The 55,341-nt window shown below is 37.0% G+C and overlaps 2 protein-coding genes across 2 annotated transcripts; one reads left to right on the forward strand and one right to left on the reverse strand.

Annotated features, from left to right (window-relative positions):
• The first annotated feature begins 8,178 nt into the window (after nt 1–8,178).
• On the forward strand, nt 8,179–37,297 carry LOC121415450 (beta-D-xylosidase 1-like). The gene is made up of 11 exons (XM_041608653.1): nt 8,179–8,516; nt 10,279–10,438; nt 11,664–11,834; nt 16,470–16,561; nt 16,940–17,171; nt 17,645–17,890; nt 18,298–18,520; nt 19,233–19,322; nt 20,629–20,837; nt 21,510–21,713; nt 34,531–37,297. The coding sequence occupies exons 1-11, from the start codon at nt 8,179–8,181 to the stop codon at nt 34,828–34,830; spliced, it is 2,265 nt and encodes a 754-aa protein (XP_041464587.1). The 3' UTR covers nt 34,831–37,297.
• On the reverse strand, nt 14,885–15,953 carry LOC121416087. Its single transcript, XM_041609544.1, has 2 exons — nt 15,380–15,953; nt 14,885–14,972 (listed from the first exon to the last, which is right to left on the reverse strand). The coding sequence occupies exons 1-2, from the start codon at nt 15,870–15,872 to the stop codon at nt 14,965–14,967; spliced, it is 501 nt and encodes a 166-aa protein (XP_041465478.1). The 5' UTR covers nt 15,873–15,953; the 3' UTR covers nt 14,885–14,964.
• Nucleotides 37,298–55,341: the final 18,044 nt, after the last annotated feature.

The following is a 55,341-nucleotide window of genomic DNA, read 5'->3' on the forward strand; positions in this document are numbered from 1 at the left end:
AGGATTGGTAAACTGAATTATTTGATACACTTTCCTGAAAAGGGCAAATTTTAAGGACTATTTGTAGGAAATCATGAAAAGGATGCGTATCTCATCTGCGTAATGCGAGCGCAAAGTGCGAGATGTTTTTTTATATCCTCATCTGAAAAGGGTGATTTTGATGATTGTAAAATTAATGAAGATGATTATTTCCCTTTTATTAAATCAGCGCGTGGTGAAGAGCTTTGACAATTAGACCAGAAAAAATGTGTATTTGAGAAAGGAATCTTTTATAAGTAGTTTTGTTGGAATTCTTGAAGAGAATAAGAAAATATCACCAACCAATTGTTTGCACGAGTATTACCTATATTATTTGACCCTTGAAATCATGGGAAAGATACGAAAATGTCTCTTGATAGACAGCATAATGCACTTTGCATCATTTTTTTTAAAAGAAACAGCAACAATTTTTGAAGTCATGATTTTTTGACAATCTGCACCACTGAGAAACCTTGAAACTTTTCAATTGTATATTTTTCCCTTTGGAACCATTATTTTTTCTTTTCTTTTTTTGAAGAACCCAAAAATATGTTTACAAGGAAGAAATTTTTATCAATTTGCACCATTTCAAAGTTACAATGTCATATAAAGACGCCATTTTGGAAAGTCATCTTGGATTCTCTGACACACTCACTGACTATCTTGTAAACATGTCCTGATGTTTCCCTTGAAAGCTTTTTAATATAAACTAGCTTGTTGACGATGCAGGACCAATAGATTATTAACCACTTTAATTTTTGGAGTTGATAGTACAACAACTGCCGTCTTGGACGCCATCTTGGATTTCCAGGTTCCATAGAAGACCATTTTTTAAACTATAAACTGTCTAAAAAAATTGTTTAACCCTAAGTTTCATGAAATAGATAATTATACCCTAGAAATTAGGACATTTCAAAAACTTAACCTCGGTTAAGATTTGATGTTGACTTCGCCGCTACCAAAGTCATTGCCGCCGTCCGGAAGGCGACGTCCATGTCTTGCTTCTGCTATGCAGGCGAGGAAAAAACGGCGAACATTGAGTTAAATTTCCGATGTGATTTTGCCAGCATCAACCCAAAATTATAGCTCGGCCATATTATTTGTTTAATCAGCAGCTGTGAATCACGGCAGCCATCTTGGAATTAAAGATGGCTGACGAATCAATCGGATGCTTTATGTTTGCAACCCTGGGTATCAAAAATATAGCATAGACCCTATCATTTCTAAAATATAATCCCCTATTAAAATCGTTTAATAGGGGAAATCGCATTTAAAATGCCGCCATTTTGGTTTTTGCCGATTGACGATTAAAACGTCTTAATCAAGTTTGGCAAACAACATTTCTGGATTCAGCACCCCTGAATTACCCTAAAACGATTGATAAATCAGCTTTAACAGATAATGCCTAAAGAACTTTTTCTGAGCTCATTTTAAGAAATCTGGACCTGACTAAATACCTTTTCAAGAATTTTTGACAGACGTGACAATAGTGAGATCGGTCTATAATTGCCGATGTCACTTGACTCACTATACTTTTCGGTACTGGGATAATCTTTGCTATTTGAACATGTTGAAATCACTTTGGAAACATCCTAAAATGCCCGAGGCAGATTCCGCCCCCTATACATTTTTCACGATAAATCCGCCGCGCGAAATTTTTCTACCGCGCCGCTCGATGACCTTTTACTTTCAAATCTCGCACAACTTTGGAGACCAAATTTTCGATGCCGGGGTACGCGGTTACGAAATTACGAAGCATTATGTAAGTGCATGTCAGACCCAAAACTGCTCAAAAACGTGAATTTGTGTTCAAATCTAATGCAAATTTTGTATTTAACCAAAATTCATAAATGTATCATAATTTGTATTAAACTTAATTGATTTTGTCTTTTTATGATTAGAATTAACTCGGCAACAATTTCCATAGAAAAAACAATAAAAAACAAAAAGTCTCTCCCTCCCTCTCTTCTTCGCTCTTTTTGTCTTTCTTTCTACCCATCTCCTTAATCCTTCTCCATATTATTTAATTTATCACCTTCTTTATTCTATTTTCATCTTTTATTATCTTTTCTTCTATTATTTTCACTCTGTTTTTAAAACAAATGATTAAAGTCAATTACAAAATTTACGAAGGGTTATTAAATGAATGCATGTCAAATTAAAACAAGATGGTTACACAAAAAGGAAAGAGTAACAGAAAAAAATATACAATAATTTTCTTTTCTTGTCTTCGGATTATCCCGCTGTGTTCACTTGATTCTCTTGTCCATTCCAAGGGTAATTATCATTGCTGTGGTCGTCTAACGGTTAGTTCAACGTATATTGGTTTAGTAACTATGTTCTATAATAATGTCATTACTATGAATACATAGTTTTTCCCGGTCTAATTTGGCAAAATATCGATTTAATAATTAGACATTAATTTTGAATTCAAGTAATGTTATCCACAACCGTCATTCCAAGGTTTCAATTTCACACTTAAAAACAAAATCATTGAAGAATTTATCAGAATGAACGCGCCCTCGCAAAATAACATCTAATGCAGAAATACACTAATGATCTCTTAAAGTGCGAGTATAGGAAGTGCATGATCTTCTGCAATATAGTAGAACAATATAGTTCTGCCTTGCAACTTTTTTTTCATATTGATCTCCCTATACTTCACCCACCACGAGTATAATAATACTAATGCCATAAACTTGTAATTTCAATAAACCTGTCCGTTTTTTGCCGAAAGCCCTCCAACTTTTTGTCATTCTTTATGATATTTTTTTTTTAGAAAATGGCAATGTTGCTATAGTTTAGAGTCACGAGTGTCGATCCATGTTTCGGAGGGGGTAAGAGAATGTCCAAAATTTTCGGGGCGCTCTGTGCGCCCAATTATATTGCAGAAATTTGCACGTGATACAATGTAATATCTTTAATGGTATTTTAATGTCAAGTTTGATGGATTTATATGGCTTTCAGGTGTTTTTCAAGCATTATTTATCATTATTTTTTTCAATGGATTCATAAAGTTTTCATTTTGTTAAAATTATTGGCCAGGGCACCCCTTCATTTTTGTATTGTTTTGTTTTCTTTTTGCGGTGTTTTATCTAAATATGTTTACTGTTAATATTTATATTTTTAACCATTATGTTCGTCACTTATGTCCGTCAGGTTGACTGTCCGTCTCGTGAAGACGGACAGTCAACCTGCCCGAAACGTCGAGTCTCTCTACTGCTACTCATCTCTACTCGCCGACTCATGCCAGCATCTCCTCATCCACCCTACTATTCAAGTTGTTTCCAACTCATCAATCTCATCTGGTTTACTGTACTTTCCAGGAATACATTCAAGAAAAGAATACTCTACTCTCAAATCTCCACTTTCTCGCCTATCCATTGCATTTTTCTTCTTCTATCCGCTGTTTCTATAACACTCCACATGATGTACCGTAAACCACATCAGCGATTGTATTCAAGATAATCAAATAAATTACATTTCAATTGCTCTTCTTTAATTTCCTCATTAAAGATACTATATATATGGAGGGTAAAAAGGCATTTATCATTTCTGTTCAAACTTCGCGCTAATTCGAGCCAATGAGATTCAATTTAGAGACCTTGTATAGATGCCGTTTCTCCTGACCCAAATGTGGTACAATGATTCATATACATGTAACATCACATACATGTAACAAGAACGCACTTTTGTCGTCACAAGGAAACAAGCGCACTGTCCTAAATCATTATTGACATCTTACCCCCACACCAAATTGGAAATAGTAAACAGCTTGAATTGTTATGTGGCTCTTCTACCACCTTCAAGCAGCAGCTACAACAAGAGCATCAAGACCAACAACAAGAACAACAATATAACAACAACTAGGTTTCATTTCTGGCATATGTAGTGTGAACGAACTTTTAATCATATTAATCTTGTATTGATTGTAACAATGTACGTTCACTCGTCTAGTCGAGTAGTGTCTTGTACATGATGCAATTAATTAATATTATTTGTAAATTAGCAGCTGATTTTTTTGGGGAAAGAATGTTTGCCTGGTAAGTTCAACCGGGAGCTCAACAAACTTTTCCGCTCATGCATCTCTGCATGCAGTGCAGTTACTGTAGAACTTCGTTATCTTTTGTTGACATCCAATTAAGGAATTCTCCTTCAGTGTGACAAAAGTTGGCACTGATAGCAAAAGATTTCGTTTTTCTTATTTCGTAAAGGCACTAAATTGTTTTGGGTCAACAAACTTTTGTGCCATAATTTATGATATTCAGTCATAGTATATATGCGACTCCTCTCCCTTAGCAATCTTAAGGAAACTATTGAATAAATTTAAGTCATCAATCCTAAACTGTTATGTCATCATTTTTTTTTAATTTTATAACAAATTCTACATAGCTTCATGGCTACCTATTTGAGATGTCGCATTGAATCTTTAGCCGTCTTAGTATGTCCATGTAATCTGAATTTTTACTTGCTACTAAATATGTGGTTGAAGTTATTTTGAGACTTCTGCTATATTGTAGCAATTGATTCATATTGTGTTTTGTTACAATTAGTTATTTCTTCAGAGATCTGATGGGGTCTTTGTGCTGAAAAGTGAAATTACAAACGAAATAACCTCGAAATGACTTATCTATTCATTCCAACGGTATATCCACCAGTTTTTTGGTTCTTACCCTCTCTCTCTTCCGCCCCCTCTCTTGTCTAAATGTTACTCCCTCTTTCTTCCTTCCTCTTTCTTTGCTATGACTTTCTTCTCTTTATTTAAAATGCATCCCAAAACAAGGATTCGAGGGCAGGCCGCTAGGACAAACGGTAATCAGATGGTAATTTGTACGTTTTTGTACACGATTTTTTTCTTTAAAGTGGGTGTGGAGAGAAGTCCCCAATGTCCCCCTCCCGGTTCCGCGGCCCCTTGAATTTTGTGCAGATGGGGCAAATGTCCATCTTAATTTTCATACTCGCTGTTGTAAAAAACTCCAGAAATGGAGAATATTCTCCTTACTCATGCATGTTAAATATCGTCCGATCTAAAATTCCTTGTCTGCATTATTGCTGTTCTATACGAGAACATGATGGATACAGAGTTTGCCGACCCCTGAGAAGAGATCAGTCATACCAAGTCCGATTCTAGGAGAGCCCTCCCATCGCCATGGTGATGTGCAAACATAGATATAGAGATACTTGCGTCACCCGTAATAGGTGGGCTAGGTTGTCTCATTGCTTCAGTAAATCATTAACCAAAGTATCATGAGGAGTCGTCGCAACGGAGATTACTTGTTGGTGTACTTCCAGCAGGACATTTTTCCCTCGTGATGTAATATCAGGCCCACCCCTATACCAGTACTTCAGATATCATTAATTGAAAAATTAAATAAATTCAGAGACGAGATGAAACCCATTTGGATATCCCCTTTCCCGCACGGCAAAAACGCTGGTGTATTTAACACCAGCCTGGTAGGCCTATCTAATTAGCGTACCAGGGGGGGGGGGGACTCCCCCCTGACGAGTCACAACACATGCAAGGGACGTATTCCTGCCCCCCTGACGAGTCAACCAACGAGTCAAAAGTGATCCCTGACGAGCCCCCTCCTTTGAACTTTTTTTTTTGCTTGTCATTTTTTTTCTGGTGCGAAATGTCCTTTAATATTATTGTGGTATGAAGACTTTTTTTTTGTTTTTTTTTGTTTTTGTTTGTCAAACTTTTTTGGCGGACAAATTTGCCCCCTCCCCCTTTTGAAAATCCTAGGTACGTCACTGCCTATCTATATATATCGGTCCACCAGAGAGGCGTTGAAATAACACCGGTTTGGCGTTAGGCTAACACCAATTTTAAGCAACACCAACATCAGTTTGATTCTTAACCGGTGTTGTTTCAATGCTTTTCTCACTGGTGTTGACCGATATGGATACCAGGCTAGTGTTAAATCAACACCGGTGATTTTGCAGTGTATGTTTCCCGCATTTCCGTTTGATTGTTGTATAATCACCATTTTACATACAAGTAGTTGATCATTTTGTGAAAATGCAATTAAAGTGACGGAGGGAGAAAGAGAAAAAAAACGATACTCCCTTCTTAAAAGGACGATCGAACCCAACGCTTCTTTACTATCTAACAGAGCAGAAAATCTTTGCGTGTAAGAAAGAGTATGACGAAAAAAAGAGGAATACATACCATATAGGCTTACAATGTTTCCGATTTCTAGAAATGCCAAGGCGAAATTGTGTGAAGATTTGACTTTAGCAGTGTCCTGCTTAAACTACCCAATGCTTAAACTTCTAAAATCTTTTTCTATTTTTTAGGTAATATTCTTACATTTTTTCCTAACAATACAGGCCTACATTTCAAGTGCTTTTCTAGCATAAATCATCATTTTTTTTTAAAGTTTAACATGTATAAATGTGCAGCGGAAAAACATAATTAACTCAACCAGTATGATATGCAAAGTCTTAATAGTATATTGAGATTCTTTAGAATATTTAAAGGTCAAGTCCACACCAGAAAAATGATGATTTTAATCAATAGAGAAAAATCAAACAAGCCATAACTTTGTTATTTTGCATCCAATTTAGATAATTATTTCAGTGTTATGCTTGTTGGACTTTTGTATTTTTATTCAAATCAACTTTTTGTTTGGGTGTACTTGTCCTATTAAAAAATCATCTTCTGTTTATTCTTTAAAATGCTTCAATTTAACGACAACAACAACAGCAACAAGAAGAAAATTCTCTCAAACCTGGTCCCCGATTTGATCCTTGTTACGTGGTACGCCTTTTACATCAATTTTTTTAATCCAATCAATGAAAGCATTTAATTTTGATAAGCCTTTATACATTGACTTCGTTTTAGCTTTGGCTGAAAATCATCTCTGCAAACTGTTGTCAAAAAATAGTTCTGTCAAACATGGTCCAAGATTTGATCCTTCTTACGTGGTACGCCTTTTACATAATTTTTTTTCATCCAATTAAAGAAAGTATTTAATTTTGATAAGCCTTTATATATTGACTTCGTGTTAGCTTTGGCTGAAAATCATCTCTGCAAACTGTTTTAAAAATACTGGTGTTATATATAAGTTGAGGTCAGTTTTCCCTAAAGAAATTTTATTTATATTATATTCCTCATTAATTGTTCCTTACTTAAACTACGGTGTGCTTGCCTGGGGCAACTCACTTAAAACACAATTGCAAAAATTATTAATTTTTCAGAAGAGAGCTATTAGAAGTATATGTAATGTCAGTTATCGTGCCCATACAAATGTTTTATTTCATGACAATCACTTATTGAAAGTGGAAGACATTTACTTTATGCAGCTAGGATCTCTTATGTATGATTTTGATTCAGGAAGTCTCCCTAATTCAGCTCTGGCACTGATATTTAAGAAAAATAATCAAGTAACCAATTACAATACTAGATAATCTTCCACTCTCCATATATCTCGTGCAAGAACAAAGTTCACTTTGGATACTCTAGTTTGCACTGGACCCAGGTTTTGGAATGCACTTGACCCTGACATTACACATGCTGTCAGTTCTACAGTGTTTAAACGAAAATTGAAATCTTATTTACTGAGTAACTATGGAAGTGATTCGTACAGCCAATTTTTCGTGTGTTATTTATTAGTTAATGCTAAATTATCAATGTTTCACCCCCCTTTCCCGGGCCTGGCTGGTCTCTGTCCTCATGTCCCCTTTTTTGTCCCTTCTGTACATTAATGTGTCCCTCTTCTCTCCCAGCCTCTCTCTTTAGTTATCATATTATATTATATTGCCATTTCTGTGTTGTTTATCCAATGTTCTTTGAATTCGTAATGAGGAAACTTAATTTACAAGCATTGCTTCACTTAGGTCTCCTCGTCTTCCTTTATTTCTTTTTTTTTTCTGTATAATGTATTTAAAAACAATGTTTTTCTGCATACTCTGTTTTATGTATACTTGTATGGTATGTTTTATTATGTACTCTGCTTATTTTTTCATACACACTTGTACGTTTTGTCATGTATTCAAACTCAAATTTGGAAGACAAATAAAATGAACTTATGAACTTAAAATGGAAAGTTAGAGCAAGGTTGATTGTAAAAGTGGGCGTGTCTCGCTTCCCAAACGTCACGTGATAGATTTTATGGTCACCTGATCGCGCAAACAATCTAGTCAGAAATGTTTAAAATGACGAGGAAAATTATTAGTTTCGCTGGACTATTCATTTTTGCTCTCATAAGAATTAGTGTTGGGAATGGCGAGTTTGCATCAAAGAGTGAACTTCCTTTTTGGAACCATTCCTTGCCATGGGACCAGCGTTTAGACGATTTATTAAATCGTTTAAAAGTGGATGATATGACATACCAGCTTGCGAGGGGAGGAGCGGATCCAAACGGGCCAGCTCCGGGGATCAGTCGTCTGCAGATTGGCAAGTATGTTTGGAACACTGAGTGCCTGCGCGGGGATGCTCAGGCTAAGAATGCCACTGCCTTTCCACAAGCTCTCGGCCTAGCTGCAGCTTTCAGGTTGGTACTAATCGATGAGAATGAAACACCAGAAATAATCTCCATGTTTGATTTTTCCTCCAAGTCCAAACATGATGTTGTTTTAATGACATCTAACAAGTAAGGCCCTATTCTGGCCAAATCGTGGTTTTGGGAACCACTCGTAGATTTGTGTATGCACACTTGTGTACAAAGTGAATGGAGGTGGAAATAGGGAACCGTGCGTGTGACTGAATAAAGCACTGCTGTATGAAGTGAACGGTGGTTTCCTATATCACGATAATGCTATTCTTAATATTATAGTTTTGTGAGTCAATCAAAAGCAAGGAAAGGCAAAGCCAAAGCAGATAATGAATATGTGTCACATATATTTTCTGAAAAACATTAACCCCAAGCACTCATTCAATGAACAAGGTTATAATATAACCTTGTTCTCAGTTATATCTCCATGTGTGGCAAAATAAGGGTGGCAATGTTTGGCTTATTTTCTCTTTTTCTTTGAGGCAAATGCTTGATTTTTTTACACTGACAGTTTCCATTACACCTATTCAATACAACTTGGCTCTTATTTAAATTTGATTCTTTAAATCATTTTTTTCTGAATTAAAAATAGAGATCAAAAAATGAAAATTTTCTTGCCATATTACTTTCCACCAATAGAGGGCGTACACAAAAATATGCCCAAAATTCAAGTTTTTGAGCGCTCTGATGAATACAAAAATTATTCCCAAGTTACTAATGAAAAATAAATTGCAAATGTATGAAAATTAGTAATTTTGGTCACAAAAGTGATATTTTAATGATTTTTTTAAAGTGTGTGCCCTGTACAACATTGGCATACCATAGTCCTACCTGTAGATTCCCCACAGGCAGGGTGGTAGCAGTGAACAAGTGACCCCAAGTAAGAATATGATCCATTAAATCCTTTTCAATTTCATGACAATATATTTTGTTACCTTGAAGTAGAAGTTCACCCTGGCCTGATTTTAAGTTTGTTTTATTTAAAGCAGAGAAAAAGTACACATTAATGAAGGTTTAAAAGAAGAATGAAATAGAATAACTTATGATCAGGCCCTGTTCATTGAATGAGTGGTCAGGCTTAACATTAGACCAAAAGCTTCAGTCTCTGTATTTTGGTTGTTCTGCTGAACTACTAATCTTATGTTAAATAGTTCTATATTTTTGATTTGTAGTTTATATATCCTTAGAGTGTAACCTCGATGTGTAATATAGCCCCAAACTTTGGACTCTGGTCTGACAAAAGTGCTGGTGTCATAACAAATGGGAGCCCACACAGACACTTTACCGTCGGTGAATGGGGATTACAGTAAAATGTCAGAAATTGTTGAATAAATCCCCAGAAACGACGGTTATTCCTGTCTAGCTTAACATTGGCTATAAATTTTTAAAGTTTGATTTTGTGATGTCTTGTGCAAACAGCTCCCTCATATGTCATAAAATACCATTTTCATTTAATAGATGCATCTCTTATTCTTCAATGAATTTTCAACAAATCTTCATCAATGAATTTATGTACTTTTACTGCTTGTATTAAAATCAACTTATCATCAAAACCCTTTCATAATTAATGCCTAAAGCGTACACAGGAATGCATTTATTTAAACCCTTTTCATGATCATTTACATAACATGATCATGATATATCACAATTATTTAATGTATGAGTAGTTTGAAGGAAAGGCCTACATATGCATTGGGTAGAAGCTTCAAACAAATTTCTTGGTAAAACTTTATGTACTTTAAATTGCTTTCTTTTTTTTCAGCCGGGACCTCTTATTTCAAGTTGCCAATGCAACCGGCTATGAGGTCAGAGCTAAGAACAACTACTACAAAGCACATGGAGACTTTAACAATCATCAAGGACTGAGTTGCTTCAGTCCTGTCATCAACATCATGAGACATCCATACTGGGGAAGAAACCAAGTAAGAATAACCTTCAGGGTCCAGGGCTGTGTTTCAGTAAAGTAGGGGAGACCGGGGTTAAGTGGAACATGGGGTAAGTTGAAACATTGTAATTTTCTTTAACGCCTGTAAAATAAATTTATGCAATACTGCCCTCAATTTATTGCAATAATAATTCCACACTGTTGTAATATTAAAAGCAATGAATTGAGGGCAGTATTGCATAAATTTATTTTTATGCAATACTGCCCTCAATTTATATTGCAATAATAATTCTGCACTGTTGTATTATTAATAGCAATAAATTGAGGGCAGTGTTGCATAAATTTATTTTACAGGCGTTAAAGAAAGTTACAATGTTTCAACTTACCCCATGTTTCAACTAACCCTGGTCTCCCCTATGTTATCATTGGCAGATTATGATTTAGTGATGTAAGGTACTTTGAATTTCAGAATTTGATGAGCCTAGAGCAACTTTGTTAAATATTTTAAGAATAATTTCTAGCTTCTTCCTCTTCCTCTCTGAGTATAGACCACCTTCTGGTGTATTATTGTACTATCGAGGTTTGCCGGGGACTGGTGGGCGCAATACATCTGGTGAACACTCTACTCTTTGACGAATAGTGTAGGCCCCTTTTGGTTTCATTTCTCATTGATGACATGTTTTGTTGAAACAGGGCCCATTTTAACAATATGGAAAGAAATTCCAGCTCATGGATTCAATGATAATGTAATTATCACAAGCATTAACTATGTACTATTTCTACCGCTAGTGCCTGTGTTATAGAGAGTAAATACCCTGCCTCTGCTGCTGTTTTTTCTGGTAATGTTGGTACACTTTCTGTCTTCTCTTCCACTCCAGCGGTCCTTTCCAGTCTTCCACTATCACTTGATTAATCACAGTTACTACCACTGCTAGATATACCATTACCACAAACACTACATGTACTTCCCACCCCCTAAACAGCTGCTTCTATGGCTGCTGACATCACCACTATGGAAATCGGCAGTCAATTAGTTAACAAGAGAAAAGCTTTGGTGAATTATACTCTATAGTTGATCTGTAGCTTCTCCTTTGTTAACTACTTGACTGCTGAATTCCAAAATTCTAATGAACTTTTATGCAGGGACTGCCTGGTTTCAGTAGGCAGTGGGTTACCTGATATTTGCTACAATGTGTTAAAATTAGATTCAGTAATCAGAAGGTTAAATCTAATTTCGACCTATTGTTTTTATTATTCAACAGGAGACATATGGTGAGGACCCATACCTGACGGGAGAGCTTGCTAAGAGCTTTGTACGGGGACTCCAGGGCAACCATCCTAGGTACATTTTGGCTAACGCTGGATGTAAACATTTTGCAGCTTATTCTGGACCTGAAAACTACCCCTCATCAAGGTTCTCATTCAATGCCAAGGTATATTGTATAACAACAACAGCAGCAGCAGAGGCAATAAAAAACAACAATGCTAACAAAACATCAGCTTCAATCATGAAAAATAGAGAAATATAAAAGAGAGAGAGTTTGACCCTTTCTAGGCGTACTTTGCAACAATGCACACTTGGTGCCATGCTCAAACAAGCTATGCGTTTTTCGCTCCCTGAAAATAATCCAGCATAGAGGGGTTCATGGCCCAGCGCACACAGAGTTAAAGATGTATATCAGTGAAATTAAAATACACTGTACAGTCCTGCATCCTTTCATTATACAGAGTGTTCCAGGAAAAAACAAGAATTATAGATACTTTGATCACACATATCATATAGTTTGATCCCACTTATCATTGATAAATGTTACATTCAAGATTCAAGATTCAAGATTCAAATATTTATTGTCTGTAAAAACACAGAAATTCGGCCTCCGCTGGCATTAAAATTTACATGACAACACTTATTCAACATTACATACAAAATACATAAATAATCAGTACAAAAATAACATTATACAATTCCACCAATTTTCAGCATTCTCTAGCACGCCCACACCACCGCAGATGCGCATAACAGCAGATTTACATGTAACGAATCCGCGCCACAGCACCAGTGCGGCGAGACAGAGAATACTGAAAAATCCAGATAAATAATGTAGTAAACAACAAAAGAAATTCACATGTCTATTAAAAATATGTATGGCATTAGGGACAAAGGATTGTCTGAACCTGCATCGTATTGTTTTAGGCACTGATAGACGTACACCAGATCGATTGAACTTGAACAGATCATGGGGTGCATGAGATGAGTTGGGAACACCACTGCTCCATCATGTTCATAATCTTAGAATTGGAATAGCTTACATGTAAACTGTAATAACTTCCTAAGTTGTGTATATATAATATTGCACTTAATTAGTTTATTTTAGTTTATGTTGCAAATCATAGCATTTATTAAGTATTATTATTTCCAATATCATTGTATTCATAAAAAGAGATCCAGAGTATGGAGCCAGAAAAAAAAAGAAAAAAAAGAAAAAAAAAAAAAAAAAAAAAAAAAAAAAAAGGATAGAAGAGAAGAGAGATGGAAAGAAGATAACCTATCGTTTCACATGTCTATTAAAAATATGTATGGCATTAGGGACAAAGGATTGTCTGAACCTACATCGTGTTGTTTTAGGCACTGATAGACGTACACCAGATCGATTGAACTTGAACAGATCATGGAGTGCATGAGATGAGTCTTGCATTATTTTGTGAATCTTCAGAAGAATTTGTTTTTCATAAAGATCACCAAAAGTAGGGAGCTCTACGTGAGTAATTCGCTGAGCAGTTTTCCTAGCTCTTTCAAGCTTCTTCACATTTTCATTTGACAAATTCCCGAACATACAAACTAAGTTGAAGGTGATGATACTCTGTATCAATGATTTGTAGAATAATAACAGTATTGTGTTGTCTACTCGAAATTCCTTTAGTTTTCTGAGGAAGTACATCCTTTGATTAGCTTTTCCAGCAAGTACTTGTGTATTTGAATTCCAGTTCAATTTATTGTCGATAATCGTTCCTAAATATTTATATTCAGGAACCTGGTCTATGGGATGTCCATGCATGGTAAGAGGCTCATGAAAATGTGAAGAGCGACGGAAATCAAAAATAATTTCCTTTGTCTTTTGAACATTGAGGAATAGATTTGATTGATTACACCATTCTACAAAACTCTGTACTTCTTGGAAGTAGCTCTCTGGTCCATGCTTTAAAAAGCCGCAAATAACCGTGTCATCAGCATATTTAATTACAGAACAGTTGGAAAACAGAGAGCTGCTTCCACTGGAGTAAATGGAGTAGAGAAAGGGAGAGATTACACAACCTTGAGGAGCTCCGATGCTGATGGATGTAATATTTGAGGAAACTCCATTGTGTCTTACCCATTGAGGCCTATTTACCAGAAAATTTAAGATGATTCTGACATATTTTGGAGAGACATCAAAGTTTGATAAATACTCAGCCAATTTATGAGGCATTATGGTGTTAAAGGCACTACAAAAATCAACAAAGACACATCTAACAAAAGCTTTTGGGAGCTCAAGGTGTTGGTAGATCCTGTGTAAGAAGACTGTCACAGCATCTTCAACACTTCTATTGGCTTGGTATGCATATTGGTTAGGATCAAAGAGACCTGTCTGACGTCTGATAGATTTAACCAGAACTCTCTCAAAGCACTTCATTACATTTGATGTAATTGCCACAGGGCGGTAGTCATTAAACTCTACTGGTTTTTTAACTTTTGGAACAGGGGTAATAATAGAAGATTTCCATATCTGCGGAATTATACCTGTATCCAAGCATGCTTGGAAAATGTCAGTAAAAATACAAGCAAGTTGTTGGCTGCAAACTTTTAATAGTTTGTTTGAGATCCCATCCGGACCAGTTGCCTTCCCAACTTTGGCCCTAGCAAACATATTCCTAACATCACTAACTTTAATTGTTACATCATCAACATCATTGGTTTCATTAATTTTACAGTTGAGCATTTCCAACATAGAATTATTTTCAGCAGAAAGGTCGTTCGTGTCGAACCTACTGTAGAAATCACAAAGATCATTTATATATTGCACAGTAAGCTCTTGATTTTGGTTAGATTTCTTATAACCAGTGATAGATTGCATTTTCTTCCAAGCTGCTTTGGGGTCCGAACTTCTAAAATTCTGTTCTAACTTTTTCCTATATTTATCCTTACTGCATGATATCTGTTCTCGTATCTTCTTCTGTAGTTCTTTCATCCGATCCTTGTCACCATCATGAAAAGCGTCCCGTTTCTGTTTCAGTAAGATTTTTAATTCTCTTGTGATCCATGGCTTGTTGTTAGGGTATACTCTATATTTCCTTACAGGTATGGAAGATTGTACGCAGAAGTCAATGTAGTTGTTGACAATTGATAGCGTTTCATCTGCAGATTCTGCTGACTCAAGAAGGGTATTCCAATCAGTGCATTCCAGACTAGCTCGCAGTGTCTCCACTTCATCCTTGCCCCAGATCTGCTTCTCTCCGGTGACCGGCTTTCGTGATTTGAGCTGCTGTCTGTATTTTGGACGTAGAAGAATATTGCAGTGATCAGAGTTACCAAGCTGAGGACAGAGAGAAGAAACAAATGCGTTTGGAACGTTGCTGTAGCAAAGATCCAGCTTGGCATTATCACGAGTGTTCTGAGTAACAAACTGTTTATATGAAGGTAGTGTGTATTGCAGGCTACATTTATTGAAGTCCCCCAAAATGACTTTAACTGAATCTGGAGAAATGTTCTCATACTCATTCACTTTAGTTGCTATGCTCTCACTTGCTAATTTAATGTTGGCTTGTGGTGGAACATAAGCCACAAACATAAAGATCTGACCGAATTCCCTTGGAAGGTAGAATGGGCGTAGTCCAACGATAAGCAATTCATAATCAGCAGTACATATCTTTTCTTTAATTGACCAGTTATTGCACCATGACTTATTCATAAACATGCATACACCACCACCACGATTCTTACCGGATTTTGCAGTTCTGTCACTTCTGACAACTTCGAAATTTGTTATCTCTATTGCACTATCTGGTATGGCAGTATGGAGCCAGGTCTCCGTGAAACAAAACAAGCTTGCTTCCCTGTATTCGTTGAGGTACCGGACATTTGCGCGTAATTCGTCCATTTTATTCTGTAGTGAGCGTACATTTCCAAAAACAATTGAAGGTAATGGTGTTTTAAGTCTGCGCCTCCTTACTCTGCGTCGAAGACCACCAGGCTTACCCCTCTTGCGTGGCTTTATTTCCCGCGGAAAGTTCTCGTATCCATTGGGCTTGCACTCCACCTCCTCCGTGTGGCGGTATGACAATAGCTCCGCTCGTGTATACGTGTACGAAACACTAGCTCCCTGGGTGTAATCGAAGTCAGAGGGCAGACATGTTGTCAGCATGAAAAACCTCGTAAATAACAGCAAAACAGTCAGAAGCAGGGTCCATCTAAAACTTGACATATAAGAATCCATTTTGACACAAGTTCACATATATCAAAATTTCAAAAATTACGAAAAAAATGAGAAAAATCAACAAAAAGTCAGGAACAGAAAAAGCCAGCGGTGGTCGCCACTGTGCAGCGCCCTCAATTATAATAGCTTTGAGTCTTTACTTTGATCTTGAGGAGATAAAGAGTGATTTAAAAATAGATTAAACAAATAAAATCATTTGGGGGATGATATCTGAACTTTTAAAAAAAATTACATCCCCGAACAGCATATCCGCGCTTTAATATGATACCTCAATCAAAGAAATTAATCAATGTCATCCTATTAATGCAACTTGTCGAAAGTCTGCGCTGCATCTTTTATCAGGAATCCCACTTTATTAAGGGATGTTATATGTCTTTTTATTGCAGCTTTCCTGCCGTCTCAATTGTTTCATCTATGGTGACTGTAATGATATGTTACGAGTAGGTGCTTGCAGGATTCCTGCAAGAAAGACATGGATCTGAAATTTGACAAGTTGTCTATTAAAGCTGTCATGTTTCTCTTGCACTTTTTGCAATTTTCAACTTGGCATATTTTATCAAAGATAAAGTTAACTTGTTTTGTTTTTATTCTTTCTAGGTGTCAGATAAAGATTTGCAGGTGACATTTTTCCCAGCCTTTAAAGAGTGCATCAAGGCAGGAACGTACAGTTTCATGTGCAGCTATAACAGGTGAGGTGGGTTCACTGACATCACCATATCAGCGTATTGATTTTTCTTGTCATATTTATCTTCTACATCTATCTGTCACTCCAGGGAAGGTACAGATGTGAAGTTTAGGTGAAAGAACTTTTCTCTGGATGGGATTTGGAACATGGCATTTATGGAAAAAAAAAATAAAAAACTAAAAAACAAACTTATTTTCCTAGAAGAAAAAAAAGTCAATAATAGTTAGAAATGAAAAGAAAAATTGTGATTCAAACAACTTCTTTACATTCCAAACATTCTATGATGGTATGTCTAGTTGTTAATGTTGGAGTAACTCATTTTTCGTGTGTATCCACATTTTGTAGAAAATTGCCATCTTTCCTTCATTTCTTTCTTTATTAGTGTAAATGGCATCCCTGCTTGTGCTAACACCTATCTCTTGACAGATGTTCTGAGAAAAGAGTGGGGGTTCAAAGGTTATGTAGTCAGTGATCAGAGAGCACTAGAGCTGGAGGAAATCTCGCACAACTACACCACATCATATCTGGAAACTGCTGTTAAGAGCCTCAAAGCAGGGTGCAACCTGGATTTGGGACATAATTTGCCTGCTGTATATGATTACCTTACAGAAGCGGTGAGAAAAGATGATGCTTTTGATGCTTTTACCAAAAGTTAGAGCTGCATCTTTCATGCACAAATACCACAAGTAACTTTAAATTGCTACTGTCAAAGACAGTCGATGGGAAATCCTGGAAAGAGGTTGGATTGAGTTGCATCTTTTACATCGGTTTTCAAGCATTCCCGGCAAATTGATTTTTCTGTGATGAAAGTGAGGATTAGCGATAAGAAGGCACTGGCAGAAATGACGTAGCTATATCTTTGGTTACTGTGTCTAATACTGTTGGGTTGAGCATTTTTGATATTATATTGATATGAGTAGACTGATACTGTAAATACTTAAAGTCCTAACCCTTTTCTTATCCCTGCCTTGCCCCTGCCCTGGCCCCGGTTCAGTCACAAGGGGTAATTTTTCTCACAAAATGTTGCTGAGCTCTTTTTCTGAGCTTTTTGTAATATCCCGAACAGTAATACTCTCATTTTGTTCAGGTTCAACTTGGCATGCTAACCATCAAAGACCTTCGAGACAGTTTGTCTCCTCTTTTCTACACCCGCCTACGTCTTGGTGAGTTTGACCCTGTGGATCTCAACCCCTATGCCCAGCTCAATGCGGATCAAGTTGTACTGTCACCTGAACACCAACAACTTGCAGTGAAGGCTGCCCTCAAGAGCTTTGTGCTTATCAAGAATGAGAGGAACACTCTGCCAATAGAGGGCATCATTCAAACTTTAGCAGTAGGTGATATTGATACATACATGTAATGTACATGTTAGTATGCATCCTGATGTGTAGACCAATGCTTTTCATAGACTTCAGTACTCACAGAAAAAAATTGAGGATTCATTAATCAGTTTGAAAGAATTCTATTTTCCTCAAAATATAATTGCAACAGATTTAAAATGATTGGAAACTAAGTATTTCAACTTATATGTTCTTGATTAGATAATTAGATTGGCATATTTTCTCTGGTATCTTCCTTTTGTATTAATTCCTCTTACAATATTATACTTCAAATTTCACTGTCTTTTGTTTTTGCTTACCTTTGCTGACCCCTTTAACAATCACACTTAACGCTGTCCAATGATTCTTCTTTATTCTTGCACACTGTTTCAGTTACCTTCTTCTTTTACCCTTTCATCAGGTAGTAGGACCTTTTGCCAATAACTCCAACCTCCTCTTTGGTGATTACGCACCTGAGCCTGACTCTCGGTTTGTTACCACGGTCCTGGAAGGTCTGTCACCCATAGCAACCAAGACCAGGAATGCCTCTGGATGTCCGTATCCTAAGTGTGAAGCCTACGATCAGCAAGGTGTCATGAATGCTGTGGCGGGAGCAGACATGGTGGTTGTTTGTCTTGGAACAGGTGAATTGAAGGGTTGATGATGATGATGATTCAATTCAATTCAATGTTCCGTGATGATGATGATGATTGTGGTGAAGGTGAAGAAGGATTCTAAGAAATGACGATTATAATGATGACAATGGTAGCAGCAGGAGTTATTACTCTTGGTACGTGTGATGATTTTGGTGACGTTAATGACTGGTTGCAATGATGATGATGATGATGCTGAAGGTGATTCAAATTGTGATTTTGAGGTGGTAATTATTCTTATCAAATAATGCTTGGTAAACTGCAGATAGTATTGACAATTCACAATGATGATGTTAATGATTCTGAAAGTGTCAAGGACCGATATTTTTGGTGATGCTGCTGTTTCTGGTGGTGGTGGTGATTATAACGATGATGATGATGATATAGATGACGATGATGATGATGATGGTGGTGGTGATGATATAGATGATAATGATGATGATGAAGATCTTGATTATGACACTTCTGATCAGTATGATAATTGTGACAAATACACTTATGATTATTATAGGAGTTACAATGATTAATATTGTAATGATGATTTTGGTTATGATGATGGAACATAGTATAAAATGTCTGCTTGTTAAGTTGCCTGTCAATGAAAAGTTAAACCAATCCCTGCACTTTTCTGAACAGCATAGAGATAGAAGTATTCCACTGGCAAAACTGCCCTTCACTCACAACCCCTCTCTTTCTCTCTTAGGGATTGGTATTGAAATGGAAAGTAATGACAGACATGACATGCTGCTTCCAGGCAAACAAGAACAACTCCTCCAAGATGCTGTACGCTATGGTATGTTGAAAGCGATGATTTTAAGATAAAAGAAACTGAGTACTTTGTGTTCTTGTTGCAGACAGACTGATATTATAAAATGCAATTCCCCTACACCCCAGTCTCTTATTTATTTCTGTTGTTTTTTATTGACAATTGTTCATTGGGAATTTTCTGTAATGGAAAATCTGCAGCGAGTATTAGTCGATAATGTAAAGGCAGTAGTAGTTGCTTCGTTGTGGTCTAGTGGTTAAGACTCTCCGTCTTTCAATCTGAGGAATGTGTGTTTGATTCCTAGCCGTGGCCTGTTTTCCTTCAGCAAGAAATTTACCCAGGTGAGGAAAGCTGCGAGCACTATAATCGGTAGACTAGCTTAGCCAGGGATAATATAGGAGCGCCTTTAGCACCTTCAAAGGTGGATATGTGTGCTATGCACATCCTATATTATTATCATAATATGCATAGTCTGCTGAATCAGAAGAATTGCTGATGTAACAGTAGACTCGTAAAAGCAAAGAAAAAAGATATTGTCTGTGTCTAGATGATAGGCTATTGCAACAGTGTTCATTATGTAATCACAAATCATCATATTTCAGCAATAGTGTCAGCTAAGGGCAAGGAACAAAGTTGTTAACAAATATGGTTGCACGCAACAGTTCAATGTCGTAACATAAGAGGCACATCAATTTAAGCAAGAAAATATTGAAATCCTGTGAACAAATTGCCATTTCATAGTTTGAAACTTGATACTATTTGTGTAAATTTTGTTTGATTGTAAAGAGTGAAACTGAATGTACATACACATGTGAACAAGCTTACATTTTTATCTATTTTTTCCAGTGTGTGCGCACATATCATCTATTTAGTGATGTTAATGTTGAATTATGTTGGATTACATTAACCATTATGTGCAATCAACTGAACTATCAATGTGTAAGCATTGTGTTACAGGCCTTAGAGAGTGTGGCTCGTATTCTGGAGTCAGGTTTAACTTAGTCCATGGTCTAACCCTATAATAAATTTATGGAAAGCAAAAAAATGTCAAAATTTCCTTATATTGTATGTTTCTTATGTTTTCTGTGCTCTTTCTTAACTTGTGACTGGTGATAAATGCTATCTTATTTATCCTTCCAAACAAGTTGAGAATTATTTGAGAGAAAAGTGAGCTGATACATTGAAATTCTACTCTTTAGAGATTTATGCCACTATTGGCTATCCATTGTTTAACCACAACTTTAAATCAGAATTTAAATCAAACCCAACTTCAGAATACGGGCCAACAAACTTTATCTTTAACCTGAATTTGTTCATTTAATCTTTATACCAGCCTCAGGGAGACCAGTTATCCTTCTTCTTTTCAACGCTGGACCTCTGAACATCACTTGGGCTATGTCCAGCCCTTCAGTTCAAGCTATCATAGAGTGTTTCTTTCCTTCCCAGGCAACGGGTGTGGCTCTGAGGATGATGTTCCAGAATGCCCCTGGCTCAAACCCTGGGGGCAGGCTTCCTTCCACCTGGCCCGCTATGGATGCTCAGGTCAGTAAACTGTGAAAGTGACTGCAACAAAGCCTGGTTGTTATACTAGGTAATTAATTTGTGGCAGAAAGGTGATACATTGAATGTAAGGAGATTAATAAATGACCACTGCCTTATAACGATATATTTGACATAATATTAATAAAGTATACTTGTACATGTTTTGGTGTATCCTGTCATTAATTGATACACCTTCAGTATGCATATTTATCTCCTCTGCAGTGTCATAGCTACATTTCTTTTAGTTTCTGTTGGCTGCCAGCTTTCAATATTACCTAGTAAAAAAAAGTTGTATGCCTGTTTGATGATAAAAGGATTTCTTTGCTTAAATAAATAGTGAGAGTACAATCACTTAAATGGTATAACAGTTGATTATGTTAATGCAAGCAATTTGATATATAGTTATTTCATTAATTATTTAATGAAAGGATTAACTTTTTAAAATGTAATTTAGATCTTTGAAATAAAGGAAATAGACTCTGCAATAATTTGTGTTTCTTATCAAAATTATGGGCCTTAGGCTAGCTCCATAGTAAACATTTATTTTTCAGGGGAATTACATTCATACATGTACTTATATAATTCTTTAACTAGAAATGTCAAGGGATATATATACTATTGAATTCTATTTATTGGCTCTTTCTATCAAGTGTTTTCCCCTTTTTTTTCTAGATCCCACCAATGGAGAATTATTCCATGGATGGGCGTACCTACCGCTATTTCCACGGTGATCCTCTGCTTCCATTCGGCTATGGGCTTTCCTACACATTATTCAACTATTCTGATCTGATGGTGACACCTGCTTCCATACAACCATGCCAGAATGTTACGGTTAAGGTGACAGTCAAGAACATTGGGAATTATACAGGAGATGAGGTGAGGAATACTTGTTCAATGATCTTTGTAGGTTTGCATGGTGGAGTTTATAACGTAGAGGTTTACGGTTCATAATGTGTAATGTGAAGAAGGGAAGGAAATACAGGTAGAAAGAATGAAATTGATATACGGAAATAAGAAGAATTCTTTCTTGAAGTGAAGTCCTGAAAAGGACTGTAAACCAGATGAGGTGAGCCAAATATGGCTTGAGTAGTGATGGTTTGAGTAGTAGCAGGATGAAGTGAAGAGAGGTTACTTGTAGATCTCTGCTGCTGAGTTGTTGAGCTTTTATCTCTTTGGTGTTGGGCCTTCAAATGAAACAGGAGAAAGAAATCAATGAATTTGTCTTATTTTCTTGTTATCCTATTTGGGAAAACATTCAAATACTTTATTTGGTCATTTGGAAATGTCTTCTTTCGGAGAAGGGTGATTCTTTACTTTGTCCTGGTCATCCACATTTGGCAATCCTCAGATTGTACCGTATCGAATGTGCACACACTTAACTTCTTTCAATTGCAATTCTAATTGCAATTGCAATTCTTCACATTGACTGCATATTATTATTTTTCTTTATTTCACTCTTTGTTATTCATCCCCCTTTTCTTCCCTTTTATCAACTACATATTCTTTCTCTTGCTACCTGAGTATCCCTCTTTTTTTATAATACATAACCTACAGTGAATCAACTTGAGGCTTCCAAATGTAGAAAGTTTCTTGGGGAATAAAAGTACATATTCCAAGCTTTTTTTTTCTGCACCATGTAGCAATGTTTGAAAGTAAATGTATTAAGAAAATAAAATTAATTCCTTGTACATGTAATTACTAAAATTTCCCCAGACCCTCTCTATTTGGTGAAAAAAAATGTTTATTTTCAACCTTAAAATCTTGTGTCATTATTTTGGAAGGCCTCTTTATTAAATGAAGTGTGCTTTTGACCAATTGTCACAAAGGTGTTAAATGAACCTGTTTCTGTTTTGTGGGAGATAAAATGACTTTTTTGTATTAATAACAAGATAATGAATAATGTAACCTTGCATCAAATCCATCCTGCCTATCTAGAAAAATAAGGCATTATGTCAGGGAAAATAAGCTCATTGGAAACTGGTAGATTGTAGCCATGCTTTTTCACTCTTGTGAATATGTAACTTGTGTTAAAAACATATATTGCACTTGCACAACAATAATCATGTTACGAACTAGAATTTCGAGTTTGATTGCCAACTGATGGTGATAAGCTCAAGCATATAGAACTGAAATAGAATGAAAGAGGAAGGCCCAATATCAGAGCATTAGTAATACATCTTTCTTCACCCACTTGAAGTGATAAGATCTTTGAGAATGACCTTAAGCTCAAAATAAATATACTGACGGAAAAAAATGTGATGCATGTTCCTTTCACAGATAAATAGATAAAAATTAATACCTCGAGTGACGTTTTTTCGAATTGTCATTCTTAAAGTTTTGATTTTTTTTTTCTGACATCTTTCATCCATTTTAATAGCGTGTACATTATGCATAAAAAAAAATAGGTGCATAGCTTTGGTAGCATTATATTTGCTGTCTGTACATGTACACTACGTGTGCAGCTCTAGCTTAAGCCGGGTAATGATAATAGTAACAATGCGCCTCGGAAGAGATTGTTTCTAGATAGATGGCGCTATACAAATGCCTGATTATACTCCACCAGCACATTAATAAGCATGGTTGAATTAGCTCAGGTAAGCCTAGTGAACTGCATGTAGGTTTCATTAACCTTTTGAAAATATATGTGACAAAAAAAGTTAATATACATTTGACATCTCATCAACATATTAACTGTGTTCTTTGGAAGGGAATAATAATTGAGTGCTAAAATAGGGAGTTAGGAAAACTAAGGAAATGTTTAATAACATTGACTACATCACTTATCCATTGAATGCTCTGTTATACATATAAAGCTAATTCACTTTATGTATATGTAACCAGTTGAACAATATCAATTGGAATTGATATAAAGTTGACTGAAGTAAATACATGAACTGGAACATATTCTCATTTGTCTTTACAACTCTTAGGCTGTTACTCAACTTTGTGACACTGATCTCTTGCAAAAAGCAACAGCCCTGTCTTATCTTTGGCTCTATCATTGTCAAAACTCTTGATAGTATTTCTCCTTGCATGAGTGTTGTTAGTCTGCATTTCCTAACAGTTGACAACTATAATATGTGTAGCCCCAACCAGTGGGGAAAGATTCTTTACTTATGGCAAGAAAGAAGATACATGTAACAAACATTGTCAAGGAATCCACAAGCTTGGAAAAGGCGTACTTGGTACAGTACTCTTCATATTAATCTTATTTCCTGCAGGTTGCTCTCATCTTGGCGACATGACAGACATCATTGTGAAAGAAATGTTTCAATGCAAACATGATGAAGAATACCAAAAACTTTTTCATGTTCATTCTTAGTTATGAGTACATAACTTGAAGGGCCTTCAAGGACAACAGTATCTCTATTACTGATGGAGCCACCCTACTAAAACAGACTTATAAGTACATGAATAAATAAATGAATAATGAATAAATGAATAAATAAATAAGTAAATAAATAAATAAATAAATGAATAGATAAATAAATAAATGAATAAATAAATAAATAAATGAACATGTAGATTGCTTCAAAAGTTGCCCCATGGTAATTGTTTGAAAAAATGTTGGCATTGGGCCTGTAGGGTTCAAGTTGCCTTCTACGACATTTGAAAGAGCAGTGGTACTATTGGAATTCACTTTATTTCCTGCAGATTGTACTCAAGTCTGTGACGTGATAGCCAACAAAGTGAAAAAAAGTAGAGGGGAGGAAGATAAAGGAGAGAAAAAATATTAATGATGAATGTAATACATTGCTTTGGGTCTTGTCAGAATTATTTAGTAGTAGTATGGTATTTATTCAATCAAGAAAAAACTGGCAGAACAGCTAGTCCAAATACTGAAAAAGCCAGTGTATGGACTGTATAAACAAAGGCAGAGTGCAATATTCATAATGATAAATCATAAGCAAAATATTACGTTCAATCAATTCTCAATAGAAAAGTTTCAAATATGACTCGATGTACTCTGATATACTCTATGAGGCTTATTTGAAAGACTTTGCTTTTCTTAAATTTATTTGTTAGTTTTAGTTAGACTGTGCACATGCTTGTAGTTGAGCATATTGTGCTTCAGAGATACATGTATGGGTATGTAATTAGGAATCTGTGCAATGATGCAGTCACACCTTTCTATATTTTGCTTTCTAATTGGTTTGATCCTAAAATTACATCATGTCTTAGAAGTGCTTTAGAAGAAGTTTGGAAATGTGGTACAGTCTGCTAGAGGAATCTTGCCTTTTAGAACATCCTGATTTCCTCAGTGTTTCCGCAGTGGTTTCCTAGCATTGCCATGGTGATGGACGTTCTATTGTCTGTACCTGCATGACATCTGTGGGAGGTTGCTGAGCTGATGTCCATTTGCACTTTATATATGTCTTAAATCTCTTTGTCAGTATTTGTGTGTATGAAATGTCTTTTGTTTTCTTATATTCATTGTAGCTATGAATATTTCCCATCCTCTTATGCTTCCTTGTGGTATTTATCTTTCTCTTTCTCATTGTCTTTCTTTTATTGCCTTTTTCTTTATGTTTGGTCTTTGTTCTCTCTTCTTTTGTTTCCCCTTTTTTTCTCTTTCCTCACTCTATTGCTATTTTTTTCTCTCCCTATTACCACTTCAATCTCTCTTTATTTTGATTTCTCCTTGTCTCCTTCTTGTGTTTCTGTCTGTTGCTGTCTCTCTTTCTTACAATCACTTTGATTTGTCTTTTCTCTTGCATTTCGAGCTTTAGTACTATTTAATATTTTTCTGTATTTTGCTCTTCATCTCCCCTCTCCCTCTTGCACCCTCTCTCTCTCTCGCCTTTGATTCTTTCCTTCTTTTCTCCTTTGTATTCCTTTCAATCATCTCTACCTGTTTCTCAATGTTACTGTGTGTTTATCATTCTCACTTGCACACACCCTTTTCCTGTCTTACCCCCTTTGTCTTTAACCCCCGTCTAGTTTCATATTTCTCTGCTTCTCATACATGTATCATTTGATATGAGAGTACAACGGTTCAGTGGTATGATTCAGAAGATATGACAACCACAGGGCCCCCTGTATCATATATCTTAACGATTGACTTGGGGCTCATTTTACAAATTGATCATACACAATGATCAATGCAATCAATTATACAAATCCCATGATCAATCGCTATATACAGCTTAATGTTACAAAGTCAGAATGTTGAGAAAGACATTTGAAGTCTTAATAAGAGATCCAGCTGAAGATATCAATTTTGTTCTTGCAGTCAGAGAAGAAAGGGAGAGAATGGGGTGGTTGTAAATTAATGGTAAAGATTTTTAAAAAATCAGAACAATGATAATTGTACCTACATATTCTGATGACACTACTCTAATTATTCAATACAGAATGAATGAATAAACAAATGCATGTACATAAAAATCAAAGGAGTAGCAGAAGAAAAAGAAAAATCAATCAAGTGTATGCATAATGTAATGCAAAGCAACTGAATATCATACATGTAAAAGAAACTAAAAATGACAAAGAGGAGATTAAGGGGATCCCATGACTATTTTGTATTGACCTTCACCTCTTTGTTTTGATGAGCTGTCAAATACTAGGTGAAGGTTAATACCATGCCAATCTTGTGAAACTTGGATAGAGGGAAAATGTAAGAATCATTTCATGTTGAGTCACCAAACAGCATGAAGGATTAAAGGGATAAATTTTCTCTCTGTCTTTTATCCCATTTCATCCAAATTTTGCTGTAATGCCATAATTTTCTGATTATTTCTTGTGGTCTTTCTTTCTCTTTCTTGGCCTACTCTGCACTATATATAGTTTGTCATTAAATAGGCAACAAGATAATCGGCACCTCATAAATGCTATAAAGTATTATCATATTGCATGGGTTGTGTCAAACTACTATTTCCTTGCAATGTTCTTGTCATCAGCCACTTTTATCAATCAAATTTTTCTTGTAATCTTTCTGAGAATCTGCATTGAAGATACTTTTGCCTTGGACATTTATGACCCAGAATGCAATTTTTCTTGGAATCTTTCTGTGGATCGGCATATTTTTATTGAAAATGCTTTTGCCTTGGACATTATGATCCAGAATGTGGAGGCCTAATGTCCCACCACTTTGTTGTCCGTTGATCCATTATGTAGGTATGTTCAAATTAAAGAATATACCTATTAAGTCATACAAATTGCAACAAAGAGTGAGGACTTTTGTCAGAGGTTACATGGCTTCCTGATATCAAATAAAGATTCTGTCATTGTTTTGAGCACTATATGCTGTGTCTGACTCACATATTATCATGACGTGTAAATGTAGTTGCCTATATCTATCTCTCCTGTATGGCTTACAAGATAATCCAAATAGCCTAAAGATTTCCTTTAGAAGTAATTGTAAATATATTAATAGCAACTGTATCCACACCCTATAACAACAACAACAACACATTCCTATTTCTGGATGATATGGTAATAAGGTTTTATGTTCTGTAGAACTGAAAGATCTGACTTATTGTCACCCCAGAACAAATGCGTACACCTTGTTGCAGGAAAGTCACCCCACTATGAGTAACCTGAGACCTACACAATCCTAATCTTATATCTACAGTGTGCTGTTCTTGTGTTTGAAGGGTAGCATGAAACTCCTGTTTGTGGACACACCTAAGGATCTTCATGTTACAGAAGATGCATCATCTTGATGATCGGGGTGAATATCCAACCTGTTGGTGAGCCCGACTTAGTAACCAAGGCAAGGTGGCTGATATCGATTCAAGGAATGTCACATACTAATAGAAGACCACCTAACCAAGGATCCTTCTATAATATTCAAATTATCCTCATATTCCTGAATCAATCATTGATATTTATACCATATTCAAATTGTACTGGTTGTGACATAGTAACAATTAATTTAGTTTCAAAGTACATCGTTAATAGTTGGATAATGGTGTACGTTATCAAAACAGAATCAATTTTTTGGTGTGTTTTGGAATGCCCAGCAAAATCAGCTTCTGAATGCCAGAATAAAGAAAGAGAGACAAATAAGATTGCAAAGTCACATGAAAGAAACTTCAAATATGATTCTATTGATTTGCATAAATTTCTCAAAATGTACACCAGTTTAAAGTGTCCCACGATAATTCCTCTCCCCCGCTTCAAAGCACCCTGAGGACATTTCCAAATAATAATGAATGATAACAAATATCTCTGCCTGCACAGACAGGATGCCATGGCTGATTGTGGTAAACCTCAAGGTCCCTTTTCTCCTTCCCCCATATGCCACTAATCAATGTTTGTATAAAATTATAGTATCCGTTCAGAGACATGACCCCCAGTGTCTAGCTGTTACAATGTAGTAACAGTGTGAAAAGTTCGGGCCTCAAGCTCAAAGACAAATTTAGAACTTTCCCCTGATACAATAGCACAAATGTAATAAATACCATTTGATACCTTAAATTGTTAGTAATTTAGCAGATTCTTATAAAACAATTTTTAAATATACTATTCCTTGGAAAATTATACCTTTGTGAATATTTTTGCTTTAGAGGATTCATCCAGGGGTGGGGGCACTCAAATTATTTTTTTGATGGGGATGTGCCTCACAAAACTCTGAAAAGGGGGTCTAAGGAACTGACTAAAAGGGTAAAATACAGGGTCTTGGGAACTAAATGTATATCATGGTGTGTGAAAAACAGGGTCTAAGGAATGGGATCACAGCACTGCAGGTATGTTGCACCATAGCGCTGTGTATGCGCTAACCATGCATGGAGCGGCTACTACAGTGTAGTTATGTGTAGGGAGTTGCGAAGCCGTACGTGCATCTCTCGCATGTGGTGCTCGATCTTGACAATTCATGAACCTTCTGTTTAAGGGTTAGACTCTACCTTATATGACTCACTAGAGGGCATGGTATAAGAAGGTTAGTCCATGGTATACCTTTCCTTGGTGTGTCTGAAGCAGAAGTATGGGTTATATCCTGTAAGGAAGTGTAGAGCTTTTCATAGAAAGTTGCGACCTTGCCATTTCCACTGTAGGTTAGAAGAACATCATGATCTCTCTGTACCCTCTTTCGCTCTTTCCAAATTTTTCCCTGATTTTCCACATGATCGCACTTTGCAAATCTTATATATTTATACATGTATGTCATGTGAAAATTATGGTGAATTCTCAGTATAGCTTTGCCAATACTTGCATTTTATGCTGTACTACTTATCTTGAAATCTATTGAAATGTATTCTAGAATTTTCTTCTTACTTGATGTCAAAATTAGTAGTAATGTCAATCAAACTTTGAGGATTATTCATTTTGAACATTATTACAAGGTTTTCATATTCAAAGGCTTATTTTCCATCATTAGACTTTAAATCAAAGGAGGTCCACTACTTTGTATATAGACTAAATACAATACATGAAAATTGATTTGCAGGCAATGCGAATTAGTTTCCCAAAGTCTTGATGCTGATTGGTCCTTTATAAATTATTCAAATTTTTATATACCATTATTGTTAAATGAACAAAGTCAACTAATATACAGGCAGTACACAAACAAAAATGTTCCATTAATCAAATTTAGCTCTTTATTTAGCCAGTTGAAACGCAATTCCATGTACACAGGGAGGACTGAAGTTGGACAAAAAATGAAATCAGGATGCTTTTAGTTATTGAATCACCCTTCATCACTCACCAAATTGTACCCATTTTGATCCTAATCACTTTTCAAGCTCCATTAGTCCCTTTTAATTTTGACTGCTCTATTTCTTAAGTGTTTTTTAATCCATCCATATGCTCCCACACAACCACATGGGGATTAAACATAGTCCAGAAATATACTGCTGTCATAATTGGAATGATAATGTATTGGGTAACATGAAATGGGCCTCAGGGGTAATATTAGATGGTGATGTGGTTTGGAGGGGGAGGGGGGCAATGTTGGGTACTGAAATTGGTATATGCTGCTATTTTATGTGGATGATAATGTACAGGGTAACATGAATAGGGCCTCAGGGGTAATAGTAGATGGTGATGTGGTTTGGAGGGGGAGGGGGGCAATGTTGGGTACTGAAATTGGTATATGTATATGCTGCTATTTTATGTGGATGATAATACCTCAGGGGTTAATAGTAGATGGCCATGTGGTTTGGAGGGGGAGGGGGGCAATGTTAGGTACTTAATTGGTATATGCTGCTATTTTATGTGGATGATAGTGTACAGGATAACATGAATAGGGCCTCAGGGGTGATAGTAGATGGTGATGTAGTTTGGAGGGGGAGGGGGGCCATGTTGGGTACTGAAATTAGTATATGCTGCTATTTCATGTGGAATGTATGTACAGGGTAACATGAATAGGTCCTCAGGGGTAATAGTAGATGGTGAGGTAGTTTTGGAGGGGGAGGGGGGCAATGTTGGGTACTGAATTTGGTATATATGCTGCTATTTTATGTGGATGATAATGTTTTTGGTAACATGAATAGGGCCTCAGGGGTAATAGTAGATGGTGATGTGGTTTGGAGGGGGAGGGGGGCAATGTAGGGTACTGAAATTAGTATATGCTGAATATGTGGATGATAATGAACAGGGTAACATGAATAGGGCCACAGGGGTAATAGTAGATGGTAATGTGGTTTTGAGGCTTTGAGGGAGGGGGGGGGGGGCAAGAGGACCTCTGTTAGTTCCCTCTGATTAATAGGGGGGGGGGGGGTGATAGTACATGTGACACTAGGCATCAGTTTCATTTTGAAAGAATGAACATTAATGTTTTCTGTTTGAAATAGCATAAATACATAACACACAATAAATATCTGCATTTATGTCATTTTCACAATTTTCAAGAATGGACTATCCTCTATAAATAACCAGTTGAACTTGAAATAAATTCAGAGGAAATTTAAACGATACTCTTGGATTTATTTTGTGATAAAACCCCATTCTCAAAGGATCTTGTCTGTATACCTACCGCATTGTCATGATACTCACAAAATCAATCAGTGTTCAGCAGGGATTTTCTGAATATAGGATTTAAAGCATTAATTCATGATTGTCTGTACACATTGCTTAGAAGCAAAGAATAGATTTCATGATTCAGCCCTGACTAATAGACCCTGGGGAATACCCTCGTTTTGATATTAATTGGTGTTGATGGCTCAGAGTTCGAACTTCCATTATAGGCGGGGGGACGAGACCCTTTTGATGACATTATAGGTTTCCCCTTCTTTACAAGATATGTAGGCATCACACTCTTTATTTTGTCACCTACAATATGTTTCTCTTTCTCTCTAAGGGTGTGTTTATGCTTCCATTGCGAGGACAGAATCAGCGATTTCAAACGCCGATTCAAAACGCCGATCGTAAACGTGGTTCTGGGAGTGCTGTTTATGCTTAACTTTTCAGAGCAAATCATGATCTCCAGCTGGCTTCGCATCGTAAAGCGAGGTCAAATTGGGCGCGCCTTTTTTCGAAAGTTTTTTTTCTGATTGTTGTTATTACGTGGAGATAAGCATGGAGCAATACGACTGTATTGCCCGCGGATTTTCATCTCACCGGAAGCATGTACCAAATGACGTCATTTAAACACGTTTACGATCGCGGTTGTGTTTATGCTTCCCCAGAAAGCCTGATTCTGGTCAAACAACGTTTACAAACGCACCTTTTTGTGAGTTTATGATCGGCGTTTTGAAACAGCGTTTAAATGAAAGTAAGCATGGACGCAACCGTGTTTTGGACTAACCATGTTTGGAAACGCTGATTCTGGCCTGAAAAGTGGAAGCATAAACACGGCCTTAGTGTCATATCTACCATTCAGTTCTTCAAGACTTGGTTCCTCGGTTTCTATCTGTTAGTCCCATTCCTTATTGTCTCTTATTTTTCTTTTTTAACATAAGATTGTCCATTTAAAGTAGGCTTACTCTGCTCTCATTTAACTAATGCAAGTGATGATCAGCAAATTTGAACATAAAAAGAAAACATGTTTCATTACTTAAACTATGCTTGTACTATTGAACTCTACTGGTACAATGTGTCAATTGCTTTATGGAATCTAAAATATCGTTCTTATGATATCTCCTAATTATCCAGTTACATGCAGCTGTTAATGTTTGTGTAGAAAAGCAAAACCTCATGCCTCAGCTACATTATATGTTGTTCATTATAGTGATGATTCATGTTTCATTTTTTGCTTATTATTCATTAGTATTCTGGACAAAGCAAAATGTAATGCAACAGCTACAGTATGTTATTCTTAATGACTCAGAGTTCATAATTTTTCTCACTATCCATGAGTATAAATTACTCACTCCAGTCTGGCAGTTGTCATTAGGTTACTCTCTCTGATAACAATCGTCTGCTGATTTAACATTTCAGATAAAATGATTTTTCATGCTAATCTTATCAGAATAGATATTATATTTATTTTCTATCATTTAAAAACTTGCAGAATTCATCAAATTTTTTCACCAATTTCCCAATAACCCATCTTTTAAAAAATATTTTTTCCAGCAAACCCCTCTCTAACCCTCTTTCTCATGCCTAAGTTTCTTGTGTTTAAGTTTCCCAAATAAAGGTTATGAAATCATTGAATATTTATGATTAACATAAAACAAAAAGACAGTTCCTCCTTGATCACAATGGCCATAACTTTGCAACAACAACAACAATAACAAATATGAGCAAAACAGAAGTGTTTGATCACTTACTGACCATTTCTGAATAAAAATGCAAACTATCAAATGCCTAAAATCTATACCATAGTAAAATCTCGAGTTTTTTGCCATTTATTGTAATGTGTGCATGATCAAACATATTCTAAATTGTAATGTTCGTGCAACACTGTGGAAAAAAAAATATGATTTTCCCCAATAATCTGGATGAATTTAGCAAAATATATGCTCTCTTAACATCAGAAGTTTCTCTTATACAAGAAGTGTCTGAGAAGATATGACAGAATCCAGCAATTAATGATTAGCAACCACAGACCATTCTCAAGGAAAAAATTCTTCGAATGAATTTTTTCTTTTAATAATATGTGGTTCTTCATTATTGACTTTACATATTGATTTTGTTATGACACAGACATAAGTCAGCAAGTTTAGAAAAACTTCCAGTTAGTTATTTGGCCCAAAACTAGTTGACAGTTGCCCCATTTTTATTTAAGGGGAAATTTTGTGTGTGTAATGTTTAGATTGTAGTAATGATTATAAAATGACATCTTTTCAAAGCACCCAGATATGTACACAGTATTTTAATTCTTTTTCAGGTTATGGATTCCTTACTATTATCTGTATAGAGCATTTTTTTTGCCATACTCTGCATCAATTGCCTGTGCAGTATCAGAGCATTGACCAATATCCCATAGGCTCGTTTAAAAAAATTACCATCGAGTATGATACCATATTCAACAATCTAGTGCGCATGTGCGATATATTCAACAATGAAAGCAATGCACAGCATAGATCACAATTATGCTCAATGACCATCATAATGAACTACATATAAGTCTCATGCCAATGACCAAAATCGATCCTAAAGTGATGACGCCATAATGTGATAAGTGATATGACTTGTTTCGATGATAATAATTATATTGGATGGCTTTATTTCATGAAATACAAAAAATATTCCACTCTACTCTCGGATATTTCTGGTATTCCATTCTGAGCCATCCATCTCTCTCGTCTTTTAAGCTTAAAATTTACAATGATCTGCTATCAAGGGTTTCAGTGTCATATCCGTATGCACTTACAGATGTTTTTGATATAGTTTTCTTTTTGTAGTAGGCCTGTTCCTGTGGGCTATTTTGGGTGTTTGCATGTCAGGCCTGATCATACCATCTGTACGAGATAGATCAATCGGTCTACACGATTGTTAGAAATCAGACCAGGGGGGTGTTTCACAAAGATTTAAGTATGACTTAGAGTCGCACTTAAATACCGAGTTGCGTACGGTATGAAAGGCTTGCCCGCATTGGTCAGATCGTGTCATGAGGACGCGCACTAATGCGTATCTATCAATAAGATCGCGCATTGCATATCAGATACGCGTCGGCATTTAAGTGCGACCTAAGTCATACTTAAATCTTTGTGAAACACCCCCCAGGCCCCCGTAATAGGAGAAATGCAATCAGAGGGGAAGGAGGTGGGAGGAGCCCACTAGGAGGGTGGGTGGGGAGAGTTAGATGGGGCACTGCCGTATCAAAGTAAACACCAATACTATGTTCATTCTCATTTCCCAACTTAATTATGCCTGAAAATGTTTGATCTTGAAAGTTAACCCCTCCTCCTCTTAATCTGGGCAATAATTATTTTGGTATCCTTTTCAATACATGCAGGTGCATCACCAGGCCATGAAAGGCAACCCTTTTTGTTGTCTGTTATGTACTCATGTCCACCTTTTGATGGCAGTGCCATTACAAGGAGATTATTAGTAGTGTCTTAATAGTCTATGCCACTGATTTTGGTGAAGATTTAATGCAATACATTGTATCGGAATACTTCTTGTAACTTTCAATGATTGCAGATCTGCATGGAGTGTAATATGCGTACGGTATGAAATATGAATACATGTATTCATCGTCAGAATTTGTTATTGAATTTGAACTTTGATCAGATTCAGCACCCTCTATCTATATTATTTTTGTTATTTTCTTTCATTTACAGAAAAAAATATCATCATGATTTCCTTTTGCTTGTCAATCTGTATATCTCAAACCTGTCTATGCCTCCATCTTCCTAAACAGGTAACACAAGTCTATATCAGCTGGCAGAATATCAGCACGAAGATGCCAATACGACAACTTGTTGACTTCACCCGAGAAGAGCTAGCCCCCGGGAAAAGTGTCTCCCTTGAGTTCAAGATTGTCCCTCGTGTCATGGCCGTGTATACTGACCACTGGTTCCTCGAGCCTTGCACTATTGACGTTTTTGTAGGAGGGCAGCAACCTGGGCAGAAAGTCAGGGCCCCTTCCAATGTCCTGAATGCTAAGTTCCAGATTGCTGGGGTGGTTACGCCCCTCTCAAAGTGCCCCTACCCAGGGTAAATGTTGGTATTGATATTTGTGTTGATAAAGGATGATATGTGATTGCAAGCCCAACACCTAATCAAGTCAATCAAAACCTAGCACCAGCTTTATTTCAGGTCCAGTGTTATGTTTAGTGCTATTTTAACACCAACACTAGCTTTATTTCAGGTCTAGTGTTATGGCTGGTGCCAGGTTAGCTCAAACACTAACACCAACTTTCTACATACTTGACCCGTTTTTTATTCACTGCCAGAGATTGTGCAAATAACTTTAGAGTGAACACTCTATTATAGTTCATTATTTATTTACAAAAGTGTATTTCACACTGAGAAGCTTATAGTGCTTATGCACACATGTTTATTGAATATTTAACCCTACATATTTGTATCACAGGTAGTCTAGAATTGATGAAAAGAAAATCAATTTAGAGCAAAAGGAGTTCATTTTTATTCCATTCAGTCTATATATGCAGATCAGCCAATCTTACTTTTATCCATCAGAATATCACCCGATAATTTGTTATATGCTTTGTAGATCTGTGTTATTTCTAAAAGGAAGTACAATGTGCATGTATAGTAGATCAAAGTACTGTGTATTTGTCACATGAGGAAGGGGTATATTTTTATTTGATTCAAGAAAGATTAATTTATTTTTTAATGGGGCAATTTTCATGTCAAGATGCAATAAAGATGCAGTATTAGATGTGAACAAAAATGTAAATATCCTTATGACTTTGACTTGCATTTACTTACTATTTCAAAAGTTTTTTTATTAAAAAAAAAATAATTGCATTTCATTTAAATATTATGGTAGAGTGTGATGTTCAATGCTGTACGATTATGTATAGTAAGCGATTTTTTCCATTATTTTAACTTAAATGACAGACATGACTTATTAGATCCTATAAATATTTCTGTGATTTCTGTGATTATTGAGTACTTATATTGTGAATGTGGTATTTTGTAAATTTTCAAAATTCCGTAAAAGATGTTGAAGTAAATATTCATTTTCATGTTTATTTTTAGATTTTTTTTAAAATCATGACTTTATTCAAGTTCAAAACTTTGAAGCAAACATATATACATGTGATACATATGAAAGGCCGGGTCCATCATTTCATCAAAACTAGCACTCTCAATCTGTGTTTACATAACCAATCATCATGATTAGCAAATTATTCTAGGCAATCACTTTAGTACATGTATGCAATGTTCACTGATATAAGATCATGAAGGACATATAAAAGAGAACAAATATTAACTCACTAACTTCCTTCCTATTCAAAGAAAACAATTAAAGTGATAGTTTAGAATACCCAATTTCTTGGAAGAAAAGGAGAATGAAGCTCATTGCGAATTAATCATGCCAAAACAATCAGTGTAGGTATAATGTGGGTTTGATTTCAAAAGAAATATGGAAGCTGTGATAATGATTTGGTTTACTGGTGATTCCATTACCATGGTTGAATACCACTGTATCATGAATATATTAGAAACTTGTTGAAATAAGAGTGCACAGGTTGTACTTGTAGAGTCATACTTTTCTCCAATTGTGAAATAAGGGCAAGATAAAATAAAAATGCTCATAACTTTGATAATGATAGTGGAATACGTTTCATAATTATTTCAATAAATGTGCAAAATGGGTAAAATAAAATCTAGTAACATGCATATGCAGCGCATGACACATGTCATGCAAAATCTCAGATTTGTCATTTTATCTGTTATGTTATGCATAATTAATGATACAAACAGATCAGATATGGAGACAAGACACATACCAATGAGAAATTGGTCAAAATTTATTATATTAATGGCTATTTATACACCTTGCAATCAGTGATATCCTTATTTTCTATGAGTAGTGGAAATTTAATGTTTGATAATTTATTTTCATTTATGAATAAGTATATTATGAACCATGAACTATTTTAATGCTAATATAAATGAACAGATCAATAACCTAGAGTTTGAATAGTTTATACTGAGGCTTCAAAGCTAAAGAACAACAATGATTACTAGAGGGTGGGGGAAGAAAGAACATAAAGCACTTTTCTTAGAGAGTGAGAGGGAAAGAGGGGAGGGAGGAGAAAGCAGGAAAAATAGAACGCAGAATAAATATTGGTGATATTTTGCATCAACTAAAAACCAAAGAGCTGTAAAGGGCTGATATGAACTGGTGTCCAATAATAAACTCTCTTTATTAAACTTATTGTTTATATCTTTGTAATACATACAGGATTTTTTTCAGTTTTGGTCTTGGGATTTTTTTGTACCTTAAAAAAAAGCACATGTGTCTTCCCTTTGTATAGAAAATGGTAGAATACTGCAAAAGAAAATCTCAGGATTCATCCGAGATCATGTATCTTTGTATAACATGTTGGAAATGTTTCACAAAGAAATACATAAAATATATGACCGTTCATTGTTGAGAATATTTGTACTAAAAAAGGAGGCTTTATATTTTTGTATTTTGATGAATCCTTCTATCAAGAACTATTTCTATCAGTTATAATTGTAAATTGGACAATGAAATTTGATATATTTTGTTGAATTTACAGAGAATTATTAATTAAAGTGTTTACCTACAATGCTGTGATATATAATGCCAAGTCAGAATTATTTGCTACCTGTATACACTTTTGAAAAGTTATAAGTCAATATTGAAAATGTGTTACTGATATATTAACAGGAGCAATATTTTCCTCTGAGTGTATAGTGTTATTGTATTGTGAACTTGCCTATATGATAGGTGGATTTGTAATTAGAATAATCTGCAAAGGGTGTCCACACATATGATTCTTTCTTTCTTTGTAAATGTGCGTACATACCTGGAAAACCATTGCCACTTTCAGTGCATGGGGAATTCACATTTCATTCATTTCAAGTTACATTTACTTGTGATTAATAATAATTGGCATTTGTATAGCGCTTTATCAATCTACGACTGGTCAAAGCACTTCACAATTATTTTTACCTGGTCACTGAAGTCATTACATTTCAAGTAGCTTGTTAGGCGCACACTTGCTAAACTAACCACAATGTCAGCTGTTTTCTACCGGTACCCAATTAGCACCTGGGTAAGAATGGCAAAGTGTGGATTGACGCCTTGCCAAAGGACGCTAGGCCATGGTGGGATTCGAACACACGACCCTCTGATTTACAAGGCGAGAGTCAGAACCGCTACACCATGGCGCTTCCACAATACAGTATAATTTCATTAAGAGATATTGCAGGCTTTTTTTTTTACAACTTGGGTGCAAATCACTCTTGCCCCAAATATTTATTTTATTCATAAGTTATATTATATGCCACATATTGTGTCAAGATTGCCAAAAAGTATTACTAGTATCATGCTGTAATTGTATAACTCTCCAAAATACATTGTAGCATGTGAATTAATGTAAATATGGAGTCTAATAAGATCTTCAAATGTTTTGATTTCTGTATTTTCCAATGAAAATGAGTTTTCATAGATTTGATAATAAAATTCTTAAAACCTTAAAGAAAGATGTTTTGAGCTTCTGGTTGCTTTAGATGCCATGTTTTATTTATTACTTGGAGTAGTTTATGCTTAAATAATGAGTATTTTCTATATTTCTTTTTATCTCTTTTAGTCTTCGGTTTGATGTTTAGTCACATGGTTTTTAAGGAATTAGAATGTGAATACCCCCCAGATAATACGTTCTAGGAGTGTATAATGAAGGACTACTGAAACTGGAAATAGTTCTCACACACTTATTATTGATCATTATATTGTTGTGAAGTAGCTGGTAGAAATGGAAAGGAGAGGGAGAAAGAAAGAAGGTGTGAGAGTGTGTGTGTGTGAATGAGAATGCTTCAAAGGGGGGGGGGGGGAGGTGGTATAAAGGAGGTGTTATTCATCTCTTCATCATGTTCAGTGTTTCCCTGCTTTCCCCACAGTCGATTTGAATGTCTATTAGAATAACATCTTGCATCGCAATTTTTGAGCACCATCTCATAAAAATACAATGATTTATGAATGAAATCTAATTTTCTTGCATTTTAGTGGTATTTGTATTCATTAAAAAAATTAATTGATATATATACCCCAAATGCAATGACTTTATAAAACCACTTTAGGTTTCTCACCAGAAGAAATTTCACATCGGCTTCACTCTAGCCCGAATAGAAGCGAGGGCTGGACGGTATGGTCATACTCAGAATAGCTGAGGAAATGAAGAAGAAGGAGAAGGAAACGGGGTGTTGGGAGTGAAGATGGATAAGCAAGGATACATAGTCCAATTGTTCCTTTATAATGCCATGGACATCACATAGGTCATCATGTCACGTGCATTCGATATGTATTTTATACATGTTACACGTGACTACGTGAACTATGCCCTAACAAGTATGCTCTAATGCCTTTCCATTAAACAAAATCATTGTCAAAAATGAAAAAAAAAACGGTGTCATTATTTTGATTAGTAAAGTTTATCAATTTGACGTGGTAGGCATATATCTTCAAAGTTGAGTTAATGTGTTTTATTTAACACAATCTCTGATTACTCTAACAGATTCTACAGATACATGATGTTCTCTAGAACACCTATATGTATACCAAACTGTGACGAGTCTCATATATATATATCTCAAGGACTACGTTATTAAATATTTCAGAATTTTTGTGAAAAGTTATTTGCAAAATCGCCAGATAAAATAAAGTAAAAACTTAAACTACATTTGGTAAAACCATCTGTCAATCATTTTCTCAAGTTTTAAGTTCTGTTTAGATAGTGTATGAAATCAGGAACATAAATATAGCGCATCGTCTTTTGAGCAACAAAATCCTCGTTAATCTCACGTATCATCCAAACGATCTTGCGCTACCGTCTCGCTATCTCTCAAGTTTTGTAATCGCCATGCACTTGAGGTTGGCAACCTGTTTGATAATGATTGATATAAACTTCATTCAGATGTCCCTTAATCGAAGTTGTTACAATTTTAGAAATAATCAATCAATATAAGCCAATGGATTTGGAGTCCTCACAATCTTTCTGTTAGATATTATTGGTATACGAGATTGGTTTAATGTTTTTCTTAATTTTCGTAAGGTGTTGACGAAAACAGATGTAATACATTTATATGTGAATATCTAACTTCATTTCTGTAACTCCCAATACTTTTTCCACCAATGGTGCTTTCTAAATGGGATAATTATGTTCCTACACAAGATGGGTGTAACCAGTAGGATCCATGGTGTAACCTTGGAACGGTCGATGTCTTTATTTGTTAATCCTTATTATGTGGCTTTATCAAAGCTGTAAATATGATGTTTAGTTTGAATTTACTTATACTTGTTACAAAGGAAGATCTTGTACGATATCTACAATTCATCCAACAACGCAATGGAGATAATCTTTGCTACATGACTGAATGATACACCGAAATGACATATTGTAAATCTTTGAAAAGGGAACATTTCATAATAAGAAGTCACGCTACCTACAAAATCATATCTCCAATCATGGAAATCATCAACTTACTTTCATCTCAGGTTGAACGAACTACTGATCTTCTGGGGTGTATTTTTATAGAGATATGCAAAGCTGCTTTTTTGAGACTGATAAGTTGTCAAGATGATGTTCAAGAAATCCCTTTCTTTCATCTCTGTCTCCTAGCTAAGCTCACCGGTCAGACGACAGAGCACTGCTGGGATTTCCCGCCAAAGTTGACCTACATATCCTCTAAATATCATAACATGTATGGAGTGTTTTTCCCTTGAGAGTGAAGGTACGGAACCAAACTTTCCACAATTGCTTTTATCTTGGCATTCGGTCAAATGGCTCATCTATTGGCCAATTGACATAGAATTGTTCAAGATTACCAGTTGCCTTAGATGTTAGAGACACTATAGAGTAATAGGATGTACCTGTGCGTTCTCTAAATTGTATCAGAAATGCAATCATTACAGTGTAGTTCTTACTTTTAAGGATGTATGTTAGAAGCTCAAAGTTCGAGTAATCTTTCTGTTACTTGGCACAATTTCGTGTAATGCTTTGACTCCTGCAATGGAGCTTACTGAGAGAGACAGCGGTGATTTCATGCATATTTTTCAGATCAACAAGTTTCCTTTCTAGACTTATTTGTAACACTAATCTTCAAGTTAAGTCCAGTAAAACTTAAGCCAAAAGTAAAATTTCAAGTGTCCCCATCATTTGTCAAATCGTCCCGTTTCTTTCAAATCACATTTCTTCCTTGCCGAAGTAAGATTATCAGTTTCAAAGAATTTTTCAATAAATCAATTTTGATGATCTACAAATCATCGTTGCGTTTATATATAGCCCCTGGATGTAAAACGGATATGTTTTGAAAAAAAATATGTTGTGCCACTGAACACCCAATGCTAAAAATAACCTTAAATGGATAAAAGAGATCTCATAGCATACTTGCAAAAATCGATGTCTTGTATTCTTTTTTTTAATTTTTTTTATTTCATACATCGAAATACATTGCAATTCATTGTGTATATAAACATGTTATCTTCCACTTCAAGTACAATTTAAATTTCAAAAGAGCCAACCTGATCTCTAATCACACTACTCTAAGAGTGAAACGAGGGACCAGTCGTTTTGGAGCAGGAATTACATCTTTTGAGAGTGGAATTACCTATTTTGGAGTGCAAATGTCTAAAAATAGACCCTGTTCACTCCAAAAGGAGCTACAATACACTATGAGAGACGTAAATCCCACTCCAAAATGACTGGCCTCTCGTCTCACTCTGAGAGGAATGTGAATATGGATCAGATTAGTTCTTTTGAAATTTAGAGTGTAGGACATGAAGTCGACAGTTTCACACAGCCCAGGGCAAGAGCATGTGATGTTAGGAAACATGCTCTTACGATATGCAACCAATGACTTTCAGATTAAATCCATCGACAATCATTCAACAACATGCACAAGAAGGGATTAAGTGAATTCCCAAATAATTCGAATGAACTGATGCTTAAAAAAATAAGACTATAAATGCATATTGCTTAGTTACTTTTTAGACCCTAACAAACATTAAGTATTAATCATAGAATTAATTCTTTCTTTAGAAATCGGTGGGAACAACCTCACTGCCTTGCATTGACATTTCTTAGCTAATATCTCATTGCCCTATTTTGTCCCATTTCTACTCTTGCTTTTTAATGGGGGGGGGGGGGGGTTTCCGGTAGCAAATCAAGGATTCACCAAAAGGGATGGAACACACTTAAAAAAAGTACAGCAAGCACCCCCTATCCCATGAAAACTGACAACAAAATTAGAGAGGGGAGTAGTTTATTGCTAATCAAGGGATCATTTTCCCATTCATATTTATCCAAGGAAAAAAAATCTTCAATCATGAGAATCTGCAATGGGAGGGATGGGTGGGTCGTCGCCTTGTCCAAAACTTGGTTCTCATTGACCATATCGGTCGAACAATAGGAAGTAGAGCGTGTCAACATTTGCCTCCTAGAAAAATGAAAATATGCCAAGCATAAAAACTTTCCAAAAGTTTCCGTTTTTGTTCCCGTTTGTTCTGTTTTTAGCCCCCATCACCACTTTCAGACGACCCTAGATAGTTTGGTTCCACTTCATGTAAGCAACCACCATACGATTTAAAGAAACACAACCATAAGTAGTATCCTATGATTAAAAAAAACGGTTGGAAGTGTGTCAAGTAGTTTCTTTGACAACCCGCTCTGTGTCAAAACTGAATTACTCCCAATAACTGCCCAAACATGCCAAAGTGAATGATTATGAGATAATAATGTTTATGTTATGCTTTCCTAAGTTCACCTATATATCCATACAGCACCCTATCTCACCGGAAAAGCGTCAAACTAACCACATGCTATTCTTGGCGGTTGATTCCTTCCAAAAGGAATATGCCTTGAACTTGGAAAACTTTTGTCTTTTGCCAAACATCCCTGGGAATATCCAAATCGACACTGTCAATGCCAGTCGGTACACTGTGTGGTTGGGCTGTGCAGAATTCGTTGCTTGTCCTGTCATATTATACAGGGTATACGATCTAATAATGAAATCAAATAACAAGCATAGCCAGTGATGAAACTATTCTTCGGAAGGAGAAAATGGGGTGAAAGATTGTGACAATTCGCAATTTTCCCTGTTCATGTGCTTTTAAAAAGTTGACAAATTAATCTTATTGTTACATATCACCCATGTCAATACTACCGCAAAAATGTGGATTGAAAAATTTAGAATAAATCAACCATATTTCGTATGCTGTATAAACGAAAAATTATATCCATCAAATAATTAACCCATTGCTTACTTGTAATTGGGGATCAGAGCGCAGAGCTTACATAGGAATGAGAAAATTCAGTGGTCAACAGGATGATTGACAGTTAATATTCCAACGGTGACTAACAAAATTGTACGTGTTATTTATTGATCCGTCCACTTTCAGAAGTTCTTAATGTCTGGCTAGATGTTATGACATCATACAGGGAATTGGACATGGTCCAAAGTTTTCAAGAATTCTCAGGATTTCCCCTTTTGGTGGCTGATTTTTTAAAGATACTGACAGGATACCTGATTTTGCTATGTAATATGAATTCTGAAAATGAATGTCGTAAACCTGACATATAGCCTTCGTACACGCACACTTACCTATTTTACGATGATAAAAATTAGAAAGTTAGAGAGTCAGGGTTATGTAATTTTCATCTTTGTTTCAAATTCATCTTAACGCTTGATCAAGTATGTTAATTTAGATAAAGTAATATGTTGTAGATAGATCCCCCAAAAAGAAAAATCCCGGCAGGTAGGCCTAAGATTATCTTACAACACACATGCTAAATATGTATTCATCTTTGTAATGTCCTTTATTAAACGTAATTGACTGCAGTGTATATCATAGAGCAGACATCATAATCCATCTCATTCAAATCAAAATCTTAAAGTATCCCGCTGGTTTATCCTGCGTGTCATTGAGATAACCATATATAGTTGAAATTATTTTCTTAAAGATCATTGCCAAACTATCACAGTTGCAATTAAACAATTACCTTTCTTCAATTTGTATGAGATGCGTTAAATCAAATGTATTCTATGGAATATGGTATGGAAAAAAGATAATTGTATATCATATATATGTTTCCCCTCCAGTATATACATGATATGTATGTATATATATATATATTGTCACGAAATGGGTTTTATTTCGTGTTAGAAAATTATATTTGGTTGATTTATAATGATTTTGTCGTAGCTGGCGATATTACATGCATGTTTCTACAGTAATAACGACGTAGATAAGACATTGAAAGTTATGCATGTTTTGAACCGTTTTTGTGGAATAACAATTTTCTGGAGATGCTTACCTGATTATTATGGTTATCACTAGCTTGATCTAAATGAAAGCTTTAATTTGATATGTCATTCATGCATATCCGGTTTTGGAGACCAAAGTTATAGCTGTTTTAAGATTGTAACAGAGGTTAACTATAACAGATATTGTATAATTAATGCATAAGTACAGTAAGTTGGTGTACTCGTGAGGCTTTGCCGATGATCTGTTGAAATACGGCGCCCACGGGGTGCATTGCACGTAAAGTATGCAGATCGATTTGGATTCGCTATCCAATAAATAAAGTTGGTGGATGCGATCGAAATGATTTATATGATCGTTCGCATGTCTTTCCACGGGGAAACCTAGAATTCTAGGCGACGACTGTGGTTAGATTTCCTTGTATGTTGGGTCTTTTGCACGCCAGCAAGAGACTATACCAGGGCTTGCTCTTTTGGTAGTCTGGTTGGTCTGGAGGCGGACGGTTCGGAGTCTGGAGCAGACGGCTGGTGGTCCGGAGCAGACGGGTTGGTCTGAAGCGGATGGTTGCTGGTCTGGAAGCAGACGGTCGGAGGTCCGGAGCAGACGACGGGGAAAACTACAAGTAGAGCAGAGCCAATGGGTATGGTCGTGAGAGCCTGACTGCAGAAGGACCCATACATATGGTCGAAGAACCAGACGTAGTTTCCGGTACTGAACAGAGGTCACTGGTTGCAGTACGGTAACAGACGAGGTTGCGGTACTGAACAGACGTGGTTGCAGTACGGAATCAGACGTGCTTGGTTGCAGAACTGAACAGATGTCAGTGGTTGCAGTACGGACTCAGACGTGGTCGTGGTACTGAACAGACGTGGTTGCAGTACTGAACAGATGTCAGTGGTTGCAGTACGGACTCAGACGTGGTCGTGGTACTGAACAGACGTGGTTGCAGTACTGAACAGATGTCGGTGGTTGCAGTACGGACTCAGACGTGGTCGTGGTACTGAACAGACGTGGTTGCAGTGCTGAACAGACGTTGTTGCAGTACGGTATCAGACGTGGTCGTGTACTGAACAGACGTGGTTGCAGTACGGAAATTCAGACGTGGTTGCAGTACGGAAATTCAGACGTGGTTGTAGTACGGAGCAGACGTGGTTGCTGTACTGAACCGACGTAGTAGCTGGTCGTAAGCAGACGACGGAGGAAATTAACAGAGTCCATGGGTATGGTCGTAGGAGTTTAACTACAGAGAAACCCATACCTATGGTCGAGAGAGCTTAACTACAGGAATCAGATGCATATGGTCGTAGGAGCTTAACTACAGGAATCAGATGCATATGGTCGGGTGAGCTTTTGGAGCTGATAACAAAGAGTGTAGCCGTCTGGAGGTTGCCTGGTGGTGGTACTGACAGGATCGAGGCGTGTGCAAGTGTCAACTGCGGCAGTATATCTCTGCCAAACGGATCCACGACTTAGAGTTTGGAAATCGACGTGGCGACGCACCCGCCGGCGGCAGGCATCCTGACAAGAGCGAGCTGCCGGCGGACCGAACCCACGCCGCCGCCCAGCGGTTCCGTCACAAGTGGTGTCAGAAGTGGGATCCAGTGACAATGGCACAACAAGGAAATAAGCAGTATCGACCGACGCCAGGAGAGATGATGACGCACTTAGAGAGGAGCATGACAGAGATTGACCAAATGATGGAGCAGTTAAGATTGTCCATAAGACAAGCACCCGGTGCAGAATCAAGTGGACAGGATATTCCCCCAAATGTGAGTGGACAAGCGGACAGAGGACCAAGGAATGACTCACAGATGGACGGGGCACAGCAGGCTGGATTCAGCTCAACGCCCAGAGAGCAGATGAGACGATCATCTACTGCAAGACCCGGTGTTCAGTTTACACCCCCACAGTTTTCCCCACATATTCAGGATGCGGGGATGGCAAATTTTGATGCTATGATTGGCAGACGACCACATCTGGTACCGGACAGATTTGATGGACGCACACCTGTCGAAGATTATTTGCATCACTTTGAGGCCTGTGCTGGAGTAAACGGATGGACAAAAAGGGAAGCAGTTCAGTTTCTTGCTGCAAGTCTGAGGGGCCCTGCTGTGAAGTTGTTGACCCAACAACCTGGAGTGGTGTTGACATACGACGAGTTGGTATACAGGCTCAGAAACAGGTTTGGCCTAGGAGGCAAAGCTGAGGTATACCTGGCGGAGTTGAGGCAACGTCGTCGCCAACCAAAGGAAAGTCTCCAGGAGTTAGGACAGAAAATACGGGAGCTGTGTGGATTGGCATATCCCGAATTTGACGAAAAGGGGCAAGATCGGCTTGCCCGAGGGCATTTCCTAGATGCCATAGTAACACCAGAAATAAGAGAGGGATTGTTCCGTGCTCAACCTCGCACATTGGATGATGCTGTGGAAGCTGCTTTAAACACAGAGGCCTTTCTGAGAATGGAGGGTCAGAGGAATGAAGTGAAGCGGGCCATAAGGTACAGCCGAGCTCTGGAAGAGCAGGAGTGTGAGGTTGCAGCAGTGGAGGAAAAGCAACCAAGAAATCCAACTATCGACAAGATAGTAAAGGCTGTCATAGACGCCTTGGATGAAAGAGACAAGAAAAAGGAAACAAAAATCAGGACCAAATATCAGGAATCAAGAAAAGATGGCTTTGAGCCACAAAGAAAAAGAGAGGAATCAAATAAATCAAGGATTGATGAACAAGAGGAACAAAGATGTTTCAACTGCAATGGATTGGGGCATTGGAGGAACAACTGCCCATATCCAAAGAAAATAAAAGGAAGAACAGCAGCTTTTCAAGTACCCGAAAGGGAAATGATGAACGAAATAAAAGGAAAAGAGGAACAAATCAGAATCGGAACGACTCTAGATGGAAAAGACAAGAAAGGAACAAGAGAACAAGAAACAGATGAACAAATCAGAGTCGAAGCGACTCAAGATGGACAAGAGAAAAGAGGAACAGACGAACAAGAAAAAGAGGAACAAACAATAGTCGGAGTGACTATAGATGAACAAAATAAAAGAGGACAAAAGAAAGAGGAACAAACCAGAGTCGGAGCGACTCTAGATACCAAGAGAAAAGGGCTTTACCTTCAAGGCAAAGTAAATGGACAAGAATTAAAATTACTGGTCGACACTGGAGCTACCAACACTCTCATTGGAGAGAAAGTGTTTGACCAGATAGAGGAAATCAGAAGACCAGAATTACTACCAGTGACAAGTGTTGTACTACAAGCAGATGGATCTCAATTGAGAATCAGAGGAAAGTCAATGTTGGAAGTGCAGATTGGAGATATAGTCGTCACTACAATGGCTACAGTGGCTAGTCTAAAGAATGAGGGCATTCTAGGGCTAGATTTCCTAGTCAAAATCAATGCTGTGTTAGACTGCCAAAAGATGGAATTGAGGACCAACTATGGCATAATTCCATGCCTAGATAGTAATGGAGAATCATTCTGCAGGAGGATAGTGGCGGGAGAAGATTATTCAATTCCTCCAGGACACGAGATGGTATTAGCAGGTAGAGTTACAGGCAGAAAAGTGTCACTAGGTGATGGATTAGTAGAACCACCTGCAAATCCAACAGAACTAATCAAGAAAGGACTCATCGTCGCCAGATCTGTTGTGAAGGCAGACGAAGATGTACTACCTGTTCGGGTTTTCAACCCAACCAAGGAACAAAGGGTCATAAAGGCAGGCACTGCCATTGCTTCATTGTCAGGGCTGGAAGAAGTAAGCATGGAAATGTGTAACTTTGCCGAGCCAACTGAGACCAATACCAACAAAGACATACCAGAACATTTGAAGGACCTCTTTGTTCGCAGTACTGACGAAGTGCCAGCCCAATGCCATGATTTGATAAAAGAACTGCTGGTTGAGAAAGCAGATGTTTTCTCTACAGGACCTTCGGATCTTGGACAGACCAGTTTTTTCCAACATGGCATAGATACTGATACTGCGAAACCAATACGTCAAGCCCAGAGGAGACATCCCCTGACGCAGAGGAAAGAAATTGACGAGCAAGTAAAGAATCTACTAGCTCAAGGCCTGACTGAACCAGTGACCAGCCCATGGGCATCCAACATCGTACTTGTCAAAAAGAAAGATGGCAGCCAAAGATTGTGTTTTGACTACCGTCAACTCAATGCAGAGACGATTAAAGATGCCTATCCGCTGCCTAGAATTGACAACATTCAGGAACAGGTAGAACTGGTTGAAATTATCACTGACCGGAGCTCACAGGAGAAAGCTGACTGGCAAGAAGAAGACAAGGACATACGTCCTGTCTACACGGCCAAGAAACTTAGCAACAGGCCTCATCAAGACGAAGCATGCACGTGTTCCATGGCTTCTAGACATCTACTGGAATATTGGGATGCCTTAGAACTGAAGGAAGATTCTACATGCCGTCTTCTTCGAATAGACCCTGTGCCACCGGACCGGGAAGATAAGGAACCGCGACTGAGCCGATCTCTGATGAGGTCACAACATCGCTCTGACTTTCGCTCACCACGTCGGTCAGAATGTTCTAGTTCGGTTCGTCATTCCCGTTCCCGATCACCAAGACGGAAGTCCAGGACACCAGAGAAAGACATACCTAAATCATCCGTTCCAGATTGTCCAAAGTCTCCTCAACCTGACCGACCAGAAGTATCTCCATGGCATGGTCGGAATTCTACCCCTGAACCAGAGGACCTGGACTATGATGAGAGATACGCTTTTAGGAAACTGGTGTTGGAGATTCCGCCTACCAGTGACTGGATAGATTGCACCAGTAGGAATGCTGAGACGCAGACTGACAACCCCCGCCAGAGAATCCAGGCAATGAGAACCGGCGGATCAGAAGAGAAGGTGATCCTGAACAAGTCAACCGACAGATTCCAGATTCCACCAGATGTCACCTAGCTTTGTTCGTACCACGGAGCGTTACGTCACTAAGGCAGGAGAACTGTTAGAATGACGGAGGAACTCAAGAAAAAAAAGAGTCGTCTTGAACAGTATCCCTATCGTGTTCTTTATTATGTTGTTTTGTTAATACAAGGACACTATAAGAAGGCATGTCACCGTGTACTTTGGACATTATTTTTCATGCCGCATTGTTTAAGAGTTATCTTTTCGTGCTACAGTGTCTGATGTTGTTAAATGACGCTCGGGGGCCGAGCTTTGAAAAATAAGGGAGTTGTGTCACGAAATGGGTTTTATTTCGTGTTAGAAAATTATATTTGGTTGATTTATAATGATTTTGTCGTAGCTGGCGATATTACATGCATGTTTCTACAGTAATAACGACGTAGATAAGACATTGAAAGTTATGCATGTTTTGAACCGTTTTTGTGGAATAACAATTTTCTGGAGATGCTTACCTGATTATTATGGTTATCACTAGCTTGATCTAAATGAAAGCTTTAATTTGATATGTCATTCATGCATATCCGGTTTTGGAGACCAAAGTTATAGCTGTTTTAAGATTGTAACAGAGGTTAACTATAACAGATATTGTATAATTAATGCATAAGTACAGTAAGTTGGTGTACTCGTGAGGCTTTGCCGATGATCTGTTGAAATACGGCGCCCACGGGGTGCATTGCACGTAAAGTATGCAGATCGATTTGGATTCGCTATCCAATAAATAAAGTTGGTGGATGCGATCGAAATGATTTATATGATCGTTCGCATGTCTTTCCACGGGGAAACCTAGAATTCTAGGCGACGACTGTGGTTAGATTTCCTTGTATGTTGGGTCTTTTGCACGCCAGCAAGAGACTATACCAGGGCTTGCTCTTTTGGTAGTCTGGTTGGTCTGGAGGCGGACGGTTCGGAGTCTGGAGCAGACGGCTGGTGGTCCGGAGCAGACGGGTTGGTCTGAAGCGGATGGTTGCTGGTCTGGAAGCAGACGGTCGGAGGTCCGGAGCAGACGACGGGGAAAACTACAAGTAGAGCAGAGCCAATGGGTATGGTCGTGAGAGCCTGACTGCAGAAGGACCCATACATATGGTCGAAGAACCAGACGTAGTTTCCGGTACTGAACAGAGGTCACTGGTTGCAGTACGGTAACAGACGAGGTTGCGGTACTGAACAGACGTGGTTGCAGTACGGAATCAGACGTGCTTGGTTGCAGAACTGAACAGATGTCAGTGGTTGCAGTACGGACTCAGACGTGGTCGTGGTACTGAACAGACGTGGTTGCAGTACTGAACAGATGTCAGTGGTTGCAGTACGGACTCAGACGTGGTCGTGGTACTGAACAGACGTGGTTGCAGTACTGAACAGATGTCGGTGGTTGCAGTACGGACTCAGACGTGGTCGTGGTACTGAACAGACGTGGTTGCAGTGCTGAACAGACGTTGTTGCAGTACGGTATCAGACGTGGTCGTGTACTGAACAGACGTGGTTGCAGTACGGAAATTCAGACGTGGTTGCAGTACGGAAATTCAGACGTGGTTGTAGTACGGAGCAGACGTGGTTGCTGTACTGAACAGACGTAGTAGCTGGTCGTAAGCAGACGACGGAGGAAATTAACAGAGTCCATGGGTATGGTCGTAGGAGTTTAACTACAGAGAAACCCATACCTATGGTCGAGAGAGCTTAACTACAGGAATCAGATGCATATGGTCGTAGGAGCTTAACTACAGGAATCAGATGCATATGGTCGGGTGAGCTTTTGGAGCTGATAACAAAGAGTGTAGCCGTCTGGAGGTTGCCTGGTGGTGGTACTGACAGGATCGAGGCGTGTGCAAGTGTCAACTGCGGCAGTATATCTCTGCCAAACGGATCCACGACTTAGAGTTTGGAAATCGACGTGGCGACGCACCCGCCGGCGGCAGGCATCCTGACAAGAGCGAGCTGCCGGCGGACCGAACCCACGCCGCCGCCCAGCGGTTCCGTCACAATATATATATATATATATATATACTTTTTGCGTCAGTCCTCACATTCATCACGTTTCTAAACAGTCCATTTCAAGCTCTTGTATTTCCCCAAATGTTTTAACCCAACATTTAAATGTGACCCGATCAAGTGATATGACGTGCAAAGTCACTCCATTTAGACAAGGGTTTCATACACGCCTCATATAACACAAATTCACCATCCCACATAGGACGGCTTCTCTCCCTCAGTTTCTGATCGAAACATTTCGTTCTCCATCAAAGTTCACTCTCTCTCCTCCCCTCCCTGTGGATTTGTGCATTCATTGTATTATCTTATTATAAGTTACTTATCTCATCAATACTTTATTCATAACATATAACATTGAAATATGTCTTATTTGTGTATAACAGAATCAACCCTGGATGTACAATATGTGAGAACACAGTCGTTTTCCTCTTTTCCTCTCTCTCTCATTCTTTGTCTTTTTTATTGATTTATGAAGAAGGATGTATAGAAGAAGAATGAGAAGAATAGGAATAAAAAAATAGAATAGGAATTATAATTAAAAGCATTCACCTCATGTGCTTTAACTGAATTCCAACTAATAATCCATATTGATCATATTGCATTCCTTAAAACCCACACCACAAAAATCCTTGAAAAGGGGTGCTATGATAGCCCTAGTTCCAAGTCCATTCTCTGTGACAATCATTATTTCACACTTGCTATAAAATATCATTGTTCCATGCCATTTACCATCTCTATAACTTTGATGTAAGTGGTTGTTGTTGTGACGACTCGCATCTAAGTAAGAACGTGGGAGCGTTAGTCATTCCATATAGGCCAAATCAAATAGAAATATTTTTCCGTCGACTGGTCTGCCAGTTACATCTGACTTTTATTATTGTCAGTAATGATATTTTGGAATTTAGGTAGGTCTATATCAAATGAATATGCAAAATTATTTGACAGGCCTCTCTTGAAGCTCAGAAAGTATCCCCAAAAAGCGTTAAAGCATCATATATACACAGGATTATCTAATTATACTATATGTAATTTTAGCTTAAAATTACCCAACGTCTATCATCTAGGTTGAACCCCCCCCTCAGTTTCAAAGACTAAAATCATTTTGATGTAGTCGTATATCAATGCATCATCTAAACTCAACTACCTGCACCAACTCCATCGATGTTCATGTCAAAGATTACATAATGTTTAAGGATGGATATTATCATTTTCATTTTCAGTGAATGACTAATAAAAAAAATCTTTATCTAGCTAGTTATATTTTATTCGTTCTCTGACCATATTGACTAACATGAACAATGTTTCATTTTTAAAAGTTTAATTCTTTGATGAAATATCAATATCAGGTGACTCTATATGACTAGTATTTACATTCAAACAAATGATAGTGAAGGTAAAGCTCAACTTATACTATTCTGATTAATGGAAATAGAAATAAAAAAACAGGCAGGTAATCAATATTTTGACGACAAAGTAAAGGGTACCCCTGTGTTTTTGAAAGAGTTTTTAGCGTTCTCCCGAAACTATGGTCACTAAAAACCGATTTCCTTCTTATTGCGTTTTGTTCCTCTTTTTCAAACAAATTTCCGTTATTTACTATGAACTTGGAATGATTGTTACAAGTGCTGGTTTTTGTCTCCCATTTTCATTAATTCTGTAGCTTGAAGCTGACTTAATTTGAATTTTGTGATTGAGGGAAGAATATATTAACATCATCAACAACATCAGAAATAAAACGCGTAATCATTGGACGGAAAATTTCATGCAGCTAGTATTTGACTAAAATTTCAATTATCAAGCTCACCTTCGCTGCTTATCATAAAAATCCGTCTTGCACCCTAAAGTATGAATGACGGAGAAATGTTTCCAGGGGATTTCCTTTTCACTGTGCAAAACATGTTTCGATTCTAGCTTTCGGAATGATTTGGTATGGAAAAACCCATAGGTTTTATACAAAAATGTGTTTTAGTGAGGGATATCATGGCTATAAAGGAGGATGGCGATCAAACAGAGAGAGGTGAAGATGAGAAAGATCAATAATGTGATGAAAACTAAAGAAACGTCCAATGAACAATGCACACAAGGTTACAGATATATAGCAGATATATAGCTACTTATAGATGGACAGATAGAGATCGAGATAAAAGCATAACGATTAATATAAAAACATAAAAAAATCGAACATTGTTGCATAGTGACATGAGCACCTTGATAATATTTGAATCATGAATATGGTAGGTTGGGGAGTGTAAGCGTGAATATAAAAAGCTATTAAACCCTAACGCCCATATATATCTTTATTGTGATGTAAGGAAATTGTTTAGATCTTGTTATACATACTATTACAAGGATGAACGAAGGAAAGACCTTGCAAGGCCAAAGAAGTTACTTCCTTCTTAAGATGTCGAAACTGTCCTGAAAATAAGACCCATGCTTCTACAGCCAAATGTCAAATTAACTCTGCTGTCTTGCACTGACAACGTATCTATCAAATTATTAATGATCTTAATCTAGGGTGAATTTAAGTGTCTGTTTTTAATTGATTGGCTACATCAATTGGCAAGAACTCCATCATTTTATTTCAGCTGGCAAAACTTCAAGAAGTTTTCTAACTCGGCAAGCCCGGAGTTGATGATATATCCTTTTCCTTTTATTAAGACAGAGGTATTATTTAAACTCAAGGGATACATTGTGATGGCATGAGATGTCATTACCTTCGTAATGTTTCTGTGAATACATCTAATGGCCCCTCGTTCACCGGGGCAAACAAACAGTGATACCTCAGGTAACTGGTGGATCCAGGGGGAGGTCACGGGCCGGCTTTGAGAAGCCAAATTAAAATTCTGTAATTTAAAAATGCCGTTAAAAAGTAGTTTGCCCCCCTTTTTATGGTGAACACCTTTTTGCTTGTTATTTTTTTTCGGGGACGCAATATCGTAACTTTTTGGTTACCCCCCTTTTTTTGGCTTGTCATTTTTTTTTCGGGGACGAAATAGCCTTAATTTTTGGTTAAAAACCTTTCTTTGAATTTCTTTTTTTCTTGTCAAATTTTTCCTCGGAAAGATGTGCCCCCCTTTTGGAAAAATCCTGGATGCGCCCATGCCTCAGGTGCAGGGCAGCAGGGAGGGGGAAACATAATTATGTGAGAGCTCTCAGAAGTAAAGAAAGAAGAAAACACCACTAAAATGGAACGAGTATTAAATAAAAATAATACTAACCTGCATCTTTCCTACTCAATTTTTACAAAGGCCAATACCACGTGTGCCGTGGGCATCGAATCAAGCTCCATGTCGTCCATAAAGAAACAAGTCGCCCTTACTTTCCTCAGAAACCCTTAAGCTATTCCCCAAAATATAGGTTGTATCAACGGAAATCTCAGAAGTCAGAGTAAACTCCTTATGAGATTTAGTTTCCCATTTCATCATGATCGAGATACCTCATTCATTTCATTAAGCCTTTGTTCTTGGTAATTATTTATATATATTTTTTAAATCTCTGGGTGGTGTTTGAAATGGAACCTTCTGTTGAAGTACGAGTGAATCATGTGGGGTGACATCGTTTAACAAAACCTCAACATGGTTTCTTCTTCTTCTTCTTTTTTTTTTTTTGGGGGGGGTGGGTGGTTACTGATGAGTTTCGAGGATAACTTATACTACCTTTCTAATTTTCTGTTCTCCCTGATATTTACAGGCCTATATATTTATAAGCCTATATTAATAGAATAAAAGAAGAACGATTGATGTTCACAACTGTTTCTCATCAAGGTTTTTACGTTGTAAGTCAGATATTTTTTAGTCATCGGTTAGTGTTGAATATTGGTCTTCGTATTTTGAAATCGATATTGCAAAATTGTTCATAAACCGGAAAACGTCTTTTCATGTATTCAAATTTAAAATTGTCATTTTTCAAAAGGGTATTTACCATTAAATCGTTAATTAAAACAATGGACTCTAAAACTCTGAATATTTTTGAGGTCTTAAAATTAAATAATAAAGGACTTTTCAAGTAAAATGTGTATAGAATTTTGATAGTCATAAAATAAGATACGACAGCATCAGAAAAAACAACCCCCTTATGAATATAAATCCTAGTGGTGTTTTAGCAACCCAAATCCTAAATTTGATCGCGTTATTCTCTGAACTTACGATCCAGATACAAAATAATAAATAAAAGAGATTAGACATGACTTAATCCCACACACTCAATACTTGTACTAGAAAGGCAGCTGTTTCCAAATTTATCTGTTTGAATCCTCGATACATCGTCCACGTCACTTTGAGTGAGGTTCGAGTTTAAGTGGCCCCATTGACTTGAGGATGTATATATG

Source organism: Lytechinus variegatus, chromosome 5 (assembly GCF_018143015.1).
Source record: "Lytechinus variegatus isolate NC3 chromosome 5, Lvar_3.0, whole genome shotgun sequence".
In the NCBI taxonomy this organism is placed as follows: domain Eukaryota; kingdom Metazoa; phylum Echinodermata; class Echinoidea; order Temnopleuroida; family Toxopneustidae; genus Lytechinus; species Lytechinus variegatus.

Excerpts from the sequence above, each read along its gene's own strand:
- LOC121415450 (XM_041608653.1), top strand. The coding sequence starts at position 8,179 with ATGACGAGGAAAATTATTAGTTTCGCTGGACTATTCATTTTTGCTCTC. Across the intron at positions 20,838-21,509 it reads GGCCCGCTATGGATGCTCAG|ATCCCACCAATGGAGAATTA; the intron begins GTCAGTAAACTG and ends TTTTTTTTCTAG. Across the intron at positions 21,714-34,530 it reads GGAATTATACAGGAGATGAG|GTAACACAAGTCTATATCAG; the intron begins GTGAGGAATACT and ends CTTCCTAAACAG.
- LOC121416087 (XM_041609544.1), bottom strand. The coding sequence starts at position 15,872 with ATGGATTCTTATATGTCAAGTTTTAGATGGACCCTGCTTCTGACTGTT.